The 72,089-nt window shown below is 38.6% G+C and overlaps 1 protein-coding gene across 1 annotated transcript; it reads left to right on the forward strand.

Annotated features, from left to right (window-relative positions):
* Positions 1-28,972: 28,972 nt before the first annotated feature.
* On the forward strand, positions 28,973-50,713 carry LOC129394893 (phosphoglucomutase-like protein 5). The gene is made up of 2 exons (XM_055104740.2): positions 28,973-29,390; positions 50,261-50,713. Exons 1-2 carry the CDS (start codon positions 29,151-29,153, stop codon positions 50,486-50,488), a joined length of 468 nt encoding a protein of 155 aa, XP_054960715.1. The 5' UTR covers positions 28,973-29,150; the 3' UTR covers positions 50,489-50,713.
* The last annotated feature ends 21,376 nt before the right edge of the window (positions 50,714-72,089 follow it).

Genomic DNA, 72,089 nt, shown 5'->3' on the forward strand with positions numbered 1-72,089 from the left:
CTCTCTGTATAATTACAAATTACTTTTAATTTTGTAAGGTCTAGAAAAATGAGCTGCTGTTTTCTATGTTCTATCTTATATTCTTTTTCCATAGCTCTGAATACAAGGAAAAAAAGCCTGAAAATATACCTACACTAGCTAATTATTGAGTATCTTCCCCTTTTATTAAATGCATATTGGCAAATAAGTCTCTGTAGGGAAAAAAAGGCTTTCTAGTTATTTTTTCTTAGTAAACTTGATTTCCATTCTCTTCTCATTGTCCTCAAGTTTAAAATCTAGACAACTATTTTCTATTCAGACAAACCCCTCTAGACAGATGTCATTGTGAAAGACCCTAATGGGAGGTTGTTTCTGGTGAAGGCTCATCATTTCTGTGGCATGAAATCAAGAAGTGGAGAAAACGTCCATTCACCCTCATTTATGGAAGTCACTGATCTCCGATAAAGAAAAGTGAAAACTATTTCTATAGTCAGGTAAAATCTGATAAATAACCCATGCTATTTTGATCAATCTTTGCTGCAGATAATCATGTTGTTAAATTAGGAGAATTCAGGATAGTAGTGAAAATAAGTGATTCTTCTTCCGCCATTGAAAATTCTATTGAGAATAAAAGTCAGGCATTTAACAAGAAAGCCTTTTTCTGTAATTATTTAAGATTAAGTTTCAATACATTAGATTATTAATGGTGACTGTGGAGAGAGTGGAATTTTTTTTCCATGTCATACTTTGAGCTCGGCTGGGATATTATTTTTTTTGACATGATCATTGTTCTTCTTCACTCTTAAAATTGTGTTAGAAGTATTACTGCCTTTCCTTTTCTTTTTGTTGCTTATCTGCTGAAACTATTCAGTTCTTCTCTTTTCTCACATGCCACTACTCTTGTTCATTTTGTTTCCATTTTCAGGTTAGCAATGTGTGTGATAGGTAAAAAGGGGGTGGAAAGAGCCTTCCCCACCTAACACTAAGCATGTTCCAAGCATCCAAGCAATCGACATCTCCCTGCCTTGCAGAAACACACCACTGTAGGGAGTGAAATGTACACTGCTTCTGATGTGATATAATTATCTCTTTGCGTTATACGTTTAAAGACACCTAAAAGACCACATAATAATTTAGTTAATTTATGTAGTATAAATACTCACATGCTTACTTTTAAGCACTTACTTTATAGCTGACAGTGTTTGAAGTAAATTTGCATGCACAAACTAATTTATAGCTCTGTAAAATAAGGCATAAAGAGGATTAATATTAGGGCCCTGCTTCCTAGCTTGGGAGAGACTGACCCTTATAATGAGTGAATAAATTATGTACTATTTTTAGAAGGGATGTATGCTGTAGAAAAAAAAATATGAGGCAAGGAAAGGGCAATGGGGGAAGGCAAGGGAACGTTGCAATTTCCAAGAGAGTGGTCATAGTACATCTCAGTTACAAGGTGGCATTGTAACAAAGAGTTGAGAAGGTGAGGAAACAAGCTTTGAGATATCTCAAAAGAAAAGAAAGAGTGTTCTAAGCAGAAAGAAGGAACTAAGGGATTGGGACAGGAATACATCTGGTGAATTTGAACAATAGCAAGGGGACCAATGTGGCTGGACGAGGTTGATTATAGAGAACAATTATAGGATAATAAGGCTGAGGAAGAGCAGCCCACCTAGAGCAATGGTTCCCAACATTGGCTGTGTGTGAGAGACACTCAGAGTTCTTTGCAGCAACATGGATTGAGTTGGAGGCCGGAATCCTAAGCAAATTAACAGAAACGGAAACCAAATACCACATGTTCTCACTCGTAAGTGGGAACTAAAACAATGAGTTCACATGGACATAAATATGGACACAATAGACAATGGACTACTGGAGGGTGGAGAGGTGGGTGGGTTTCAAAACTACCTATTGGGTACTGTGCTCACTACCTGGGTTATGGGATCTGTACTCCAAACCTCAGCATCGTGCAACATTGCCATGTAACAAATTTGCACATGTATTCACTATATCTAAAATAAAAGTCGAAATAAAAAGTCTTGAGGCGGGGCTAATTAAATCACAATCTCTAGGGTAGAATCCTGGCATTCACAGTTTTTAAATTATGTGCAGCCAAGGTTGAGGACCATTTCAGCCGAGGCCTTATGGGTGATTGTAAGGACACTAGCTTTTAAATGAGACTGGGAGCATTTTGAACAGAAGACTTGCAAGATCTGACTTGTCACAATCACTGTGTTTGCTACATTGAGAAGAGATAGAAGGGGGTTATTGATGCCCATCGTCAATGACCACCTGTAACAAGATTGGGTTTATTGATAGTTGCTAAGCAAGGAAAATAGCCTACTAGGAGAAACTGGGACGTGGCTTAACAAGAGGAACTTGTTCTAGGATTTGGACTTGTGTTGGGTCATTTAGAGAAGGGCTCAAGGAAGCAAGAATTTTCCTTTGATTGGATGTTTTCAAGAAATAGGATAATTGTGTAATTGTATATCTGAACAAATTTTATTTAGGAGGTGAGAGAAATTGAACTAAAGTTATAATTGGTTAAAATACAATACTCATGTCAGTCAGGAAAGGGGAATGAATATTTGAGGAGTTTCGAGTTTACACTGTGATCTTTTTTTGTCTGTGTTCAGAAATGAATAGAGTGGCCTTCTTTTTGTGTGGTTTTATTTCTCAGTCTACGGAGTGACCTTGTTTAATGTTGTTGATATGTGCAAATCTTTATGTTCAACGGAAGATCACTACAGCTCAGCTGTTATTGTAAGTTCAGGTACTAGCAACACCAAAGTCTAGACGACATCACCAGCAAACTGCCAACTGTTGGCCAGTGTCAGAAATGGAAGCAGAAAGAGCAGTTGGGGAGTATTCCAAGGACTGAATAAGGAAATGATGGTGACTTGAGCTAGGTAGGGAGAGAGCAGTAGAGATGGTCAGAAGTGGGAAGATTCTGGATCTATTCTGAAGGCAGGTAGAAGTGAAAAGCTTTGATAGAAATGAATAAATAATATAAAGATAATAAAGCAAATCAAAGAAATCAAACATTGATTCTTCAAAAAGATTGGTAAAATTGACAAACCTTTAACGAAATGGACCTAGGGAGAGAGACAAAGGGAGAGAGACAGAGAGAGGGATAGACAAAGAGAGAGAGAGAAGATTCAAATTACTATAATCAGAAATAAAAGTGGGGACATTACTTTCAATTCTACATAAATAAAAAAGATTATAAGATTAGAGTACCATATACAAGTACATGCCACAAAATTGGATAACTTAAGTATAATAAACAGATTCCTAGAAATGTAAAACCTACCAAGATTAAAGCACAAAGAAATAGAAAATCTGAATGGACCTACAACTAGCAAAGAGGTTTGATGAGTAATAAAAGATCTGCCAACAAAGTAAAGCCCTGGAACTGTCCCATTAGTGTCAGTGGTGAAGTTTGCCAAGTATGTAAAAAAGAACTAACAACAATCCTCTCAAATTTTTCCAAAAAATTGAAGACAAGGAATATTTTCTAACTTATTCAATGAGGCCAGCATTACCCTGAGACTCAAGCCAGACAAAGAGACTGCAAAAAAACTATGAACCTATATCCTTTATGATCATTTATGCAAAATCCTCAACAAAATATTAGCAAACTTATTTCAGAAGCATATTAAAAAGATTATACAACATGACCAAGTGGGATTTTTTTCCTGGAATGCAGGAATGGTTCAACCTAGGAATATCTGTCTATGTAATGCACCACATTAACAGAACAAAGGAAAAAAAAACACGTGGTCACCTCAATTGATGCAGAAAAAAACATTTGATACAATTCAATATTTAATTCAGGATAAAAATACTCAACAAACCAGGAATAAATGGAAACCACCTCAACATAATAAAAGCCATGTTTGAAAAACTCACAGCTACATTATACTCATTGGTGAAAGACTAAAAGCTTTTCTTCTAAGATCAGGAATAAGGAAAGGATGTCCATCCATATCCATGTTTGCCACTTCTATTCGTAGTACTAGCAAAAGCAATTAGTTTAAAACATAACAAAAAAGAAAATAATAGGAATAAAGAAAATGAAATAAAAGTCATACAAATTGGAAACAAAGAATTTTTATATGTAAATATCCCTGTAAGTTCTACAAAAAACCCTGTTAGAACTAAAAAATGAATTCAACAAAATGTAAAGTTAAAATACAAAAATTGGTTGCATTTCTTTACATTAGCTATGAAGCATCCAAAAAGGAAATTAAAAAACCAATTCTCTTGCAATAACATAAAAAAGAATAAAAGTCTTTAGGAATTAAGATGGTGAAAGACTTGTACAATAAAAAATAAAAAATATTTCTGAAATAAATTTTTAAAAATATAGGTAATGAAAAGATATTCCATGTTCATAGATCAGAAGACGTAATATTCTTAAGATGTCAGTATCACTCAAAGTGATCTACAGATTCCATATAATCCCTGTTAAAATACCAGTCACATTTTTTAGCTGAAATAGAAAGTAAGTTCATATTGAATCTCAAAGAACCCCAAATAGACAAAATAATTCTGAAAAAGAGGAACAAAGTTGGAGGACACACACACCCTGATTTCAAAACTTATTACAAAACTACAGTAAACAACACAGTGTGGTACTGCCAAAAAGACCAATGTATAGATCAGTGGAATAGATTACAGAGTCCAGAAATAAATCCTCACATATATGAAAAAGTGATTTTTTTTTTTTGGCAAAGGTACCAACACCATTCAATTGGTAAAATCCAGTATTTTCAATACATGCTGCTGGGAAAACTAGATATCAACTTGCAAAAGTATGAAGTTAGACCCTTACCTAACTTCATATTCAAAAACTAACTCAAAATCAATCCATAAACTAAATATAAGACCTAAAACTATAAAACTCTCAGAAGAAAATATAGGACAGAAACCTTATGATGCTGTGTCTGTCAATGATTTAATGGATGACACCAAAGACACAGGCAACAAAATAAAAAATAGACAAATCGGACTTTATGAGATCTTTAAAATTTTTTGCATCCTAAAACACTATCAACAGAGTAAAAAGGCAACCCCAAGAAGGGGAGAAACTTCTTGCAAACTATATATCTGATAAGGGATTGATATCCACAATATAGGAGAGAACTTCTAAAACTCAATAATAGACCAACAGCTCAATTCAAAAATAGACAAAATATTTTAATGGACATTTCTCCAAAGAAGACAAAATATTTTAATGGACATTTCTCCAATAAGCATGTGAAAAGATGTCCAACATCACCAACATTAGGGAAATGCAAATCAAAACAATGAGATACCACCTTGCATCCATTAGATTACTACCCACAAATAATAAAAACCCAAAACAAAACCAAACAAAAAACCAATCCAGAAGTGAACAAGTGTTGGTGAGGATGTGGAAATCAGAACTCTTGTGCACTGTTAAGGAATGTAAAATGGCATAGCTACTGTGGAAGAGGAAAGCAATTCTTCAAAAAAATTAAAAATATAATTACCATATGATTTGGCAATTCCAGTTTTGGGTATATACTCAAAATAATTAAAAGCAAGATCTCAAAGAGATATTTGCACACTCGTGTTCATAGAAACATTATTCACAATAGCTAAAACCTGAAAGTAACCCAATTATTCATTGACTGATGAGTGGATCAGAAAAATGTGGTGAATGCATACAATGGAATGTTATTTAGTCATAACAAGGAAAGAAATTCTGACATGCACTACAAAGTGAATAAAACTTGAGGACATGGCCAGGTGCGGTTACTCACACCTGTAATCCTAGCACTTTGGGAGGCTGAGGTAGGTGGATCACCTGAGGTCAGGAGTTTGAGACCAACATGGCCAACATGGTGAAATCCCATCTCTACTAAAAATACAAAAATTAGCTGGGAGTGGTGGTGTGCATCTGTAATCCCAGCTACTCAGGAGGCTGAGGCAGGAGAATTGCTTGAACCTGGGAAGAGGAGGTTGTAGTGACCTGAAATCGCTCGTGCCACTACACTCCAGCCTGGGAAATAGAGCAAAACTCTGTCCAAAGAGATAAGTAAATAAATGAAAATAAATAAAATAAAATAAAAAAACTTGAGGACATACTGCTCAGTGAAATAAGCCAGTCACAAAAAGAAGTAATGATATGATTAGACTTATCTGAGGTATAGTGAATAGCCTAAATCTTAGAGACAGAAAGTAGAATGGCAGATTCCTGGGCCTGAGGGAAGAAAGGAGTGGATAATTCTTGTGTAATAGGTACAGATGTCAGTTTTGTGAGATGAAAAGAGTTTTGGACATGGATGTTGGTGATGGTTGTGCAACAATATGAAAGCACTTAATACTCCTAAGTTGTGCACTTAAAATGGTTTCGATAATAATACATTTTATGTTATGTGTATTTTATCACAATAAAGAAAAAGTAGGGGAAAAAGCAAATAAGAAGAGGGCTTGATATACCACTGCTGGTTTAAAGATGTAAGGAGCCACATGAAAAGATATGACAGGTGGGCTTAAGGAGATGAAAGAAATCCTCAGCAGACAGGCAGCAATAAAACAAGGATCTCAGTCTTGTAGCCACAAGAAACTGAATTCTGCCAACCATCTAAATGAGAATAAGCCAGGAAGTAGATTCCCCCCCCCAGCCTCCAGATAGAGCCATCGTACCTTGTACTTTTATTACTACCTTTTGAGACCCTAAGCAGACAGCCATGCCATGCCATCCTAGACCTCCGACCTACAGAAACTAAGAGATAATAAATGAGTGTTGCAAGTCTCTAGGTTTGTGGTTGTTTGTTACATAGCAATAGAAAACTAATAGAAACTAAAATAAAACAAATGCCCTGGGTATCAATAGAAAACAAATGCACTGGCAGTTACTTTCTTTCAACACTCTAAAGATAACATTCCTTTTCCTTCTGGTTTCCATTGCATCTATTAAAGAGGTCTAATAATGATTCTTTGAAGGTGATTTATGCTTTTTTTCCAGCTGCTTTTAACATTTTTCTCTCTGGCACAGATTTTTGGCAGTTTGGCTAGGGTGTGCCTATGTGGGTTTTCTTTGTATTTGTTCTTTTGTGCTCACAGGGATCCTTGAAATATGGCTTTATATTCTTTTCAGTTTTGAAATTTATTAGACAGAATTTTCAAATATTTCTTCAGTTCCTGGAAATACTGTATGCCCCACAATGAGTTCTGAAAGGAGGCCAACATTATTTCGACAAACGATCAACAATATAATTGTTAAGAGGGAATGGGAAGTAGTGATAAAATAACTTACAACATCAGGCATACATAGCCATGAAATAAGATGGAACTATCAAGCCAGGCTCAGTGGCTCACACCTGTAATCTCAGCACTTTGAGAGGCTGAGGCAGGAGGATCGCTTAAGCCCAGGAGTTCCAGACCAGTCTGGGCAACATGGCAAAACCTCATCGCTACAAAAAATACAAAAATTAGCTGGGCATGGTGGCACATGCCTGTAGTCGCAGCTACTCAGAGGCTGAGATGAAAGGATCTCTTGAGCCCGGGAGGTTGAGGCTGCAGTGAGCCATGATCATGCCACTGCATCCAGCCTGGGCAACACAGCGAGACCCCATCTCAAAAAAACAAAGAAAAGAAAAATGGAATTATTAAATTGTGCTACAAGACATGGGAATATTAATGCAATTGCACTTGATTTGGGTTGTAAAAATGGGTAGTGTTAATATAAATAATTCCTTATATCCTGGAGAGCAGGTTATCTTGGGTAATAAGGGATACCTGTGAATTTTAAGCAAGCAACTTGAGTTTTAGCTTAAAATATTCATATTTTGGCTCTTTAGGTAATTGAGCTTTTGTCAAGAAGTATGAAACATTTGAGATCATTAGCCTAGTCTGGGGAAAAAAATATATATATATACACATATATATATGATGCAAAGACAATATAAATAAACATTTAACATGACAGAAAAAAATCACGTTATTTTAAAAATACATCACTGATTTCTGCCTACCCCCAGAGAAAAAATAGTAGGGTCTTTTACGAATCATACATTTTGTTCATCTATATTACTATAGTATACTGTTAATGTGATTATCTAAAAAAAATTATACTACTTGTCTAATAACAACCCACCTCATATCACCATAGCACTAACAATCTTCTCATAAATGTAAGCATAGTAGTGGGTACTGTTATTAACATGAGCTGACTAATACAATTTCACATTTCAAACGCAATTGTGGGTGCTGTGCTACTCCATATTATATTAGTAATTATTGTTCTCTAAAGGTTCTTAAAAGCAAATAAACAAATGCAAGGCAAAACATATGAAATGCAAGGCAAAACATACGAAATGCAAGGCAAATGCATTAAAAACTTTTGAGTGTTAATATATAGATTTTATTTTATCTTTTTAATTTCTTTTGCTTAACCAAATAGATTATGTAGTTTTGATTAACTGGCCATGAAATAGCTCTGCCTACATAGAATTTCCCATGAATAATTGGTTGTGGAGACTTTTGTGTGTGACCCAAATCCTCCCTCAAAATTGAAGTTTGCCCAGCTATTGGGAGTGTTGGCAAATCATGCCTCTCAGCTGATTCTCTCTAGAATTTATTCTCAGGAGATCTAATTAATAACTTATCAAGCTGATGTCCATCCTTGGGAACAACTCGTATCTGAAGAATGGCCAGTGAAAGGTATTAAAACTCCATACTCCTGCCTCAATTTAGGGCAACTCTGAAGGGTCACCTCAGCTTCTCAGCTCCCCCTTGAGATTAGCTGAGGTATTTGTTGTGACTGCCTCACATCTCAACTCCCTTTATCCAATTCAGCTTTTTCGCCACAGTTGTTAGTTCCTAGGATTTTACCCAGTTAAATGTTCTCTACACAAATCTCTATCTCAAATCTGCTTTACAGGGAATGTGGCCTCAGACAGGTTTTCATTAGGTTCCGGACATAACTCTCATTAGTCATTGATATGATTCGGCTGTGTCTCCGCCCGAATCTCACCTTGAGTGTAATTATCCCCACATGTCAAGGATGGAGTCAGGTGGAGATAATTGATTCATAGGGGCGGTTTCCCCCTACTGTTCTCGTGGTAGCGAATAAGTCTCACGAGATCTGATAGTTTTAAAATGGGAGTTTCCCTACACAAGCTTTCTTCTCTGCTACCATTTAAGATGTGCCTTTGCTTCTTTTTTGCCTTCTGCCGTGACTGTGAGGCCTCCCAAGCCATGTGGAATTGTGAGTTCATTAAACCTCTTTCCTTTATAAATTACCCGGTCTTGGGTATGACTTTATTAGCAGCATGAGAACAAACTAGTACAGTCTGTTCTATAAGCCCAAGTCGGATCACAGAGTCCCACTTTCTGTTTTTTTTTTCTAGCCCATATTTCTACTAAAACTTGACTCATATAGACTTAAAACAAAATAATTAAGCATGGTTAATATTTACTTAATATTTTATACGTGTCAGGTACTGTATTTTGTAACTTATCTTTTAATAATCTTTCCAAATCTCTAAAAGGAGAATTCTGCTCTTTTATAGAGAAAATAAGGATGGCTCTGAAAATGTTAGTATTAGGGGAAGTACGGTGAGGGACATAGGGGGCACTTTGTGTTATTTGTGCGTTTTACTATCAGTCTAAAATCAGGTCAAAATAAAAATTAAAAAAAATGAGTAGTAGAAGCAGGTTGTTAAGATTTTCAGTATGACTCTAGAATTTTTTTGTTTGTTGTTTGTTTTGGAGTGTAGTGGTAAGATCTCTGCTCACTGCAACCTCCACTTCCTAGGCTCAAGCAATTCTCCTGCCTCAGTCTCCCAAGTAGCTGGGATTATAGGTGCCCGCCACCACACCCAGATAATTTTTGTATTTTTTTTTTTTTTTAGTAGAGATGGGGTTTCAGCATGTTGGCCAGGCCAGTCTCCAACTCCTGACTTCAAGTCATCCGCCCGCCTCAGCCTCCCGAAGTGCTGGGATTATAGGCATGAGCCACCACTCCTGGCCCAAAGTTCATATTTTAACTACTAACCTAAATTATTTTAAAAACAAAAGTCTCCTTGGACTCAAACCAGGTCAGAGTGACATGATCATGTGCCTGTTTTGTGCAGGGTGAAGTGAGATTATTATCTAGGAAATAGCTGAAATGTCCTGAGGGTGACAAAGAGGAGCTGTGTTTTCAGCCAAATATCAGAACCAGGGCCACTGCCTGCCGCCGAACCCCAGCGGGCACCCCTACTTTGTGTTTATCTGTGGTGGCTACGCTTGCCCACCTGGGTGGGAACCCCGAGAATGACTCCAGACTTTTCCAGGGACTGCATGCCAGGGTATTTTTACAATTTATGTGTAGACTTTGTTCGGGTGGAAAAGTTATTTTATGAAGACGAAACAAGCAATTGGGGTACCTACCTTATGGCATTTTTTACATTGAGAGTGTTAAAAATACCCCTCCCCTAACCAAAACCCTGACAAATAGAGCCAGGGAAGGCCATGCAAAAAAGGATTCTTGGGCTTGTATGCCTGATAACAAAAACTTATCACAGAAGACTGCAAAAAACACAATCTTGCACAAAGCCCATTGCAACTTTGCACACAACAATGCTTCTGAAGGACATTTGCCCAACAACTGCCTGTCCAACCTGGGCCTGGCATCACCTTTGTTATTGATCTTTGTAGCCAAGGATAATCATTTCCAAATGATCATATAATCTTCCTCATTTTTTCTTTTGTCTTCCTTTACCTCCGTGAATATGCATACAGTTTACTCTGGCTTGCCTATTTCTATTGCAAGGCTCTGTTTCCAAACGAATATCTTTTTCTTGTGGAGAGCCTCTCTCTGTTTGTTATTTAGGTTGATAAGAGAAATGGGAACATTTGAGAGCTCAGGTAGAAGGCCTTAGTCTACAGTGAAACGTTTTTGCACCCTTAGATGCTTACTTCCACTACAACTTGCAGGTGGGCCTTGAAAAGTTCTTGGAATAAGTTTGAGCTTTGGTCTTCTCCGATTCATTTAGCATAGATTCTCAAAATGTGGTCCCTGGACCCACAGCATCAGCATCACCTGGAGATTGTTAGAAATGCAAATCATCGGGCCTCATTCCAGACCCTCAGCTGGAAACTCTAGGGGCATGGCCAGACCCTCTGTAGCTGAACAAGCCATCCAGGTGGTTTTGATGCAGCTAAAGTTCTGGAACAACTAATGTAGCCCCATTTGGAAAACTTGGCTGTAGAGGCCTCCCTAGCTGGTAAGCTGCTAGCATTTTTTGTTTGTTTGTTTGTGTGTTTTGATACAGGGTCTTGCTCTGTTGACCAGACCATGACCTCCTGGGTTCAAGCGAGGACTCAGCCTCGTGAGTAGCCGGGACTACAGGTATGTGCCACCACCATGCCCAACTACTTTTTGTATTTTTTTTTTTTGTAGGGATGGGGTTTTAGCCCAGGCTAGTCTCAAACTCCTGGACTCAAGCAATCTGCCCACTTTGGCCTCACGAAGTGCTGGGATTATAGGCATGAGCCACTGTGCCCGGCCCTGCCAGCTTTGTATAAGCTGAGGAGTTTTTAAAAATACCTAGACTCAGGGCAAACCCCAGACACTTAAGTCAGATTCTCTGGGAGGTGAAGCCCAGGCACTGGTATTTTTAAAGTCTCTACAGATGGTTCTAATGTGCTGCTAAGTTAGAGAACCGCTGATCTAGACCAGGCCTTTTCAAACTTAATGTGCATGTGAATTACCTGGACCTTGTTAAAATGCAGATTCAGTCTGCATAGGCCTGGGGTGGAGCCTGAGCTTCTGCATTTTTAACAAGTCTCTAGAGGATGCTGCTGCATCTGGGCTGCTAACTACACTTGGAGATAGGAGGTTCTGGAGAGCAGAGGAAAGAGCATGAACCATAACCTAGGGGCTGGTAGTCCTGACTTCTGAGCCAAGGTTTGCCTTTATGTGGCTGGCAACTTGCTTGGACTCCTACCTCAATTCTTTGGGCCCAAGGTTTGTCCTGCCTCAGAAGGATGTCAAGAAAATTGAGTGAGTAATGCAGAATTATTTCTTAAAGTGTGTGCAGATGCTCCATGAATTTAGAGAGTATGTGGATGCACATGACTAAATTTTAATAGTTGTAAACATGTTGTTATGAGTAATTAGAACAAGTAATAATGGCTTTTGATGTATAGTAGTAAGAAAGCTTCCTTTTAAAAGGCATGTATTTAAGTTTCAAAAGTGGGGCTATTTAAAAATATATGAAATAAATAATAGTAGAGGTAATTGACAGAGCAAAATTAGGAAGGCAGGATGAGAATGACTCAAGTTTGGGAAATGCTGAGAAAGCAGATGCCCAAGGGCTATGAAAACTTAAAAAAATAGGTAGCACTTGATTTTGATTGGCTGAATGAGATGATGTGTTTGATCATTTATGGGGTTGGCATTTGGCAACATGCACTGGGTGTCTGGGATCACTGTTTATTAAAAAATATTTGAGTCTCTACTTTGCACTAGATACTCTTTTAGTCTCTTGGAAAAGGGATTGGGGGGCAGGCAGGATAAAAACAAATCATTTATGCCCACAAGAAAATTGCAGGAAGATAAAAGTCATGAAATAAACTCTATGCTTCTAATTTAATATTTTTTATAGATTATGAGAAAAAAGTTTTGCTCACTATCAGCTAGGAAAGCTGTCTTAGCACAACCATTCATTCTTGCACAAATCAAAATCAAGATGAGCCAGATTTAATTTAATATTTTTTCACAGATTATGAGAAAAAAGTTCTAATTTAATTTTTTTATAGATTATGAGAAAAAAGTTTCGCTCTCTATCAGCTAGGAAAGCTGTCTTAGCACAATCATTCATTCTTGCACAAATCAAAATCAAGATGAGCCAGAAGGCTCCATTCTGACAGCTTCTAATGGAGAAGCTACATTTACTGGACATGGGGAAAGTTGCTGGGCTCTAAAGACTGTGCTCATTTCTTGAACTAGATAAATGGTCTTGGTGTAGCATAATACCAAAACTTCTTGTCGCAGCCCGTAAGGACAGAACTCAATCAGCCTGAAAAGGAAGTCAGTGACTCCGACTCAACACAGGAATGTTCTGTGATTCCTGAAGAAGGATGTAGGAGTGTGGCACAATTCAACCACAGTCTGTGGCCCTGTGCCTCTGCCTTGACATGAGTGGGATTTCCCAGCTGGTCATTTTCTTCTTATCTAAGACATTGGGAACAAATTACTTGACCTCCTCTGGGCTTCAGTACTCCCACTCATCAAATTAGAGGACTGGGCAGTCGGTAGGCTCTCTTTAGGCATCATATTTTAGTTTCTGTGATTTTAAATTTGAGAAGGGGTGTCTAAGGGAGAATACATAGGGGAGGGGGAAAGGCTTATTAAAAGTGTAGTTAGACACTGAATGTTTAAGAATTGCATGTTGTATTAATACCTTTACCTAATCAGGACTGACAATCTTACTTGATGACAGCACCTGGAGGAATGGCTGCATTCAAAAATAAAAATGAAATAAAACAAGACCTTATTTGAACTTAGCAATAATGCTGATTCCTCTTTTTGATTTGAGGAGGTTATAGCTGTTGTAAATGCTTGAATTGGGTCTGCCCAGGCAAAACGGAGTCAAGAGTCCATGTCTGATGAATTTTAACAATGTAGACAATAGAAAGGGTTGCTTAAACTGCCCCTCTTTTACCAAAACACATTTACAAATGAAAGAACAATACTTCCATTTTTTAAAAACATTTTTTGAGATGAAGTCTTCCTTTGTCACCCAGAGTGGAGTGCAGTGGTGCGATCTTGGCTCACTGCAAACTTTGCCTCCCGGGTTCAAGTGATTCTCCTGCCTCATCCTCCCAAGTAGCTGGGACTACAGGCGCCCACCACCATTCCTAGCTAATTTTTGTATTTTTAGTAGAGACAGGGTTTCACCATGTTGGCCAGGCTGGTCTCGAACTCCTGACCCCAGGTGATCTGCTGACCTCAGCGTCTGAAAGTGCTGGGATTACAGGCGTGAGCCAACACGCGTGGCCAAAAAATTTCCATTTTTAATTGCAGGGTCTGGGGAATTAAAATGCATCCGTAATTTCTTGCATCTCTCCGCTCGGGCTTGCATGAATGCAGAGGGATGGGGAGGACTTCTTGAGGCAAGCATCCCCCTCTTGTCGCCTGCCATCTGGAGACAGAGGGCTGTGATTTATCTCACTAATCAGGAAGGACCCGATGGGTGGATGGAGAGGTCTGATGGCTTTGTTGCTCCATGTGGGAAAGAAACGGACAGAGTGAATTTGTGTATGATCCCTAAGGAGAAAGTGTCTTTGTGCTCTATTTCTTTTTGACCTGGAGCCCCTGAAAGCAAGCTAGTTACAAGTTGAAATAGGCCGTTTCTAAAGTGTGATTTTGTTTGTGTATGAGCCTTGATTACAAAGGGGAAAAAAACCCGCTTAATTTACATACACCACATGTAGTGCAGGATCCCCTGGGCTGTCTTTTCAGGTATCAGGAAACTTTGATGAAAGTCGCTTGTCTCATCTAGGAGTCATTTCATATTGTTTAGCAGAGCCTGGTATTAACATTTCCTTCCAACTGTTTACTGGAATCTGTGTGTTCCCTTCAAGTGATGCATACTAGGTGCACAGGCTTCCTGCCACTGTCATCCTAATCTTTCCGTGCAGACAGGAGCAGAGGGGAGAGCGCTGAGCCAGGCCCCAGCTTGCTTTTCTTTCCTGACACAGCCCGGCTCCGTTGCACTTCTCAGCTCTTGCTCTAGGTGGTGCTGTTTGACCATTTTCTTCATGTGACCCTCCACTCGGTAATATAAATTCATTCGGAGGATGACCTGATATCAAAAAAAATTCCTTTTGATTAGTAGAATCAACTTGTTTCTTCACACGATACTCTTCCCACTGAGACACATGGAGACAATTCTGACTCCAGGTTTGCAACCTTGAGATTTCTCTCAGATGCAATAAAAAAAAACAAAAAAGCATTTTGAGTGGCACAGTGATGCCTAGTGCATGATCATGTTTGTCTGCTCAAACATTAAAGGGAAACTGGTGGGTTTGAGGATGCCCAGCAGCACGACAGCTGCCAATGTAAATGAGCCGTATAGAGAGAGAGGGGGCGGGAGGGGACTACAAACTTCAGAATACGAGCTGATCGTTTATAAGTTAAAAAAAAAAAAAAAGTCAAAAGGGAGCCCAGGGTGGTGCAGGAAAAAGGAGAAAGGAAGATTTTCCTTGCAGCTAATCAGGAGAGTTCATAAGGGCTGATTACATGAGTGGAAGCCTTAAGTTCTTTTTTTTAAAAAATGTGAAAGTTTGCATGTATGTATGTATGTATGTATGGCTTCATGTATTACCATTATTATTGCAATCAGCAAATGGATTTACTTCCTTTATCTCATGGGCTCCTTCCCACTCACTTCTGGCAGCACATTTTCCTTTCTCCTTCATCCCAGAACACCAAAGAACAGATGCGCTTCCTAACCCTGGCTCCAGGGGACTTTATACAATGTAAACAGTGCACCTCTAACATGGTTCACCGCTTAGAGAACGTGTGTCCCATTTTAAAACTGTGACTCCTTTATATTTTGCAGTGCTTATTTTAATAAGAGACATTGGACTTGTGACTTATTTTTCATGGAGGAGTGAGCTTAATGGTTGAAAGTAATCGATAAACTTGTTTTTCCTCTGATGCCATCAGCCAAGATCCTATGGCAATAGTAAGAGGATGACACTGGGTTGGCAGCCCCTCCATAACATATTTGGACCATGTTTTTCCCCCAGAATGCACATGCAATAGCTTTGGTTTGGTAAGAGAGAGATGGTGTACTTGGTTTCCTTCTGTCACACTTTTGGTGAAATGAATTAGACTTTTAAATCAGGAAATTCAGCGAGATGAGTTAGATTTTTACACAAGAGCAGTGGAGGACTTCCAGCTGGTTGGGGGAATGATACGGAAATATCTTGCTAAATCAGGGTCTGGAGGAATGCTGCTCCCCTGGCAGGCTCCTCTTCACAGGGAGCAATCTGTGGGTTGCTTATAGAACAGAGCGAGCAGGAGGCATAGCATGGTCTTGCTCATGGGAAGACCCGGTGTTCAGATGTTTGTCATTAGGAACTGAGTGTGGGCTTTTTCAAGTTAAACTGAAGCAGCAGTTCTATTAGGAAGAGCCTCCCAGATCAGCATCTTCTGTTTCTGGATACTCTCCCTTTGAAAAGCCAGATTTCAGCAAAAAGCTTTGTTAATGGTGAAATTGCACAACTGAAACCCTATGGGAGCAATGGGAAAGATGGAGAAAGAGGTGGTTATATCATGTACTTCAACAGTTTATTTAGAGGCTGTTGACGTTAGAATAACAAGCCAAGACAAACAAAAATACTCATTTTGGATGAAAACATTGTCTTTTCATGTTATTATAGATAGCTGAGTCCTAAGACTTATACAGAAACACATTTTCCTAATGAGTGGCTGATTTTTCTGGTTGTGCAAGTAATATCCAAATTATTGTACAAATTTTTGGCTCAGGAGCAAACATTGTATTGCATATTGAGCTAATCACTTGCCGTTTCTAAGGTAAGCCCTTACCTCTGCTTTCCCTTCATCTTGTCATTTCTGTTTGTTGGGTACAGGTTTCCTGTTGGTTCTTTCTGTTGGCTCTGATGTAACATGAATGAAGTTCTTAACATCCTTTCAGACATAAACACAACTTAGCTCATTGTTTCTGAGTTCATATAGAGATTTTCTTGCCCCTGAGACTTTCGTGTCAGACAGCTGGATGTTGCTGTGTTCAAGGCTCTATATGTTGATTTTGTGTCCTACAACTTTACTGATTTCACCTATCAGTTCAGTTCTAACAGTTTTCAAATTTTATGTATTTGTTTTTGTTTTTTAAATATTGTATGTTTCATTTTAGAGTCAGGAGGGTAGATGTACAGGTTTCTTAAACAGGTATATTGCATGGTGCTGAGGTTTGGGCTTCTAATGATCCCACCACCCAAGCAGTGAGCATAGTAATCGATAGGTAGTTTTTCAACCCTTGCTCCCACCATCCTTCCCTCCCACCTTTGGAGTCCCCCAGTGTCTATTGTTCCCTTCTTTGTGTTGAGTTCTAACCTTTTTTTAGTGAAGTTTGTAGGGTTTTCTATATATAACAAGATCATGCCGTCAGTAGAGACAGTTTCACTTCTTCCTTTCCTATTAGGATGCCTTTTATTTCTTTCTTTTGCCTAATTACCCTGAGAAGTGGTGTCTGTGGGCATCCTTGTCTTGTTCCTGATGGTAGAGGAAAAGTTTCAACTTTTCACCATTGATTATGGTGTTAGCTATGGGTTTGTCATATATGGCCTTTATTTTGTTGGGATACAGTCCCTCAATACGTGATCTGTTGGGTGTTTTTTTTTCACCATGAAAGGGTTTCGAATTTTGTCAAAAGCTTTTTCTATATCTATTGTGATGGCCATATAGTTTCTATCCTTTATTTTTCTAATATGGTATATTATATGTATTGATTTGCTTATGTTGAACCATGACATGATCATGGTGAATGATTCTTTCAATGTGCTATTGAATTTGGTTTGCTAGGATTTTGTTGAGGATTTTTGCATCTATGTAGATCAAGGATATTGGCCTGTCATTTTCCTTTTTTGTAGTGTTCTTGTCTGGCTTTGGAATCAGGGTAATGCTGGCCCTGTAAGATGAGTTTGGAAGTATTCCCTCCACTTCAGCTTTTTGGAAGAGTTTGAGAAGGACTGGTATTAGTTCTTCTTAAAATATTTGGTAGAATTAATCTGGGAAGCCATCTGGTTTTGGGTTTTTCATTGATAGGAGACATTTTCTTACAGATTCAACCTCCTTGCTTGCTATTAGTCTGTTCAGATTTTTAAATTTCTTCATGAGTCAATCTTGGTAGGTTTTATGTGTCTGGGAATTTATCCATTTCTTCTAGATGATCCAATTAGTTAGTGTGTAATTATACCTAGCAGTTTCTTAGGATCCTTTGTATTTCTGTGATATTGGCTATGATGTTTCATCTTTCATTTCTGATTTTATGCTCTATTGAAAACATGAGGCATAGCAGGTAGGGGGCACTGGTCAGGACTTGGGGTATAAACTGGCAGATGTTAAGGTGGGTGATTCTGGTTAACTCAGAAACTCCGAAGTCCCGTGTGGAAGAATTAACTGCCTGTACTCAACTAGTAATGTATATCCTTGGTCAAAAAAGATCCAGCTGAGAATGTTGGATGAAGGGACCAAATCAATATTCATCATTATATTGAAAACAAGTCAGATTGGCTGTGGACTTTTGACAGCAGGTCAGTGGCTAAGTCTATTTGAACAAAGTTAGGGCAGGTTCAAGGGAGAATCCTGAGATCGGTATTCTTTGTTCCATACAAACTTGACTTTCAGTTTCTTCTCCCCATGCCTCCAGGATGTCCCTGCACAGCCCGTAGGGCTCCCTCCTTCAGTACCTTGCCTTACGAAGGGGAGAAAATGAGTTTTCCAATGTTAGCATATATTTAGCCTTCCAAAATTTTCTATTTCTATTTTAGGGGAGCTCTAGGAAAACAGCAGATTACTCTAAATCCCCAGGTAAAAATCTGAAATGGTGGAATTTCATATGACCAGGAGACATATTTTGGGGCAAGTGGGCTTTTCACAATCACTTGGACATGAAGGCATCTGCTTCTTCTATGCCTAAAATAGTCCTTCAATTTAGTAGTTTAATTCCTCTTCCTCTTTTTCAAATTTCAAGACAATACATGTAGTGACTGAACAATTTGGATCCAAGTTTCACTATTTAACTGCCAGTGTGACCTTGGGCCAGTCACTTAATCTTTTCAAGGCTCAATTTCATCATGTAAAGTAGAAGTACAAACAATCCCTGACTTAGAATATTTTGACTTATGATTTTTCAACTTTAAGATAGTTTGAAAGCAATACACATTCAGCAGAAGCTGTACTTTGAGTACTCATACAACCATTCTGTTTTCCACTTTCAGTACAGTATTCATTATATTACATGAGATATTCAAAGCCCACTTTATTATAAAATGGGCTTTCTGTTAGATGATTTTGCCTAACTGTAGGTTAATGTGAGTGTTTAACGTAGGCCGAGCTAAGCTATGATGTTTAGTAGGTTAAGTGTATTAAATGCATTTTCAGCTTACAATATTTTCATAAGTTTATTGGAATATAACCCCATTGTAAATTGAGGGGTATTTGTAATAATGATATCTCTTCAAGGAGACTTTGTGAGCCTCTCATAGGAAAATGCATACACAGATGCATATAAATATATAATCTTTCTTTTCCATACATATGATATTCTTTAAGGATATTCAAAAATCTGGAAACAGTTGCCTCCAGGGAGATAAATGGTAGTGGGTTGGGAAACTTTTAACTGTATACGCTTTTGTACCTTTTGCATTTTGAATCAGATGAATGTATAATCTACATAAAATATTAAGATTAAAACATCACCGAATAACTTATCAGGAGTTTGGTGAACATAAGGGAAGGCCACCTATGGTGGCTGTATTTTATTCAGTGTTGGTCACTGTTGGGCACTTCATAGAGCTTATTTCATTTCATCCTCACAAGCGCTGTAGGAGGAAGGGGCCCCAGAGGGATTCATGGTTAGAATACCAGACTAGGAGCATTTGGCAGCTATATTCTGTTTAGGTGATAACTTTAAAGATATTTTTGTTATAAAATGTTTCAAACATACAAAAAATATAGAGAAGCAGTTTTCTATAGTTATTAAATATTGTTAATGGGTAGTCACAGAAATTATCATCCAAAGTGGGATATTCTTGAGAGAAAAAGGAGGTTCTATTTATAATTATGGTGGGATAACAAACTTAAGATGAACAGCTCTGGACAAACTGGGTTGTATGGTCCCTGGGAAACAAGGATTACTGTAAATGTGAGTCCCGCCTTGTGCTTCTCTCTGTCCCACCAAGAAAATATGATCTTGATACAGATGTTCATTGTGTCAAGGCAACCATGGCAAGCATGATCTAGATACTCTGTTCAAGTTTTATGCTGATCCTACCTATATATGTCTCAGGAACTTTCCAGAGTTTCCTTTGAGTGCTTCTAAATTTTGCATAAATGGTATGTTGTCCCTTGTCTCTTTTTAAAACCAGTAAGCCATTTTCCCTTCTTTTCCTGGAAAATTAAAGGAACAAAGACCAGGAAATAACAATGTATTAGCTAAGGTTCTGTTGATTGAAAGCAACAGAACCTAATTCTGGCTAGCTTAAACCATGCTAGGATTTAATGAAGAATACTGCAGAATCTTAGATATCTTATGACTGGGAAAGAGGAGGTTCAGGCAGTTCCTGGGATGTCAGCAACAGGTAGCTGTCAATTAACTGCCCCCACACCACCCACTGCTGCCGTCATCAATATAGCACACCACGATGGCTCCCAGCCTCTGTACGTCTGGGTTCCGGTGTTCAAATTCTAGAGACAGCAAGAGAAATCCCATTGAGTCAGGGATCCTTCCCTGGGTCACATTCCCTGCATATGGTCAGAAATGCAGGATTATGTACTAAAGACACAGCTAAAGAGGACCCACTTCACTGTTTTGGGACCATTTGCAGGGGAGGCAAAATTGTGAGCTACTCACTTAAAGAGGTGATAACCATAAGTTTGCAGGAAAAAAAAAATTGGAGAAGACAAGGATAACACTATCCTACGGTTTCTTCTGAAAATGGATGAAGGGAACAGCATTTCCATTTGGAAATTCTCTCCTGGCATTTCAATATTTATGGATTCTGAATTCTGAGAAAAATCAGTTGAGAAATTAGGAAAATGGGAAGGAACATTCTAATTTTCCTGTGAAAATTACAGCTTAATAGTCAGTATAGAGAACTTACTGGCTTGAAGAAATGCACTGACTTCAAGTCAAGCAAGATGAGGAAGCACTGACATGTGGAGATGAAAGTTAAGGTGAACAGGACAGGAGCAGTAAAGGAGCCTCAGTCAGACTTTCTTGTATCTGTTGCTGTGTTACAAGTGTGTGTTCATGGCCTTGTCCACTGTTAACAGTGAACCATTTCTGCAAATAAATATTAATGTGTTCATAGGCATAGTATATGTTTTACAAATCCTATGAGAGGTTTTCTAAGAAATGCCAAGTTTTAGAAACAAAATATGCCCTTAAATCGGCAATTTTGACAGTTGCTTCTTTCTAGTGCTATTCATCTTGCCAGGAGATCAGAATGTTATGTTATTTAAATGGCATTGGAGGGGATGATTGATGCCTTGTTTAACAATGTCATGTAAACAATGATTAAAGCATTAAGTATTTGTGGTGTTACCTTTCAATCTTTAAAGGACTTTTCTTTAGCATTTATTTTGTGATAATATTCATTTCTTTTTAATGTTTTCTCTATTAATGCTATTGGATTTTATAAACTTGTTACAATATGTTGGCTCATAATAATAATAAATCATCATTTGTTATCATATCTTTTTAAAACAGAAGACTACTAAAACTTTTCATATAATCCTGTTACAGAAAAAAACGACTATTTGCTTGTTATTATAGTCACTTATTATTTTTCAAAAACTTGTAAGTGAAGTGTTATGAAAATCATATGAATTTGGGAATTCCCAAGCATTCTCAGAAATTCTATTTCCTTGTTCCCAAATCCCAATGATTAATATCTGCCAGGAGTCGGAAAACAGTGAAAGGAAGTAACATCCTATGTTGGATACCTGGTAGGGTTAGTGAAGAAACGTTATTGCTGAGCTCTGTGTTACGCTCACGAATGATGCCATTGAGGAAGTCACGCTTGTTGAAAGGAACGCAGATACACAAAGAGTTTTGCTGCTGTCTGTTGGATAAGAACCCCCTGGTCGATTTCAGCTCCTACTGCAAGTTACAAAAATCAATCCAATGATAAATGAAAAGTGCCCAGTGTGCTGGGAAATAACTTATTTTTTGGCTTCAGAGGAAATTTTAGAAACAGTGCCAAGTGAAACGTAAAAACAAACTAAGAAGACGTTCATGAATTTCCCTCTGAAGCTGACAGCCGTATTTTAGCAGATGGAACTCCTACTATTAGCTCAACTCTTGGGTTGAAACAGCGTGTCCAGGAAACCCTATGTTAAAATGCAATGTGTTGGGGATATTGTTCCTCTATTTGCTTGAGTTAATTTTCAAATTAGTGTACTCTTGCTTAGCTGTGCTCTGAGGGAATGAACAAAAGATTGGTAAACTCTAATGGAGAACACTGGTCAGGCAGGGCACATAGAATCCCTGGGGATGGTGGTTCCTGACAAATGGGGGAGGAGGACCTGAGCCAGGCTTGGGCTGGGCTGGAGGAACATGAAGATGGGATCTACTCACAACCCCCAAAACTGAGGGGTCCTGGTAACACATTATTTCACCCTCAGCCATGCAAATTCACTATTTTTATGGATAAAATAGCTTTAAAAAACTAATTTACATTGAAATGTTAAAATATTTATATAGAGATTAGAAATATTTATATAGAGATTATTGGGAATCCCCTCCTGAAGCCCAAACATAAAAACTACCAAAAAAAAAAAAAATTCTGTGTAGGCTAAGATTGCAAATGACTGATGGAATGTAATTTAAATTAAACATGGAAAATATATTTCCTCTTTAATAAAGATCTAAATTCTATTCTTTTTAGGAGCCTTCAGAAATGAAATTCAACTATTAAAAAAAGTATAGAGAAGCCTTTAGAAAAGAAACTTTTCTTTTGCTGTATTATATATTAAAGAACTTTGATGAGAATAGTTCTAAAGTGTTTAATAATCGATTCCACTAATGTTTCTAGGTATTGTGGGGAACACCTAGAAATTAAATCTTCATCTTTGGCAGATCAGAGGCCTATTATTTTTAGGTAAAACAATTAAAATCTGCTTTTAATAAATCACAAATTTTGCAATTTAGCCATTAATAGTAAGTGCTTTTCAAAGTTTGGCCCAATACATGAAAAAGCCAGAAAAACATACCTGCATTAGTTTTGCCCATCACCTTCTTATGCTGGCCTCAGGAGATTTATTAACAGCATTCAATATTTTAGGTAGGCTGGATGTGGTGGCTCATGCATGTAATCCCAGCACTTTGGGAGGCTGAGGTGGGAGGATGGCTTGAGACCAGGAGTTCAAGACCAGCCTGGTCAACCTAGTGAGCCCCTCGGTCTCTCTGAAAAGAAAAAAAAATTAGGTATCCTGTGCCTACCTCCAAAAACAAACTCCAGAGGAACTGAATTTTTTTTTAATTTCATGTGTTGGGATTATGGCTTCTTTTGCAGTTACTTACGAAGAATTTAAGGGTCAGTAAAAATATTTTTTCATCCTTAATAACATGAATTCTCTAATTTGTGTGTGATATAATGCTAGATATTGTGCCAAAAGTGTTACATAGACATAATCCATGCTCATTTTCAAAGATAATACTAATATAGAGAATAAGAATCATTATTATTGTAGTAATTATTATTTTAGTAATAGTAGTAATAATCAAAACAATTACATCAAACACTTATTAAACCCTTATTATGTGATAGGTACTGTGTAAGCAATTTCCACATATTAGCTCCTTAAATGTGATCACTAACCCCATGAGGTAGGTAGCATTATGTCCATTTTATAGATGCAGAAACTGAGCTTTGAAGAGGGAAAGCAACTTGCCCAAGGCCATGCAGGCCGTCATTGATAAGGGTGGGGAGCGAGAAGTTGAAGTCTGAGATGTAAGTTCCCAGACACGAGTACACAAACACGTACAAGATACTCGTATGACATGTGGGGTTGCTTGAAATATGTAATTGACTTTCCCCAGCACAAGAAAGTGTTTGGACAGATTTCAAAGGGATCTAACACTTCCTTAGAGGACTGCCCTACGACATTTTTCCATGTGCTTTTCTGCCCCTTGTCCTATACTTTTGGCATTTCTTCTGCTCTTAGAGGCAATGAGTCAACAGCATATTTTTAGCACCTCCTGTGTGCATAGAAGTGGCCCCTGACTCAATGGGAGTGTATAACTACCATGGGCCAAATCAGTCTGCTTTCCTGTTAGCCAGGGGATTATAGAAGAACACGCTCCCCTGATTCCAACAGAACTTGCTGCCACTCTGATGTCTTCATTGTAAGGCCTCTAAATGAATGTTCAAGAAATTCATGTTAAAGGCACGTGTCATATGTGTAACTTGTAAACATTTGTGTACTTGTCTCTGTGTCCTTACACCTCAGGCTTCAACTCTTGTTTTTACCTTTATCAATGACTACCTGTGTGCTGTGTGGCTTTGGACCAATTGCTCACCCCCTCTAAAGCTCAGTTTCTGCATCTGTAAAATGGATATAATGCCATATATACATAGATATAGATATACATACACCAATATATATACACACATATATATGTGTGTATATACATATATATATATAATATACAAACTGAAATATATAGTTATATAAATATTTCAGTTTAAGTTTCAAAAATCACTGGAGGGTATTTTCATAATAACCTTCAGCAATTTTACCTGCTGCCTTTGCACATTCTGGTGAATTTCTAAATGGAAGTCGGATAGAGATTAATCTTTTAATGCATCATAAATAAAAAAGAAAATCACAGAATGATGTAGCTGGAGACGACCCTGGGGATCTAGTGTTTCATGAAAGATTAATGTCCTTGATCTGTTTGTAAGTGTTTTCGAAAAATCTTCCATGGTCAAATAAAACTTGGCAATGTTGGATTAAAGTTAAATAGGTTTTTTTTTCCTGCAGAACTTCATAGTCTTTAATATGCTAATATGTTTTGTGAATCTACAAGGAATGAAGTGTTTCAATACTTATTTTACCCAGATTCTCATTTTGGGACAGGCTGGTCAAGCTGAGTCAGCTAGTATATTCTCTAGATGGAGATGATGGCTGATGCCTTTTTGAGAGCAAGAGAGTCCCCAGGGGAAGCAAGGGTATATCAGTTGCTCCATTTCATGCCATGGATCCTCAGTCTTTAGAGGCTCAGAGAAGGCTGAAAGGCTACTCTAGGCTATCAGGGCTACCATTCATTGTGACCCATGCTACAGAGAAGCTTTGAGCTCAGTGCAGAGGAGTGACCAGCCCTTGAGAATCAGGAAAATTTATTTATTCCTGACCTAGTCCACTGAGGACATACAAGGAATGGGGCAGGGGAGTGTCACCAGCTATGGTTACAAGCTAGTCTGATTCTCTTTCATTAAGAAAACTGGTCCCTGTGAGTTTAGATTGGGAAGCACCAGGTTAAAAAATGTTTAGGCCAGGAGTGGTGGCCACTGTACTCCAGCCTGGGTGACAGAGTGAGAATCTGTCTTAAAAAAAAAAAAAAGTTAAGTGATGTCTTCTGTTGAGGACCTCTCAGAACTTTTAATATGAAAGTGGGCATTGTGAAGAATGGGAGTAGAGTGTACAGGAGTTTTAAAAGCTACTTGGTCATGAAACTCTTGCTTTGTGCAGGATTCGAGGGGCACTAACATTCTGAGGAAAATATTTTGGGAAACATTGATCTAATCCAAACTTCTCATTTTACCAGCAAACAACTGTGGGGCCCTCTAAGTTTCCTTTCTCCATCATTGTGACAAATTCATTGGAATTAATTCAATTAAACCTGGGGTCAGCTTTGAAGAGATTTATTTAGCAGGTAAATCTGTTTTGTACATTTTGAGGGAGTTCTGAGTTTCCATAGTCAAAAACCACAGATCAATTTAACCAACCTTTATGGAATATCACCTATGGCCCAAAGACCCTTTAGCTACAGTGACGGTCTACAAAAATATAAACTGTAATTCTTGCAATACAGGAGATTAGTAATAATGGTAAATATAATGATGATGACACCATGAATAGCTAACATTTATTGAATGCCTTTCTATTAGTCAGGCACTTTACTAAGTATTTTAATCCTCCCAACAACTTATGAGGTAGGGATTATAATAATTCCCATCTTATAGTGAGGACACTGAGGTTAGGAAATTATCCTAGCCTAAATGTTAAGTATAAGCATGAATAGAAAGGTGTTATCAGCCTATAAGACATTCCTTTATGAGTGATACAAAGTCCTATATAAATTCAGAGAAAAGAAAAGTGGTTTTAGAAATCCTTGATCAGTGAGTGTGAAGCATGAGGTGGCCCGGTTACTGTTTGGTTGCCCATCTGTCCTCCCTCTGGGGATCAGCACCCCCTTACTTTGGAAGAATTTTTCTCCTTTTCACTGTAAGGTTCTTTCTGGCTATGCGATGGGGCACATTGCCTCAAACTAGCCCTGTTCCAGTCTTTGAGAACCTTGAAATTGGAACCAAGGGAAGAGGATTGCCTCTTGAATGGTAATTCTCTAAAATCTAGTCTGAGGTGCTGGTGCCTAATCCCTGGGTCTGTGGAAGGAGCTGGGCTGTGAGAGGGGAGAATGATGTTGATGTCAAGAGAGAGGCAGGTGCTAGGAGCAGAGAGATGGAGGCCTGGAGGGTTTCTGGGCTTCTCTGAGGCTTAGGGTTTGGATCATTGTCTTCGTTACTGGAACAAAGGATTTACCATACCTGCTCTTCTGGGAATGAAACTGTCCTGCTTTGCAAAATAAAGTGTCATTAGAAAGAGATCTTAAAAACCCCACACCATAGACAGGTGCACAGATCCGTAGAAGTGTTAAAGTTCTGTCTGTTGGATGCTAAGCCAAGACTCTTAAGTATGTTCTAAAGAGAAACTGGTGTGTGTAGGCTGTGCACTCCCAGGGAGATAAAAAGTTAGGAACTTTATGGGTTGGGCTTGGTGGCTCCCACCTGTAATCCCAGCACTGTGGGAGGCTAAAGTGGGCAGATTGATTGAGCTGAGGACTTCGAGACCAGCCTAGGCAACATGGTGAAACCCCATGTCTACAAAAACTACAAAAATTAGCTGGGCGTGGTGGCATGTACCTGTAGGCGGGAGGATCGCTTGAGCCCAAGAGGGAGAGGGTGCAGTGAGCCATGATTGTGCCACTGCACTCCACCTGGGTGACAGGAACTTTATGGGGAATGGGATCTTGGAGACTGAGTAGAGACTAGAGAAAAAAAAAAAAAAAAAACTACCTCCCCAACTGGCCACACTATTCTTTTAAAAAATGTTAATTGACAAATTAAAATTGTATGTATTTACGGAGGTATAATGTGATGTTATGATATATGTATACATTGTGGAATAATTAAATCCAGAGAATTAATAGATTCATCACCTCAAAACCTATCTTTTTTGTGGTGAGAACATTTGAAATTTATTGTCTTAGCAATTTTGAAATACACAATACTTCATTGTTAACTACAGTCACCATGCTGTGCTGTAGATCTCAACAAAATGTATTCTTCCTGTCTCAACTAAAACATTGTACTCTTTGACAACATTTCCCCATTCCTCTCACCCCCTCCAAAAACACCCATTCTTTATGTTGAAGAGAATGGCTAAAAAGTCCCAGCAGGTTTCAACTGACGGCTTCAGTGGTTGTCCCATCACACTTCAATGTTATTAATAGAAAGCGGAGGGGCAATACATAATTCGGACAGGCGGAAAGTACCATTGTAACCACTTTCCTGACTTCACAGAAAAATTCCTCTTGTTTACATCTGTAAAATGGGAACTGCGTGAATACCATTCTTCTTTTCTTCAGCCTCCAAAGAAAAAACAGATGCAAAGCCTTTTATCAATTACAAAACAGTATACAATGTGTGTTATTACTCACAGTTGTCTTACTGTGACCAAACACTTTATAAGCCTGCAGCAAGTCAGCCTTACTCTCAGGAAGTGGACAATATTTGGGGAAGGAGAAGCAGCAGGATCTTTCAGGACAGTAGCCTTGGTGGGTCCAAAAATTCCTTGAGCGAAATGGGAGACAAAACTTTCTTCCTGCTTTGGGGTTTATCCTGTTAGTCTTTTCTCTCTTCACTCCTATTTTCTATGGAGAATTTCCTGGTTTTGGAGTTTGGGTGCGTTTTATGGAGAGGAGGCAGAACATCTTTAGCTCCAGCAGAATGAAAGGATACATGCAAAGGAACCTAGCACAGTATGTGGTACCCAGTTCCCCTTTAACTTGGCTTTATTCATTCACTCCTGGTAGGGCATTAATAAGGGATTTAGCCCCCTCCTATTGAAAACGATTAATTCAGGGAAGAGTTCAGACAGTGTGGACAGATACAGTGTAGGCCAAGCCTGTTTCTAAGGCAGGAGCTGGGTAGGGAGGGTGAGAAGGGCGAGAAGAATAGGGAAATATGTGTCGTCTGTGTTGCTGCTGTTGCAACCACCACAACAAACAAACAAGTGAAAAAAAAAAAAAAGAATTGTCCATACTGGAAAGTGTGCTGTTTTGGAGGAGGCTGGGGAAAGTGTGGATGGCTCGAGTAGGTCCTGTTGGATTGAAGTCTGACAGTGGTGATTCCCTTCAACAAATGGTCGGGGTGGGAGGGTACACACACACACACACACACACACACCCCACACGCAGCGCCCAGCCTCCGATTTCAGCGCTGGCAGGAGATAACCATTCTTAGCTCGCCTTTCCAGGGTTATTTTTGGCTGAGGCTGTTCGCTGATGGCAAAAGGTTTCAGCCCCCTCCCAAATCCCTCCCCGTGCTTGTTCTAAAGAGAAACTGGTGCGTGTAGGCTGCGCACTCCCAGGGATACAGGGAGACGGGCCTGGCGCCGGAGAGGAACCTGGACTCTGCCCAAAGTCTCGCCGCCCGCCGGCTGTTTTCTGGTGGAGGGTGTGCCCTGGAGGGCGGCGATCGCGCGTGAAGGCTGGGGCCAGGCGCGGGTGCAGGCGTCACCGGGGTCGGGCTAGCAGGCCCTGGAATCAGTCTTTTGGGACACCCCAAAAGTGAGTCCAACTTGGGGAGAAACTGAGGGCACCTCGGGCGGTCTGGCAGCGGAGAAGGTGGGCGGGAGAAAACTTTACAGGAAGGCAGAAGCAATCTCCGCCGAGGGAGTCAGCGAGCGGCCGCGTGGAGAGGAGGGGCGGGCGGTCCCCAGGCGGGCGGGCGCAGGGCGCCGACCTGCCGGAGAGGGGGCCCGGGCGCAAGGCGGAGTCCCGGCACGCGGCCAGGCTGGCGGAGGCCCCCGGCAGGCTGCAGATTCCCTCCGGCCCCGGGACCCGCAGCAGGACCGGCCAGAAGGCACCACGCAGGGGAGCCCCATCCCGATGCTGACAGTGCCCACCGCGCTCTACGAGGACCGGCGGCTGGCTGGCGGCGGGGGTCTACGGCGACCTACCGGCCTCTTCAAGGGCCAGCGCAACTACCTGCCCAAATTCATCCAGAGCGTGCTGTCATCCATCGACCTGCGCGACCGTCGGGGCTGCACCATGGTGGTGGGCAGCGACGGCAGGTACTTTAGCAGGATGGCCATCGAGATCGTGGTGCAGATGGCCGCGGCCAACGGGGTGAGTGTCCGGATGCCCCTCGCTTCCTGCCGCGCTGCCGCCATGGCCTCTCCTAGCCCTTGTACCCCTGCTGCCTCCGGGCCCAGCTGGGGGGCCCCTGCCCGGCCCCGGCTTTGCTTCCTCAATCCCGCGTCCTCACCCTCCAGCGCCCCACTCCCGCCGTGCTCGCAGCCTCCCCGGCGCACCCCGGACACTGGGTTCTATTAGTACCCACCGCCCCCAAAAGCCTTGAGGGGTGTCCGTCATTCCTGGAGCCACTCCGGGTGCCCTGGACTCTTCTCCGACTCTGCACACATCCCGCACCTGCTCATTTTTCTTTCGGACATTCTCTTACCCGGCCCTGTAGATTCCAAGGCAGCTCCCAGTTTTCCATATTGTTCCCAACGCGTTCACTGCCCACAGTCCCCACACAAACTTCTTTCCCAGGCTCACAACATAGTCCCTCTGCCCCGTGCCCTTTTTGCAATAATCTGCCAGTCCCCTAAGTCTTAGCTCTGCCTATTTAACAGTAGTGGTGTCTCAGAACACACACACACACACACACACACACACACACACGATCCCTGGCATATTTGGCAAGAGTAGGCCCTGAAAGTTTTTAATATTTTGGTTCTTTTACCCAGTGGAATTACTGAATGATTTATTTAATTAGGGTAGGGATGGAGTGGATCCATTTGTTTGATGCTAAACAGCCTGAGCTCGCAGTTCCCAGGGGGCATATCTCTAAATGGTCTGAAATGAGATTTGCAGTGGTTTTCTTAATGCAATTCCCAACTTCTCTCCAAATGCCTTTTGACATTTGACAACATTTCATGCCTCTTCCCCTTTCGCTTTTCATCCTTGTTTTCTCTCCCTTCTCCCACGACCTCGGTAGTCTTCTGCAATCCAGATTCTCAGACTTCGGGTTTTTCTCCCTCTGCCCCTTTCCTCTCTGTCCTATAACTAGAAGCACCTTTTGGCATAGACCCGTATCCCAGTTTCCTCTTTCCCAGGTCCAGCAGCATCTCAAGGACATCTACAAGAGGGATACCTAACTTCAGGGGTCTCTGAATGATATGTGGGAAACATCGTCTAAAAAAGTAATTTTATCCTTATTCATGCAACCAGACCCACACTCATAGAACTTTTCTTTAAGGGGAGTGTCTTGCAGATGTATAAATGAGTGTTAACATCTTTAAAAGTGAGACTGAACAATTCCCTGGCATTTGAATTCCCTCCTTCCTTCCCAACCCTCTCCTTTTCATTTTCTCATTTATTATTAAAAACATTTTTAAAGGATCTCCATGCTTCATATTTATCTACTATAATTCCTCCTTCTCGGTGTTGCAGGGATGGGGAAAGAGGATTTTTTAAAAAACACAATAAAAAGCAATTGGGAGAAACAGGGCCAGTGGTGTTGGGGTGGGTAGTGGAATTGTGATTTTTGACTCCAGTAGACAATGATGCTGGATATATGGGGTTTGATTTCTCTCTGGCTCCTCACTTGAGATTGATGAAGTTTGGCTAGAATCAGGGAGTTGAAGAGAGGTTGACAAATGGTCTTTCACTCTTCTCTGACAGGCTGTTCCTGTGGAGTGATGGAGAATAATGAGCCTTGGGAGAGCTATGGGAGCTCTCATACTCCTTCCCGAGCCAATTTTTTAGGGAGTGAGAGAAACATGGCCTGTCCAATACTTGTTGTGGGTCAAGATATTTTTGAAGCTACGGTTGTTGATTTGCATGGGAAAATTATTATGTCTTATTATTTCTTGTCCCACTTTACCATAAGGGCTCCTCAGCTTCTTACTTCAATGGGTCTTCCATGACAAACACACTTTATTAACTCTAAGAGTGGAATTTATTTTAACAGATAATTAGCATAGGTCAATATATGCTTAAAATAGAGTCAAATTAAACCTACTAGCTGTTATAAAGGACAGATGACAAAATCCACATAGAAGCATCGACTCTTAAATAATCTGAAAGTACTACTTCTAAGAGGGGCGGGCATGGGTGAAGGGAATGGTGGACATGTTTCAGAATTTCAAATGTCAACTTTAACCAATCGTTTCCTCATTTTGTTCACCTTCTTGGGGGCTTATGCTAAAGTGAAGTGAATAGCCATAAGGCTGGCTTCAGGAGAAAGGTGGTCTAAAAGAACTGGATAATTATAAGCAAAATTGGTCTCGAATGATTGAAAATTGATGAGAATGTGCTTGTCTCCTGATTTGGCATCCTGAGTTAGACTCAGGAATACTGAACATGGATCCCAAAGGCTTTGGTCTTTTTTGATATCCTATTGGATAATCATAAGCAGGCTAGAAAAATAGGAAACTAGAATTTATTCTCTTTGAACTGACAAATCTGACCAGTGGGCTGCATTCTCTATATCTGAAAAATCTTGGTTTTGATTGAAAAAGTTAATTTTACAAAGCAATTTTCTTTTTTGAAATTAAATTTCATTTTTTTGAGACACGGTCTCACTTTGTTGCCCAGGCTGGAGTGCAATGGTACAGTCTTGGCTCACTGTAGCCTTGACCTCCCCAGATTCAGGTGATCTTCCCACCTCAGCCTCCTGAGTAGCTGGGGCTATAGGTGCACGCCACTACGCACAGCTGATTTTTGTGTTTTTACTACTCATAGGGTTTCTCTGTGTTGCCCAGTCTAGTCTCAAACTACTGATCTCAAGAGATCTGCCTGCCTTGGCCTCCTAAAGTGTCATGAACCACCATGCCCAGCCTATAAAGCAATGTTCTAGGAAAAACTACAGTTACTCTTTGATTATGTAATTGCTGGAGAAGAAAAGCATGGCATTTCTAAAATGATGAACTATATTACTTATATTTTAATATCTCATAAAGTTTCAAATAGACATTTCAAACATAAACATGTATAAAAATTTTTATAAATTAAAAATATAAAATCAAAAACATTTTACAATTATTTTATTATAAAATTATTATAGAATCAAAAACACTATAAATTTAAACAACTTTTTTAAAAATTTATTTTGGGATTTCCCATGGAGTGATGGAGAATAATGAGCCTTGGGAGAGCTATGGCAGCTCTCATACTCCTTCCTGGGCCAACTTATTTAGGAAATGGGAGAAATATACACTGTTCAATGTTTATTGTGAGTCAGGATATTTTTGAAGCTATAGTTGTTGATTTGCTTCAAACTTTAAAAAATTTATTATAAAATTATGGGATGTAAAAAAATTTATTATAAAACTTTGAAATTTTCAAACTTTCAGAAAAGCAGAGAGATGAGATTAATGGCACTCACAGGCAAGCATAGAACATAGATTGTAAATATTTTGCTATATTTGTGTCATGACTATTTTTTGCTTGTGTTTGAAAGTATATTAAAGAAAATGATATTTTACCCCTAAATTCTTTAGTACAGATTTCTAAAAAAATAAGAACATTTTCCTGTATAGTTACAAAATCATCTTTTCAAACAAAATAAAAAATGGCTTTTTTATATCATTTATTACCCAGTCCACATTCAGATTTCCTCAATTATTATGAAATGTCCTTTTATTTTTTGAGACAAAGTCTTGCTCTTTCACACAGCCTGAAGTGCAGTGAAACAATCATAGCTCATTGCAGCCTCAAACTCCTGGGCTCAAGTGATCTTCCTGCCTCAGCTTCCTGAGTAGCTAGGACTATAGGTGCACACCACCATGCCCAGCTAATTTATTGTTTTTGTAGAGATGGAGGTCTTACTACGTTGCCCAGGCTGGTCTCAAACTCCTGGCCTCAAGTGATCCTTCCAGCTTGGTCTCCCTGAAATATCTTTTGTGGCTGGTTTGTTCAAATTAGTTTCTTCTAATCAAGGGACACACATTGCATTTGATTATTTAGCTCAAGACTTTTTTAACCTGGAAAATACCCATACTCTTTGTTTATGTATTTATTTAGTGAAATTGACTTGTTGAAAAACTAGTCAGTTGTCCTGTAGAATATTTCCCCTTCTGGAATTTTCTGGTTGCTTTTTATGGTGTCATTTAACTTTTCACTCTGTTTTTTCCTGGTTAACTGGAAGTTAGTTCTAAAGGCTTTTAGGCCTGCTATAACAAAATACCAAAAACTGGATGACTTATAAAGAACAGAAATTTATTTCTCACAGTTCTAGAGGCAAGCAAGTTTAAGATCAAGGAGCATGTGGTTTTGATATCTGGTTAGGACCAACTTTCTGGTTCATAGATTGGCCTTCTTGCTGGGCCCTCACATAGTGGGAGAGACTAGCTAGCTCTCTGGGGCCTCTTTTATAAGGGCACTAATTCCAATCATGAAGACTCTGTCCTTATGATCTAATGACCCCCTAAAGGCCCCACCTTTTAATACCAGCACCTTTGGGGTTAGGATGTCAACATATTAATTTTGGGAAGACATACACGTTCAGCCCATTGCAAGGTTTAGTTAGATTCAGGTTCAACTTCTTTTTTTAAAGACTATTTCATAGGCAATAATGTGTATTCACATCCCATCATTAGTGATGGTGAGATGATCGCAAGGTTAGGGTGATCACTGCCTATCTCCTCTGCTATATTCCCCCTTGGGTCAAGCCAGTAGTCTGTGACGTGAACTTTGTACCATGTGTATATTCAGTTATATTCTGTATCAATAGTTACTTGATTGTTTTAGCATTTATTAATGATCCTTGCTTGAGTTGATTATTTCATTAGGGGTTTCAAAATGGTGAATTTCTAATTCTCTAATTCTATCTACATGTTTTAGCTGGCATTTTTCTATAAGCAGACCATTTTCTTCACAACTGGGTTATTCGGCTACCCTGAAACATAGTTCCTTCCGGGAAGGCAGAACATGTTTATTTCTGTCTTTTAAAAATTACTGGTGTTTGGAGTGAAGATTAGGTGAGTTAACTACCTCCACAGGTGACAAATGAATTTTGTTTTGTCTCACTTTTGCTTTTTTGAATATCACTGTGGCTGCTTGGATTTTTATATTTAATTTGAATGGATTAGGGAATAAATGAGAAGACAGGTTTTATCTGTTTCTGTAGTTTTTATGTGGCTGTGTGAACTTACTTTCAAAAATTCCCAGAAATATTTTAATTCCCCTTTAAAGATATAAACTATGTCTTACTATAAAGCAAAAGAAAAACCAATCATGTGAAGAGTAAATAGTATCGTTTAAACGAATTGTGGTTAAGCTTAGTTTGTAACTAATTAGTTTTTTATTTTCTTTCTACTTTTATCTGCTTCAGAGCCTCTTCAGTGGTTTAGATCTTCTATGTGTCACATTATTCTAATCTCTTAAAAAGTTTAAGAGCTAAAATACAACACACTGACTACAAGAATGCCTTTGTCCTTTTCTGGGTAGGTACACCTAAGGCAAATTCTTTTTCTCTTCTTTGTTCTCTTCTTCTTTCTTATTCTTAAATCATCTTCAATATTGGACAGATGACAGCACTATGCCTGCCTCAAGATGTTTCTGACTTTTTCTTTTTCTTTTCTTTTTTTTTTTTGAGATGGAGTCTTGCTCTGTCACCCAGGCTAGAGTGCAGTGGCACAATCTTGGCTCACTACAACTTCTGCCTCCTGGGTTCCAGTGATTCTCCCAACTCAGCCTCCTGAGTAGCTGGGGTTACAGACATGCACCACCACGCCTAGCTAATTTTTTGTAGTTTTACTAGAGACGGGGTTTCACCATGTCGGCCAGGCTGGTCTTGAACTCCTGACCTCAAGGGATCTGCCTGCCTTGGCCTCCCAAAGTGCTGGGATTACACGTGTGAGCCACTGCGCCCGGCCGGTTCTGACTTTTTCTAAAGTCTTCTTTCTCTGGAGATGACATTATATAATAGCACTGTTCAATAGAAGTTTCTTTGATGATGGAACTGTTCTATAATCTGCATTGTCCCAGCCACTAGCCATATGTGACTACTGTAACACTTGAAATGTGGCTAGAGCAACTGAAGAACTGAATTTTGCATTTTACTGAATTTTAATTAATTAAAATAGAAATGCAAATAACCATAAGTGGTTAGTAGCTACCATACTGGACAGCAAAGATCTATAATTCAGCATTTAAAATCGATTTTGTTTTGTTTTCAAAAATGGAGTCAGACTGTTACAACCCAAAAGAACTGTAGGTTAAATTAAGGTAAATCACCAAATACTACATACACATTTGGGAAATCCAAACCAGATTTTTTCATGTGATAACCACACCCTCTTTTGACTTTAGCCTTGGAGGTAATGGAGTATGGCAGAAAAAACCCTGTATCAGCAGCTGGAAGACTCACCTTCTTTTCCTAGCTCTGCCATATATTGACCAAAAGAGTCAAAGTCCATTCAGATGGTTGAGGGGCCTTGGAATTTTGTTTTTGGTTTTCACATACAAGTTGGAGGGCAGATGCGTTAGCCTCTTGAAATACCCAGAAACCACTTGTTTCCTCATCTAAAAATCAGATATGACAGGATCATTTAATGATCCTGCAAATCAGATGAAGCACTGCATATGAAAGCACTTTGTAATATCGATAGCACTGGGAAATGTAAAGACCTTTTACTGAAATATAAAGGTGTATGGTCAACTGAATATATCTCAGATAGTTATGATTTGACTGTATATATTGAATATAACCTGTAGTGGGCCCCTTGTTAAACAGCTTACAGTTTTGTTGCAAGTTTTAGCCAAGAGAAAATTTATTTGTAGACTAGTCATGCCCTTTATTGGCCACATGATGAGCAGCAAAGATATTAACACACAGTGCACCTTGCAGAATTCAAGAATGTCTCAGTGTCTTGTGAACTAGGAAGCTGAAATGCAGTGGTATGCAGAAGGCTGGCTCAGTAGGAGCCTTGGGAGTGCCCTCCAGATAGATGTTTGTGCAGGTTGTATTTGATTCCAGTTGGCCATGAAAAGCTGGTTGCTCTAAAGAATGAGAATATACTTGGTTTTGCATTTACTAGAACTATCTGGGGAACAAATCTTGGGGTGGAAGAAAGAAGGGAGGGAGGGAAAGCTGTGCTTCAATACCTAGGGCTTCTTTCCTGGAATGGATCTGAGAATCTGGGATTGGGTGGCTAATAGCTCATCTCTAGAAGGGAGAAAGAACTGGGTGGTGATGGCTTTGTATTTTCTATTGGAGTTCACTAGAGAATAGGTGAATGGAATGGGCTGCTATGATCCAGACATTAGGGAGGACAGGTTTGTGATACATTAGAAAACTTGAATGAGCCCTTCTATGATTCTCTCTTCCCTCTTTCTGCTTCCCATTCTGAATCACCATCCGCAGGTTGTGGAATTAGCAAATCTATTATGTGAGCAATAGCAAACTTACAGGAGCCCTTGGCTCCATCTATCTCCCTGTTTGTGTCAGTTCCTTCTGGATGCTTTTAGTCTGTGGTCTTCATTCACTCTTTTTATGGGGAAGTAAAAGGAGTGGGACAGATTATGAGAACAGCTGGGTCCTCCCAGTTGCTGGGGTGGTTATTTTAAGCTTTGTTTAATGTGTCCAGAGACCCAGATGGCATTTTTAACTAAGCTGCTTTATTAAATCTTGTGATAAAGCATAGTGATGTTTATTGAAAAGGCAGACACACATCAGCAACATTATGCGTGAAACTTGCTCTAAGAATTTTCTATAAAATATCTGTTCTCTTTGAGCCTTTTGTGAACTCTGGAAGTTTGCTAGTTTCTATACAGACTTGAGGACAAGAAGTTGGAGCCCACTTTTGGAGATGTCCAAGCATAGGTATTGGAATCATTAATCCTAACCCTCTCAGTTTTAAGGCCCCGGATACCCTTCTGTTAGACAACAGTAACATGAGCAAGCACTGTAATAACATTTAAACAAGATTATTTGGAAATAATGGACAAGAAAAATTAGTATAAATTGTTTGGGGATTTTAAAATTAAAGATAAAAAGCTAGGGCTTCAATGACCTGTGCCAGCCTATAGCCTTAAGAGTCAATTTGCAAACACTCAAGATTTGGCCAATATGCCTCTACTACTTCTACTTAACACAGTCAAAGGGAAATTTTTAGATTCTTTCATCTGATTTGACTCTCTTAGTTACGAATAAGAGGATATCTAGAATATATATGTGACTTGTTAAAATGAAAATCCACCTTCTCTGAGTCTTCAAATATCTTTCATATCTTCCATTTTTAGTAACATCAACTTTTGAAGTCATGTCCGTAGTTGTATGAAAAGAAAAATTTCAGGAACATTCAACCTCAAAAGTTCTTTTTCTTAGTCTGAAGTCGTAGAAGCATTTGACTTTTACTTTCTCTTTTTAAGTTGGTACTAGTAGGTATTTTGTATAAATATAATATTTAATTATTGCCTTTGTATTCTTTTTCTCTAGTAAACATCCTGGTTTTTAGCTATCAATATGTAGTTTTACATTTAGAGATTTCTAATGGAAAGAGAAAGGAATCTGAAATCAGAGGACGAGAGTTTATTCTACTTGACCAAACACATACAAAATACTGGAAGGAGAGTTTTACAACAAATATTTAATATCTATGACATGTAAAACGTTTTTTGAAATCAAGAAAATTCAAACAATTCAATACAAATATCATCAATAATAAGACATGAACAGGTGGCCAACCTTATTGATAACCAGAGAAATATAAATTAAAACAATCCATCAACTTGTAAAAAAGATGAAATTACCCAGAGTTGGTGTAGGTGATGGAAAATTGTCATGTTTGTATACTGTTCATAGAAGTTAAATTGACATAACTTTTTGGTCAGGCAATTTGGAAGTATATATCTAAATTAATAGAGTAGTTTTCTAATAACCTGGGAATCTCTTAATCTAAGAATCTTTACTGTAGATTTTTCTAGAACAAATGTACAAACATCTGTGTACAAGGGTACTCACTGCAGCATTTTGCTAAGGAAAAACTCAGAAAAAATCTATATGTTCAACAGAGAACAGGTACATAATTTATGACACAACTGCACAATATACACCACTAAAATAAAGGATATAAATTTATATGTAGTATGAAAAAGATGTGAATGATAGCTTGTTGGTGAAAAACAGCAATGACTGGAATATTGTGTGTAACGTAATCCTGCTTTTCTGTATATAATGTAGGCATAGAAAATAGGATTGAAAGGACATACTCTAGTCAACAGTGTATATAGCTTGGGTGGAGGGGGTGTATAATGGGGAAGGAGAGTCCCTTTTCCTATGTATTCCATATACATCTCTGGATTTAAAAGATCATACATGCATATGCATTACCTTCAAAATTAAAATGATAAAGACAAAAGGAGAAGCTTTGGATTTGAATCATGATACTACTGTTTGCAACTTCTATGACCGTGGGGAAGTCGCCTAGCCTCCTGGGGTTTATTTCCTCATTTATAAAAATGGGGAAAGTAATAATACTTGTCTACATATCTTCTAGGGTTGTTGGGAGGATTGAATGTGATAATGGGTTACAGCGTTATGAATTATTTATTCATATAACACAATTATTATAAAAATATTTTGCTCTGATTAAAATAAAAGAAGGACGAGATCGTGTGTGTTTTTCAGTCCCAGTAGCTTTACTAACCAGAAAGCGCCTGCTGATGTGGTGATCACAGTTGCTTTGGTGCAGTTTCCTCTTGACTTTTGGCATTTCTCCATGCTGCTAGCTAAGGCTGAGGTGGCGACTGTGGAAGGTGTGATCTCCTCCCCCTCCCAGCACACATTTGTGTGCATACTCACACTCATGCACACACAAACACACACATGCACACTCTATCACAGTACATGAGGTGGCAGCAGCTGCTCCGGCATAGACTTTCACACAACATAAAGGGCTTTTTTGGTGTGGTCTGTGCATTATTTCCTGTGAAGCATGAGCTGAGTCAGTGCCATGCTTTTCCATCTGAAACCTTTCTGAGGCTCAGGCTGTGTTAAGAGCAAACCCTCTCCCCTCCATGCCCACCCCATGGCCCTCTACTGAAGCCAGATCATAATCTGCTCATTTCATGAGGATTTTCAAACCGAATGGACTGGGCCATGTGAGAGATCACTGAAAGGAACAGACCAAGCAGAGGCTAAGAGACTCCACGCTAATCTGCTGAGTCGTCTGAAAATGCACAGCTGTGGGAGCTCACGGTGCTTTAAAGTACTTTGGCAGGATGTTTGTTCAGGGGGCCTGTTCCTGCAGCCCTGCTGAATGTTTGGTTAGGAGGCATAATCATTTTTTGGACAGGATCTCCCAAATGTAAAGTGATAGATGCTAATGTGGAATATAATACAGAAGATCCAGCTTGGATGTCATAAATAACAATAGATTGTTTAATCTTGCTGAGTTGTAAATCTATGATTGCCAGAGGTCTTTAGTTCACTGGAACATAGTATGGGGGCAGGGGCACTTAGCAAATAGGCAGTTATTATTTTCCAACCAGACAGAAACTGGTCTGATGGAATTTATCTAAAAAGGCATACACATGTATTTTAATTAATTGTGACAATTACTCAGAGAAAACACATGGCCCTAAAGAGGCTGAGTGTTTTTTTTGTTCTACCTATAAATGTATATGTATATTCACCTATATTCTACCTATGTATAAGTAAGAGAATGAGTTTTTGTTTTGGGGATAAATATTTATACGTATCTATACAGATAGATATACACATACTTAATTTCTGTCTACCTATTAAGGTGCGGTGCCAGATGGAAAGTATTTTTAAGCATTTAGATAGCTTATTCTATAGCATATGTGTGCATATAGCCCCCCCCCCCATAAAGCTTTGTCTCTTTTCTGGATATATTTAACAAGAGGCTAGAACAGAGTCCAAAATGTCAGAAATGTTTGAACATTCCGTAGAAATGAAGGAGGTGTTTCCAAATGACCTATGTTTCTATGGCAATAAATAGAACTTGTGCTGCGTTGGATGGATCAGGAGTAAGGAATATAAACAGTGTAAGTATGACTATTCCAGGCAGAAATCTACCTTGTAAGAACAGCTTTGTGCAGTGAGCTCAACAACATTGATCAGTTAGCAGTCCGGTTCAGTACAACATTGATCAGGTAGCAAGCCGGTTCGGCAGTGCCAGTCGGAGACACAGATGGGGACAATCAAAGAAGATGCAGGTCAGGACAAGGATGCAGACATTTACCTGTCACTACCATGGACTTCAGCAGCTTCTTAGTGAGCAGGTTTATGATCAAAGAAGAAAGACATCGTTGATATGTAAGCATGTTACAATTAATTTGCTGTTTAGTTATTAGCAAACTACATCCAGTTTTTAGTTTTTAGGTTTTTTTTTCTTTTTTCTTTTTTGAAACAGGTTCTTGTTCTGTCATCCAGGCTGGAGTGCAGTCGTTATCCAAGCTCACTGCAGCCTTAAACTCCTGGGCTCCGTGGATCCTCCCACCTCAGCCTCCCAAGAAGCTGGGACTACAGGTGCACGCCACCATGGCCAGCTAGTTTTTCTTATTTTTTTGTAGAGATGAGGTCTTGCTGTATTGCCCAGGCTGCTCTTGAGCTCCTGGCTTCAAGCCATCCTCCTGTCTTGGTTTCCCAAAGTGCTGGGACTATAGGTGTGACTCACCATGCCTGGCGTACATCCAGTTTAATTTATACTACAGTGTGGGTTTAGTCCTCAAACATGTTTTTGTTTTACATATAAAAATTTGAGGTAAAAGAACATTTTTACATTGGTCAATAATGGTACATTTAAACAATGGACGACTATATCCATTAAAATCGTGTTGTGGAAGAATATTCAGTGACATGGAAAGATTGACTCAAGGGCAAGTGAAACGTGTCAAGAGTCTGTTAGGTACTAGACACTGTAAACTGGGTCTTGGCTGTGTTACTTGCTTACATCCTCCATCATGTGATCTTTTAGATAACAAAATCGAGATACATAGGGATTTGGGATCTTGTGCAAAGTCACCCAGGCAGTAGGTGGCGAAGTCAATTCTTACATTCTTTCCCATTGAAAACCAAAATCTCAGCTTACCTCAGGGCACTCAACTCTGCTTTCTTGACCCACACCCAGGTAGACCCAATGGACACTTGTAGTTCTTATCCAGCTGGGGTGGTCACCTCATAAAATGGCAACAAGTGGGGCCTTTTCTTGTTCTAGTGAGTCAGACTGTATACCTTAAAGATTTCAGAGCACTTCCTGTGTACTGAAATTGCCTCATTACCAGGAAGGACGTACTTCCAATTTTCACCACCTCCATTTTGCATCCAAGGAAGATTAGATTTCTTGATCTTCTCAATGAAATCTTGAGAAATGGGTGGGCCGATTGAAGAACAGGACTTGGGCCACACTTCTAGATGCCTGTGACTTTTCTGCACTTATTCAGATATTAGTAATTGATTATGAAATCCATGGTGGTTTGATGCTAATGAACTCTCATCTATCTCTCCAGCATGTGTGTAAAGGCTTCCAGAGGTACAGGAAGTTGAGGATGAGCTCTCTTACTTCCATCTGGTCTCCATGTAACAAATCATATAACTGCACAATTATCCAAATGCAAATGAAGGAGTCCCTTGATGTTTGGATAACCACATTCATGCCTCGAGTTTGTTATTTCTTGAAATTGCCCTTATCCATCTCCTGTTTACCCATGGACAACACTACTTCACGGCTGGCACTCTGCAACCCATGGCAGCTTGGCTTTGGGTTTCCTTCCAGTGTTTTGTTTTTGTTTTTAACCGAGAAGACAGGAAACAGGCATCTTTGTGTATATGGCTTGCCATAACCCTTCGTAGATGGACATGGTGGAGGCTGTGTGGTCCTGGAGAACACTTCCTCTGTGAAGCATCAGGGAAGTTTCTGTTCATTGTGTCTTCACTCTCTCCAGTTCACTTGGGGAGTGATAGGGATTATAACACAGTGAGCAGAGGATATTGGGGAATGTCATGCTTAATTTTCTTTTCTTTTTTTTTTTTTCTTAAATGACATTTAAAGCTAAAAGAGAATCGCAAAGGGTAAGTCTGATTTAAGACATTTCACACATGAAAGAAATCCTGCTTTCATGCGTGTTATGTCACAGGAAGAACTCATTTAGAGTCAACATTCTGCACCTACTCCGAAATTTTAGCCTGAGGGTTTAAATAATACCTCGCTGCTCTCTAGGACTTTAATTTGAGCTAATTAGAAATGGAACTCATACTAAAACTAATTTAGGAAAGAAGCTGTTGATGTTCTGAAGAAAAACAGCTGTCAGAAATAAGATCATTAAAAAACCATAGTTGTATATGGCACAAAATGTAAAGGAATAGAAATGCTGGGAGAAAGCTTTTATAGAATAACATTTTATCTTTCTTTGGACACTGGTCTAAGGCATGTGAAAGGGCATATTGATTCCCTTGGCACCTGGTATGCTCATTTATGGATGAGAAAGCCCAATGACATAATTTAGGTGAGATTTAAGGCTTGATGGGAGGCATTGGTGCCATTAGAAGGACAGACACAAAGAGTTCTTAAGAAACGGCATCATGGGAAATGATAATTGCACACTCCTTTCTACTATGTCTTGGTTTCCCCAAGCATTTAGAAGTCACAGCTTGGTAGGAACAAATTTATCATGAGTCTGTCTGTGTGTTTGGGAATGCATATGCCTCACAGATGTGTCTGCAGGGGTCTGTGTGATAATGTTCATATATGTGATAGATGTGGACCCTGGGATCTGTATCTGTGTGGACCCTGGGATCTGTACGTGTGTGTGAGTGACAGTGGACTAGGGTCCACTTTGCCCCCTTTTCCACGTGGGAGTTGAAGGAAATGCCCCTTAATGGCAGTAGCATCCGCTTGGGTGTGTGCACCTTCTGGAGGACTGGGTGAGGTTGCCCTTCTTCCAGCCAAAGCCAGACCCTATGGTGTGGGACGTTCACCGGGGAGCAACAGAATGCCATGGCTTGGTCCTCCCTGGGCTGTGGTCTGGATTTCACTCAGGAATGAAAGTCAGATATTGCCTGCTTCAATGCTGTAAACATAACTAAGGATAATTATGTAAGTAGACCATCTTTTCCTGGCAAGGTAGCGGTCTGCTGCATTGACAGAGGGTAGTATTTCTAGGACTTTTTCAGAGAGTAAAATGGTACTTTAAGGGATAATCTGCTATCTAAAGATGAATTTTAAATGTTGGAGGGGGTTGTGGGATTCGGGGAAGACAATAGAATAATTTGTGTCATGGTTAATTTAACAAAGGGTTTTTGTTTATAGAATCTGATCTTCGGTGGATTTTAACAACACTCTTCTTCCTTGGCTTTTCAGATAAAGACGCAGAGCCTCAGAGAAGTTAAATGATTGATCCTATGTCAGGGGGTAGAGTCAAGACTCACACCTATGCCTTTTAACTTCAAGTTGAGTGCTTTTTCTTTATACAAAAGGGCTTCCAAAAGTTATATTTCTTTTTATCAATGACTAGATCTTGAAAGCCATACCTTTTCTGATGGCATTTATCCTGGGCTAATTGGTAGAGAGAGGGTGAACAGAAGAGAAGACATAGACACGCAGAGAAGAAAGTGACGTGAAAACAGAGGCAGAGATTGGAGTGATGTGAACACAAGCTCGGAAATATGTGGAGGCAACAGAAACTGGAAGAAGCAAGGGAGGATCCTCCCCTAGAGCCTTTCGATGAGGCAGACCCCCAGTGACAACTTGATTTTGAACTTCTGGCCTCCAGAACTGTTAGGGAATAAATTTTAATTGCTTTTAGCCACCAAGTTTATGGCAATTTGTTATAGCAGCCTTGTGAAGCTAATACAAACTTCGTATTAGATTACAAACTTTGTATTCATTTCCTAGGACTCCCATAACAAATTACCACATATTTGGTGGTTTAAAATCACAGAAATTTATTCTCTTACAGTTCTGGAGGCCAGAAGTCAAAATCAAGGTATCGGCATGGCCACACTCTGTAGATGCTCTAGGGAGAATCTGCTCCCTGCCTCTTCCAGCTTCTGGCAGCAGAATACATTCCTTGGCTTCCCGGGTGTGGCTGCATCACTCCAATCTTTGCATCTGTCTTCATATCTCCTCTTCTTTGTGTCTATTCTAGTAAGTACAAAGTGCTGCATCTTCCATGATGGAAATGGCCCAAATTAACCAATCTACCACCAGGTAGCTGGCTGATCATTTGGGGAATGGTACCATAAGGAGACTCAGTGTTGGTCCCTGCTGCTGGTAGAGTAGGCACTCTGCAGTGGCCATAGCCATGTCAGCCTTGGTGAGTGAATGTCCATGTTGTTGAGCCCATGCATAGCCTTCATCCCTGCCATCACGGCCACGGTATTACAGCATTCTTGCATTGCTATAAAGAAATACCTGAGGCTGGGTAATTTACAAAGAAAAGAAGTTTCCTTAGCTCATGGTTCTGAAGGCTGTACAAGCCTGGCGCCCGCATCTCCTTGGCTTCTGGTGAGGCCTCAGGAGCTTTTACACATGGCGGATGACAAGGTGGGAGCAGGCATATCACACAGCAAGAGTGGGAGCAAGAGAACAAAAGAGAAGGTGCCACATACTTTTAAACAAGCAGATCTCATGTAAACTCAGAGCGAGAACACATTTATCATCAAGGGCATGGTGCTAAACCATTCATGAGGGACTCGCCCCCATGATCCAAACACCTCTCACTGGGCCCCACCGCTAACACTGAGGATTACATTTCAATATGAGATTTGGAGGAGACAAACATCTAAACCATAACAGCCACTTGGCTCATGAGCCCATTGGACAATGACAGGAATGGCTGGGGGAAAGCCACTCATTGACATCCACAGAACTGGTCATCCTGTTATTAAAATCCTCCTCTGCCTAGGTCACCATTTGGTGAGTGTCCATAAGGGACACAAATATCTTCACGATTTTCCATGTCTTACCTCAGAAGCCCCATCACCTTCTCTTTCACATCTCCTCCAGTACTTATCCCCCAGATGATAGGACCATGTCCAGCAATACCTCTTCTCTCTGGTATTGATGGGTTAATGAGCAGATCTCACATAGGTAAAATTTCCAGATATCTAGAATTTAATCTTCTGTTAATTCTCCAATTATAACTAAAGTATTTCAGGTTGAAACTTTATTCAAGTGTAATTACTCACTTTAACCTTCTTAAACAGAATGTATATTACCTTTTCAAAAATAACTGAAATGTAATAAGATGAAAATGTATCTATAATCGTTCCTACTTAATAACTTTACATGTTTATTTCTGCAGTTTTCTAAGTCCTTGCCCCAAAGTGGACATAATTGTATACTGTAATAGCATGAAATAATTTTGCATTTGACATTTTTGATTTGGCATTAAACTATTGTTTATGTTTCTTTCGCTACTGCTTAAGAAAATGTGGGTGGTTGTAATAAATAAACCTGAAATAGGCAATTTTTATTGCCTTAAAAACAATAGAATGTTATTTCTCACTCACACAATAGTCCAATGAGGATGTCCCTGGTGGGCAAAGACTCTTGTCTACCAAATGGGATGGGGACTCAGTTTCCTTCCCTCTTGTGACTCTGGCATTGCCTAGAGCCACATGATTACCTGTACTGAATCTGTAGAAAGAGAAATAAGCAGTGTAGAGATGATATGTCTGTTTTCTGATATCCTCAGCCTAGAAGAAACACACATTACTTCTGTTCTTATTCTCATACTAGTTTATCACCCATTGTCCAAATGCACCATGTGGCCACACCTAGATGCAAGGGTGGGTTGGAAAATGTAGCCCCTGGCTGGGCAGCTGTTCCTCAGCATTGACTCTGTGCTATGGAAGGGCTTCCTAAGTTTTTGTGGACTGCTATACCAGTCTCTCACCACTATACAATCTTCATAATTTTCCCTTTAAATGGCTGAGAGAAAATTTTGAACAAAAGCTACAAACATTTTTCAGATTCTTGATTCTCCAGACTTATTACTTGAGGGCAGTGACTAAATTATATTCAGTTCTATATCAGAAGGTTCTTCCATATTGCCGGTTTCATGGTAGATACTCAATAAAATGAGTTGAATGACTACATAAATTTTAGCAAGAGCATATGGAAAATAATTTATCATGACTTTGGGTAATACTATAGGTGTAATTATTGTCCTTTCTCTTTCCTGACTTGATTAATAGCACCACTATCCATTAAGTTATTAAAGGTAGAAAGCTGAGATTATTCTTGACTCCTTTTCTCACTGGTCCAGTATTAGTTATTTATTGCAGTGTAAGAAATTACCATGAAAATTAGTGGCTTAGTTGGGGCTTGATGGGGGCTGGAGGATCCACTGCAAGATGGCTCAGTCACTTGGCTGGCAAGGTGGTGCTGGCTGTTAGCCTCCCATCTGATCCTCCTCTTTCCGCTCCTGCCACTTTTCAAGGTATTTTTTCCAGAGCAGCCATTCATCATTCATTTATTTTTTCCCATTAATTAATTCAACAGATATTTATCGTATACTTACCATATGCCAGATTTGTCCTAGGTTCTTGGAATATAGCAGTGAAAAAAAAAACAGTCCTTGGATCTTATATACAGTGGGGAAATAAACATATAATGTAGAAAATTAGATGGTAATATGTGTGAGCACATATATTTATTATTTCTCATCATTTCTGAGACAGGAGTTGGGTATTCTGGCTTGGGGACTCACATGAGGTCACAGTTACATGTTGGTATTGGTTTGGTCATATGAAGGCTTGGTGGGGGCTGGAGGATCCACTGTGAGATGGCTCAATCCCTTGGCTGGAAAGTTGGTGCTGGCTGTTGTTGGCAGGACTTGCTTCCTCTTCACAGGGCTTCTTGAGTGTCTTCATGACATGGCGGCTGGCCTCTCCCAAAATAAGCTGTCCAAGAGAGCAGGGCAGAAGTGTCCATGCCATTTATGGCCTCACCATGGAAGTCACACACAATCACTTCTGCAATATATACTATTTACCCAGATCTGCATCGTTCAGTGTGGGAGGGGACCACAAAAAGGCACAAATGCCAAAAGGCAAGGACCATTGGGGCCATCTTGGAGGCTATTTACCACAGCCCCTCTCTTCCATATTCCAGTCCACCTGCATATTCTGTTCATCCTCCTTCCAAAAATGTATCTCAAACCAAATGACTAATTTTCATTTCTGTTGGCTCTAGCCTAGTCCAAGACTCTATCAACACTCAACTTGAAGAGTCTCCCGTCTGATATTCCTCTTTCTGCTCTTGCCCCCCTTCAAGGTATTTCTCCCAGAGAAGCCATTCATCATGCATTCATTATTCTCCATTCATTAATTCAACAAATATTTATTGTACGCTTACCACATGCCAGATTTATTTTAGGTTCTTGGGATATAGCAGTGAAAAAAAGTCCTTGGGCTTTACATACAGTGGGAAAATAAATAATATGGAAAATGTTAAAGGCAAAATATGTGATCCAGAAAATTATAGCAGGGTGAAGGAAATAGGAAACAATAGAAAAGTTAGGGACTTCTGGCTATAGTATTATATAGGGCTGTCAAGGGTGCTATCTCTGATTAGCTTACATTGAAACAGAAACCCAAAAGACAATAGAGGGCAGGTATGTTAATATCTGGGCAAGTATTCTAAGCAGAGGAAAAAGAAAATGCAAGGGCCCTGAGGCAGGATCATGTTTGGTATGTTTGAGGAATAGCTGTTCTGTTCCGTTGTGGCTGGAACAGAAGAAGGAGGGCGGGAGGGCGATGGAGAATGGTACATGATGGAGGTCAGATTATGTAGGGCCTTGTAGACTACAATGAAGACTTTGGCTTTGTTTTGGGTTGGTGGGGGACAAGGAAAGCTATTGGAATGTTTTAGTGACTTGATGTGACTTACTTTTTAATAGGACCATTTGGGCTGCTCAGCCCATGATGTTTAAAAATGCAATCAGGTCACTTCCACTGTTTAAAACCTTTCAATAGATTCTGGTTGTACTTAGAATAAAATCTAAGCTCCCTTAGCTATTATTATTATATTATTATTAAAATTGACATCCTTAATTCTCTATTACAGCAGTCTAATTCCTTCCTAATATGTACCTCACTAGTAACTATTATTATTATTGCTTTTTTGTTTATAATCTGTCTCCTCTACTTGAAAATATGTAGCCTGGGGATCTTGTGGATTTCCATATTAATCATCCCAAGGCCACTTTGCTTTTGAGCTCTGTGTGTGTGTGTGTGTGTGTGTGTGTGTGTGTGTGTGTGTGTGTGTGTGTGTGTTTTGATCTCTTCTGTAATTTTTTTCCCCCTGATCTCACTGATTGTTATATTTGATCAGTGACTGACTTCTAGCAATGATGGTGCCAGGGCAACTTTGTTGTTGAACTGTATGTTAAGGTTTGTTTTGGCTTGTCGGTTATATCAGTACTTATCAAATGAATTATCTGGGAAGAGAGGAGAGGATCTTATTAAAATACAGGTTCTTATTCGGTAGGCCTTGGGTGGGCCTTGAGGTTCTGCATTTCTTTCTTTCTCTTTCTTTCTTTTTCTTTTTTCTTTCTCTTTCTTTCTTTCTTTTTTTTCTTTTTCTCTTTCTTTCTCTCTCTTTCTTTCTTTCCCTTTCTTTCTTTCTTTTTCCTTCCTTCCTTCCTTCCTTCCTTCCTTCCTTTCTTTCTTTCCTTCCTTCCTTCCTTCCTTCCTTCCTTCCTCCCTCCCTCCCTTTCCTTCCTTCCTTCCTTCCTTCCTTCCTTCCTTCCTTCCTTCCTTCAGACAGAGTCTCACTCTGTAGCCCAGGCTGGAGTGCCGTGATGCCATCTTAGCTCACTGCAACCTCTGCCTCCCAGGTTCAAGCAATTCTCCCACCTCAGCCTCTGGAGTAGCTGGGACTACAGGCGTGCACCACCATGCTCAGCTAATTTTTGTATTTTTAGTAGAAATAGGGTTTCACCACGTTGGCCAGGCTGGTCTCGAACTCTGGAGCTCAAGTGATCTCCCCACCTCAGCCTCCCAAAGTGCTGGGATTTCAGGTGGAGCCACCATGCCCAGCTGAGGTTCTGCATTTCTATCAAGCTTGCAGGTGATGCCCATGCTGCCAGCCCTTTGAGTAACAAGGGGCCTTTATTACCGAGCTTGGCTGAACATTGGAATCATCTGTGGAGCTTTAAAACTACTAATGCTGGGCTCTCAACCCCAGAGATTGCAATATCATCAGTCTAGAATACAGTTTGAGTACTAGGGTTTTAAAAAGCTTCGTAAGTGATTCTATTTTGTAGAAATATTGAGAACTACTAGATTGGATGATATTGAATCCAATTTTAAAACAAGGTGTAGCAATAAATGTTCTTCAGCCCTGTGTTGCTGACTTTTTAGAAAGTCAGTTTTGTAGCTCTAGAAAGAATCTGGCTGCATCCATGGATGACCTCCAGATCTCCCCTTAGCATGACTGGGTAATTTCTCCAATGTCTCCAGCACATGCTGTCACTTAACAGCAGAAAGAGAATTCCTACTTTCAGGAGAAAAGTCATTCCTGAAGATTACAGTTAAAATATGCCTACAGATGATGAGGTTGTAGTAAATCAGTCCCCTTGCTCTCTGAGCTTGTTCTAAGTTACAGGAAGCAGAAGAAGCAGAGAAGCACTCCATTTCTTTTTTCTTGTAATCTCTAGCATGTTCACATGCATAGTTTCTGAGTCAGTAGTAAACTAAGAACTTCTTGTGTGATTCAAGCTAACCCCTCGATTATCAGAAGCAGATGTTTCAAACGACTGAAGATCAATGAGGCATATCCTATTTACAGGTTAATAATTGGCTACTAGATGCAGGTGCACCAAATGGTCTTAGAGACATTAGATAGGAGAGACAATGTCAGTGCTCCCCCTACCCTGCCTCCCCTAATCTAAAGCCTACTCTGTTTCTTTTATCAAGTGATTGGCTGTATGTTAACAGAGTCTGGGGCACTTTCCTGTTGAAATGCCTTTAATCCCAAGCAACTGGATTGATTTTTTTTTTTTGGATGGTTTAGATTGGACGACTGATTATTGGACAGAATGGCATGTTGTCGACACCTGCGGTCTCCTGCATTATCAGGAAGATCAAGGCAGAGGCAGCTGGTGGAATCATTCTAACAGCCAGCCACTGCCCTGGAGGACCAGGGGGAGAGTTTGGAGTGAAGTTTAATGTTGCCAATGGAGGTATGTGGTTCAGTATATGCCTTAATAATCACGATTTCTTTCCTCTTATATTATTATAGTCTCACAGTGACCCTTTGATGATAGACAAGCAAGGTGCAGAGGACCTAGCTCAGAAAAATTTAGTGAGGTGCCCAAAGTGATCCAACAAAGAAGTGGCATGATGGGCTCATGAACCCATTTCGGTGGTCTCTTGGTCCCCTGTACTCTTCAGCATAAACTATTGAATAGTTGATGCTTATCTGATATGGAAGGACTCTGAATTTTAACATTAAAACATACCCTGAAGGTCGTTGTCTAAATGACAATGACCCTCATTTTACATATGAACAAATCAAAGGCCTGAGAGGCTGAGTTACTGCTGAAGGCCACAGGGTTAATCAGGGTCAGATTAATGATTTTTAGCCCAAATCCTGGGCTCTCTTTTTCCTACAGTGTTGACTTTCTCTCAGAATCATAGAATTGTTTCACTTTTTCTTATATTCACAGCACTTTATAGTTTGGGGTCCTTAGTGGAGGGGGTGGGATATATGTATGGAGTAAATTTCTTTTAAAAATTGAACACACAAAAAAATAGGGAGAATACGAAATAGATAACATGTACCCATTATCTTGTTTTTCTATTTTGCTTATCTTTTTTTTTCTGAAGAATTTTAAAGCAAATTATCGCACAAGAACATTTCACACCCAAATATTTTTGTATGCATCTCTTAAAAAGAAAGACTCATTGCTGCATGACTGTGCTAACATACCTAACAATAATAACATTAATTCTCCAGTATCACCTGAAAACTAATCTATAGTCAAATTTTTCAATAATCCCCAAAATATTATTATTTATAGCTGTTTTATTCAAATCAGGATACATCTAAGGATGCCATGCATTTGCTTGGCAAGTCTCTTAAATCTCTTTTAATCTAGAACGCTGAGTTTGCATGAATGTGGGTAGGAGCCAAATTTTAACCAGCAACAGTTACCATTATAAATTATTCCTCATCCCAGGCAAAGCAGTGCATTCTGAAGGGAAAACTTATTATGTATCCCTCCTTGTAGACGTTTTACACGTTATCCAAACAAGAAAGTGTATTCATGTTGAATATTTAAAAAACAATATTGTAACCACAAAGCAGAAAACTAAACCACCAAACCACAAAGGTAGACAACAATAGAGGAAGAAGAGAACAAATTATCTACAAAGTAACCAGAAAACAATTAGCAAAATGGCAGGAGTAAGTCTTTTACTATCAATAATAACCTTGCTGGTACATGGGTTCAACTGTCCAATCAAAAGATATAGAATGGCTGAGTGGATCAACAACAAGATCCAACTAGATGCTGCCTACAAGAGACCCATTTTTAAACTTTAAGAATAGGCATATACTGAAAGTGAAGGGATAGAAGGAGATATTCCATGAAAACAGTTACCAAAAGAGAGCAGGGATGCCTATACTTATATCAGATAAAACAGACTTCCAGTAAAAAGCTGTTCCAAGAGACAAAGAAGGTCATGATTTAATGATAAAGAGGTCATCTTATCAAGAGGACATAACAATTGTAAACATATATGCATCCAAAATTGAAGCACTTAAATATGTAAAGCAAATATTAGTGGACATGAAGGAAGAAATATACAGCAATATAACACTAATAGGGGACTTCAGTACTCCACTTGCAACAATGGAGAGATCAACCAGACAAAAAATTAACAAGACAACACTAAATTTGAACTATACTTCAGACCAAATGGACCTACCAGACCTACGTTCATCCAACAACAGCAGAATATACATTCTACTCTAGCATACATAGAACATTCTCCAGGATAGACCATATGTTAGGCCACAAAATAAACCTTAACAAATTCAAAAAGATTGAAATCATGTCTAGTATTGTTTCCAACCACAATGGTGTGAAGCTAAAAATCAATAACAGGAGGAATCTTGGAAAATTTACAAATATGTGGAAATTAAACAACATGCTTATAATGAACTAATGGGTCGAAGAAGAAATCAAGAGGGAAATTAAAAAATATTTTGAGATTAATGACAATGGAAACACAATGTACCAAAACCTACAGTATGCAGCAAAGTCAGTTCTAAGAGAGAAGTTTATAGCAATAAATGCCTAGATTAAAAAAGGAAAAAGATCTAAATAAGTAGACTAACACTATGCCCCAAGGAGCTAAAGAAAGAACAAACTAAACCCAAAGTGAGCAAAAGGAAGGAAATAATGAAGATCAGAACAGAAGCAAATAAAATGTAGTATAGTAAAACTATAGAAAATATAAATAAAATCAAAAGTTGGTTCTTTGAAAAAATAAAATCTACAAACTCCTAGCTAGATTCACTAAAAAAAGCAGACTCAAATAAATAAAATCAGAAATGAAAGTGGAGACATTGCAATAGATACCTCAGAAATAAAAATGGTCATAAGGGATTATTATGAACAATTTTATGCCAACAAATTGGAGGACCTAGAAGAAATGTATAACGTTGCTGCTACTCAGATACATTTTATTTCAAAAACATACACTAAGGTGTTGCTGTTGGATCTTTCCAAAAACATATTCACGCAGAACTTTCAATCACACTGAGCCATATTTGAACAATCTTTCAAGGTCAGCTCTGGCCTAAGCTAACATTATACCATTTAACTCAGAAATTTCTTTAGTATTTGATTAATGGGTTTATGTTTGATATGTAATGTAATTTTCTAATGCTAAATCAAGTGGTAATTTTGTTAGTCAAGTTGATTTAGTGGCTTGGGAAGAAAGCTTTTAATGTTCCCCTAATTTTTCTTACCTTTGACATGATCCTTCACATGTCTTATTTTGCTTAGTGATTTTTTTTTTTTTTTTTTGAGACAGGGTCTTACTCTACCACCCAGGCTTGAGTGCAGTGGTGCGATCACAGCTCATTGCAGCCTTGACCTCCCAGACTCAAGCTATTCTTCCACCTCAGCCTCCCAAGTAGCTGGTACTACAGGCACATGCCACCAAACTTGGCTAATTTTTGTATTTTTTGTAGAGACAGAGTTTTGCCAAATTCTCAGGCTGGTCTGGAAATTCTGGGCTCAAGTAATCCTGCCTTGGCCTCCCAACATGCTGATATTACAGACATAAGCCACAGTACCTGGCCAGTTTTCTTTTTTAAAAAATCTATTGGTTATTAATTTGAAGCCTTCCTTTTCATAGCTGTGCTCCTTAATTGGGAGCAAACATGAATGGACCACAACTTAGCCAATTTTCTATATACGATCTTTGCCATCCTAATTTAAAGGAATATTAATTCTTTCTTTTCCTCTTTCATTCCACAAACCTGTATTGACTACATCTAAGTTCTAAATGGTGCACTGGATGTTGAAAAAGTTGATGATGAGCAAGAACAAAATTCCTCCTTTCAGGAGACTTACAGTTCAATATGGGAAATATAATTTGTTAAAATATAAAAGTGCAATTGTGTTACATGCTGTACGAAGTACATGTTGACATGTGAGTATATAATAAATGGGCTGGAGGCCAGAGGATTGCCAACGAGAATGGGCCTCCTGCTGAGATGAAAAGTTGAGCAGGGATTAGTTGACAAAAGTGGAGGGATGATCCTTTCTAGGCAGGAGGAAGAACATGTACAGAATCTCTGAGGTGTGATGCAACAAAGTCTATATAAAAAACTGAAGAAAGGTCTAATGTGGCTTAAATACAGAAGCTAGTAGGAGAGGAGTTGAAAAGAGGCTGGAGAAGTAGAAAGTGTCTGCATTCTGCAGGAACTTATATTGTATAAAAAGAATTTCTCTTTATTCTAAGTGCAATGTGAGTCATAGAACCCCACCCCTGAGGACTTTTGCAGTTTAAATAGCAATCTTGAGTAGTTTTCAAGTTTTTATTTTTTATAATTCTTCAGAATTCCTTTATTAAATAAACTCTTACATGAAACTCGAGATGGATGCATAGGTGGGTGGGCAGATGGATGGATGTATGGGTGGATGTTTGGATGAATGGGTGGGTGAATGGATGGGTTGGTGGGAGGGAGGGAGGTAAAACAATGGGAATAGTGTAGTTAAGCAGACACACCCTAGAGCCAGACTACAAAGGCTCGAATCCTTGCCTTGTCATTTACTAGCTGTGTGACCTTGAGTAGTCACTTAGACATTCAGCACTTCAGTTTCTCATCTGATGATGGGCATAGAAGTTGAAACCCATGTCATAGGAATATCGTGACTACTGCATGAGTGAATGTATGTGAAGCATTTATGATGGCACCTGGGGCAGTGGGTACTCTGTAAATGTTTCCTATTATTATTATTATTATTTGAGACAGAGCCTCACTCTGTTGCCAGGCTGGAGTGCAGTGGTGCGATCTTGGCTCATGCAACCTCCACCTCCCAGGTTCAGGTGATTCTCCTGCCTCAGCCTCCCAAGTAGCTGGGAGTACAGGCACACGCCACCATGCCCAGCTAATTTTTGTATTTTTAGTAGAGACAGGGTTTCACCATGTTGGCCAGGATTGTCTCGATCTCCTGACCTTGTGATCCACCCCCCTTGGCTTCCCAAATTGCTGGGATTACAGGCGTGAGCCACTGCACCCAGCCTCCTGTTATTATTATTACTGCTGACTGAAGCTGGGGAGAATCTCCCCTGTCCCGACCAGTGCAATTCCTGAGACATCAGAGCTCCTGGGAAACATTGCTTTTAGGCCACTTAACTAGTTCCTTTTCTTATTTAATGGAGCAGATAATGAGGCCCAGAGAGAAGATATCACTTGCCCAGGCTCACACAAAGCCAGATTTTGAACCCAGGTCTCCTGGCTCTTGGGCTTTGTGATTCTCAGAGATCTTTCTGCATGTGATGAAAATCAAGGCAGTACATGAGGAATTTGAGAAGGTCCAGCAACCTGTGGCTCTGACCTTGACTGAGCTGCTCTCTCTGCTCCTGGACCCCTCCAGGATGGGTCCAGAGGCCTTCTGCTAATGAAGTAGCAACTCGAACTCTCTTCTGGAGCGGCGATGGAGGTGGATGAAGGCAGTGAGCTATGAGCTTAGTTCACACTTGGACCATGTCTTAAGATCATGGGATACAAGGTGTGACCTGCAGTACATGCAAAGTGCGGTGATTAATTCACAGATAAGCCTTGTCAGCTTCCCCTCATACCCTCCCTCTCACTCTTGCTCTGACATATTAGAGCAACTGTCTCTCTCCTCTCCAGAAAGATAGGCAATCACAGGCAGTGGTGCCCCTCTGATATTTATGTGGGATCTCCAAGGTGATGGAGGAGAGAGGCCTTTAGTTTGTATCAAAACCAGAAGAACTGTTTATCTTCTATCAGGTGACAACCCTTCATTCCTTTACTTAACACATTGATTAGCATCTGCTATGTGGCCATGTGCTAGGCAGGGCCACTTTCTGAGTCCTGCGAAGTCAGTTGCATAGTGTCCTGCACTTGAAAGTGCCCCGCATTCGGTTTAACACTCTGCTGTCACATTAATAACGATATCTTTACACTTCCGTTTTGTCAGCGAAGTCCTGTAGGACAAGGGGGCATGCACAGGAGCAGAGGAGCCACATGTGATGTGTGTGGCCGCCGTTCCCTGCCGCCCCATTCACATAATCTTCTCCATGCCCCTGCGGAGCCATGCTGTGGGATGTGCAGGAAACTCAGCATGCTGTGAGTAGAGGCAGGGTTGTTAGTCAGTGACTGAGTGAGCGGGGCACTAACCAACTGGAGAGGCCTCACTTTCCACTGAAACCAGAATGTGCTTGTACACAGAAAGAAGGCAATGACATTTGAAGAGACACAAATGACTGAGGAGCTCTGTTGTATCCTCTTATTGGAGTTACTTCCCTGTGCTAACCGACCCCCGTGTTGAGATGACATGAAAGGAAAGGGCAGGACACTATGGCCACAGTGCCCTGAGGGTGCCCAATCTCGTCTCAGAAGCTAAGCAGGGCCTGGCCTCGTTAGTACTTGTATGGAACAAGGAAAGGGGAAGAGAGAGCAGCCTATAGCTCCTGTCCTTTCAGTCCTTCCTTAGTGTCCATGATCCCAAGGTAGAGAGTGTTGCTGGAGTGTGTGGGTGTCAGGAAGTGAGATAGAAAGAGCTGAGCTAGTTTTGTGCAGCGTATCTACTGTTTTAGCAAGAACGAAATACATACACATGGATGAGCTATGGAATGTGAACTGTGTAATTGTGTTGATTCTACATATGAGGTCAATGCTAATATTTTCATTTATACCTTGCATCCTACAATATAAAAACAAATGGTAAAAAGTCACGATAATTTAAATTTATTTTTTATTTTATTTTATCATTTTTTTTTAGATGGAGTCTCGCTCTGTCACCCAGGCTGGAGTGCAATGGCATAATCTTGTCTCACTGCAACCTCTGCCTACCACATTCAAGCCATTCTCCTGCCTCAGTCTCCCGAGTAGCTGGGATTACAGGCATCCGCCACCATGCCCAGCTAATTTTTTGTATTTTTAGTAGAGATGGGGTTTCACTATGTTGTCCAGGCTTGTCTCGAACTCCTGACCTCATGATCCGCCCACCTCAGCCTCTCAAAGTGCTGGGACTACATGCATGAGCCATTGCACCCAGCCTTAAATTTGTTTTTTAACTTAGCATGACATTAAATAGCAAATAAAAATACCATGACAAGTCAAGTGAGAGAGAACACAGAAGAAAGGAAAACACTGTATGTTTGAGCACCTTCAATGACACTTTTTCCTGCTCTTTGAACAGAAGCACTGCATTTTCATTTTGCCCTGGGCCTCATGTTACGTAGCTGCTCCTGGTGTTAGGTACCCGGACGCACCACAAACGAAACAGATTCGTTCCCCACAGAGCTTATTAGTCTAGTGAGAGAAACATACTTTGAATAGTCCCAGAAATACATCATTATAAGATAAGTCTATGAAAGAAGTGTAGAGCATTCCTAATCTTGTCTCTGAACAGGGCAGACTTCTTGGAGGAAGTGAAATTTGAACTGCGATGTGAAGAATGAGCAGGAGTTAGTGAGGTGAAGATGAGAGAAGGAGTGTTGCAAACACAGGTCAGTCTGTGCAAAGGCCCTGAGACACAAGGAGCCTAGAACCATGGCTCGAAGACAACTGTCTGGCTGGGGCATGGCTCGTCTTACAGATCACATTAAGGAACAAATAATTACGTTAAGAGTTATGGGCTGCCATTAAGGATTTGGATAAGAGAGTCTTACAATCACATCTGTGTTTTCGAAAGGCCTGACACTGATTGGTACATGGAGTACAGCCTGAAGGGAACAAGACTTGTTAGAAAGGAAGCTATTGGCTGGGTGTGGTGGCTCGCGCCTGTAATCCCAGCACTTTGGGAGGCTGAGGTGGGCAGATTACTTGAGGCCAGGAGTTCGAGATCAGCCTGGCCAACACGGTGAAACCCCGTCTCTACTAAAAATACAAAAATTAGCGGGTTGTGGTGGTGAGCACCTATAATCCCAGCTGCTTGGGAGGCTGAGGCAGGAGAATTGCTTGAACCTGGGAGGCTGAGGTTGCAGTGAGCCTATACTGTGCCACTGCACTCCAGCCTAGGTGACAGAGACTTCCTTTCCAAAATAAAAAAAAAAAAAGAAAGAAGAAAGAAAGAAAGGAGGCTATTGCAGTAATGCAAGTGAGAGACCATGGTGGCTTAGGCAATGGTGGAGATGGAGGAATTTGGGGGAATTGATTGGGTTCAAGAAATAGGCAGGAGGAAACACGATGGATTGGGTGGGAGTAGGGAAACAGATGAGAAGAGGTATCAGGAAAGCTGCCTAGGTTTCTGGTCTGTGCCACTGTGTGGATGATGAGAGAATGTGTCAGTGGTGGAGGCCAAGGTCTGAAAGTGGAGGGGGGAAGAGTGAGAGAGAAAATTGTAAGTTTACCTTAATGTTCAGCTGAGGTCCTTTCGAAACATACAAGCAGCAGTATGAAGAATTCCATTGATATATTTGTCCGGAGCCCAGAGTGAGGTTTAAATAAGAAGAAATAAACTCGCTAGTAAAAATTGCAGACACACAAAAGGCTTGAACAGGCACTTCACAAAATAGATTTTCCAAATGACCAATAAACACATAAGTACTCAACATCCTTAGCCATTAGAAAAATGCAAGTTAAAACCACAATGAGATACCATTTCACACTAGAATGACTAAAATTTTAAAAGACTGACAATGCTAAATGTTCCCAGGATGCAGAACAACCAAAACCCTCATATATTATGGGGGACATGGAAAATTGTACAACTCCTTTGGAAAACAGGTAGTTTCTACAGAATTTCAATATATACATACGATACAACTCAGCCATTGCATTCCTATTTACCCAACAGAAATAAAATCATTTGTCTACTGAAAAATTTGCAAAATATTGTTCATTGCGGCTGTAGCCATTATAACCCTCAAAAGGAAACAACCCAATGTGCATGGATTGTGAATAGATGACAAATGGTGGTCCATCTATACAATGGAATATTGCTCTTCAACAGAAACAAACTACAAGTCCATGTAACAACATGATGAGTGAAAGAAGCCAGATGTAAAAAAGTACATATGTATGATGCAATTTATACGACAGTCTAGGCAAAACTAATCCTTAGTGATGAAATCAGATCTGAGGTTGCCTGGGGCAGAGATGGGGGTAGCTGACTGCAAGGAGGTGTGGGGAGGGTTGTGAATTTTGGGGAGTGATGGAGCTGCTCTGTATCTCAATTGTGATGTGGTTATACAACTGCATGCATTTGTCAAAACTCACAGAACTACACTCTAAAACGTATAAATTTTACTGCATGTAAATCTTACCTTAATTAAAAATTAAAAAAATTGAAGATGTGGATTTAGGTAAGATTCACTAAGTGATAAAGATAGAGTTGAGTTACAAGAGAATTGCTATCTCCATCTTGCATGGGAGAAAAATGAAGCTCAGAGAAGTGAAGTGGCTTCCCAAGATCACACAGCTACTAAGAAGCACAGCTGGGGCTCAAAACCAGAGCCATGTGATCAGATGGCCCATATTCTTTTTGTTCCTTCCCATCAACCAAGACCAGGCCCATGGCTGAGCATGATGGCCAAGCAGGGAGGAGGGCCAGCTCCTCTTCAAGGAAGAAAACAGCGTGCTGTTCTTTATATATGTAAATGATGTTCTGTTCCTCACCCATCACCACTAACCCTAACCCTAACCCTAACCCTAACTCTAACCTTATAATATATATATATTATATATTTATAATTCACTTGTTTGTTTTTAGACACATAGGTTGATTCCATATCTGATTATTAGAAATAGTGCTACAGTAAACATAAGAGTGCAGATATTTTTCAAACACAATGATTTCATTTCCTATGGATATATACCCAGTAGTGGGATTGCTGGGTTATGTGATCGAATTATTGTTTTTTTTTGTTTTTTTTTTATTTTTTAGCGAACTTCCATAAAGTTTTGCTTAATGGTTGTACTAGTTTACAATCCCATCAACAGTGTGTAAGTGTTCCCTTTTCTCCACTTCCTTGCCAACTCTTGTTATCTTTTACCTTTTTGGTAATAGCCATTCTAATGGGTGAACTGGTATCTCATTGTGGTTTTGATTTGCATTTCCCTGATGGTTAGTGATGTTGAACATGATTTTATTATATATTCGTCTTGACCATTTCTATATTTTCTCTTGTGGCATGTCTTTTAGTTTATTTTGTCCTTTTTTTTTTTTTTTTTTTTTTTTTGAGAAGGAGTCTTGCTCTGTTGCCCAAGCTGGAGTGCAGTGGTGCAATCGGGGCTCACGGCAACCTCCATCTCCCTGGTTCAAGCAATTCCCCTGCCTCAGCCTGCTGAGTAGCTGGGGTTACAGGCACATGCCATCATGTTTGGCTAAATTTTTGTATTTTTAGTAGAGAAATGATTTCACCATATTGGTCAGGCTGGTCTCAAACTCCTGACCTCAGGCAATCCACCTGCCTCAGCCTCCCAGTTTTGCCCATTTTTAAATAAGTTATTTATGTTTTTGCTGTTGAGTTGTTTAAGTTTCTTATATAATCTGGGCATTAACTCCTTAGCAGATGTATAGTTTGCAAATATTGTATCCCATTCTGTAAGTTGTTTTTTCACTCTGTTAAGTTTCCTTTGCTGTGCAAAAGCATTTTAGTTTGATGAAACCCCATTTATCTATTTTTGCTTTTGTTGCCTGTGCTTTTGACGTCTCATTTAAAAAATCCTTGTACAACCCAAAGTTATAGAGAATTTCCCACATGTTATCTTCTAGTAGTTTTTCATAGTTTTCAATCTTACCTTTAGGTCTTTAATCGCATTTGAGTTGATTTTTGTATAAGGTAAAACATAGGGGTCTAATTTCATTATCCCACATTAGATATCCAATTTTCTCAGTACCATTTAATGAAGAGACTGTCTTTACCCCTGTGTGTGCTCTTGACTCCTTTTTTGAAAATCAGTTGACTTTAGGTATGAGAATTTATTTCTGAGCTGTATATTCTCTTCCATTGGTCTATGTGTTTGCTTTATGGCAGTGCCATGCTGTTTTGCTTACTATGGCTTTGTAGTATATTTTGAAGTCAGGTAGTGTGGTGCCTCCAGCTTTGTTATTTTTGCACAGGATTGCTTTGGTTATTTGGGGTCTTTTCTGGTTTCATACAAATTTTAGGGTATTTTTTTCTATTTCTGTGAAGAATTTCATTGGTATTTTGATAGGGATTGCATTGAATCTGTAGGACATTTTGTTAGTATGGTCATTTCAATAGTATCAGTTCTTCCATTCCATGAGTATATAATGTCCATTTTTTGTGTATCATAAATTTTTCCATCACTGTGTTATAGTTTTCATTGTAGAGATCTTTCACGACCTTGATTAAATTTATCTGCAGATTTCTTGGTAGCTATTGTAAATGGAATTCCTTTCTTGATGACTTTTTCAGATAGTTCACTATTAGTGTATAGAAACACCACTGAATTTTCTGTGTTGATTTTGTATACTACAACTTTACTGAATTTATTTATTATTTCTAGTAGTTTTTGGTCAAGTCTTCAGGGTTCTCACTTTATATAAGTATATATAGAAAGAGCCCAAAAGAGAGAGAGATCATATATATCTATATGATCATATATATAGATGTATACATATGTATGTGAGATCACATTTTCTACAAACAGAAACAATCTGACTTCCTTCTTTCCAGTTTGGATCCCTCTTATTTATTTCTTTTGTCGAATTGCTCTGGCTCTGACCTCCAGTACTATGCTAAATAGAAGTGGTAGAAGTTGACATCCTTGTCTTCCTCCATATCATAGAGGAAAAGCATTTAACTATTCACCATAGATAAGATGTTAGCTGTGGGTTTGTCACATATGGCCTTTACTGCGTTGAGGTACACTCCTATACCTACTTTCTTGTCAGTTTTTATCATAAAGGAATGTTGACTTTTGTCAAGTGTTCTTTTTGCATCTGTTGAAATGATCACATGGTTTTTGGTTTTCTTTCTATTGTGGTGGTGTATCATATTTACTGATTTGTGCATGTTAAGCGATCCTTTCATCCCTGGGATGAATCCCACTTGATTATATTGAATACTCTTTTTAGTGTGCTGTCAAAGTCAGTTCACTTGTATCTTGTTGAGAATTTTTGTATCTATGTTCTTCAGGAATATTGGCCTGTTATTTTCATTTTGTGCGTGTCTTTGTCTGGTTTTAGAATCACGATATTGCGAGCCTGATAAGATGAGTATGGAAGTATTCCTTCCTCGTTACTTTTGTGGAAAAGTTTGTGGAGAATTGGTAGTTATTCTTTAACTGTTTGGTAGAATTCAGCAGTGAAGACATCAGGTCCTGGGTGTTGGTTGTTGTTGTTGTTGTTTTGATGGAAGATGTTTTATTATTGATTCAATTTCCAAACTCATTATTGATGTGTTCAGTTGTTATATTTCCTCACAATTTAATCTTGGTAGTTGTATGTGTGCAGAAATTTAATCATTTTATTCTACATTATCAAATTTGTTGGCATATAGTTATGAGTAATGTCTTACAATCCCTTATATTTCTGTGGTGTATCAGTTGTAATGTCTCCTTTTTCATCTTTTATTTATTTGAATTTTCTCTCTTTTTGTCTTAGTTTACCTAAAGGTTTGTCAGTTTTACCTTTACACTTTGTCTTATTTATCTTTTGAAATATTTTTTAGTGTCTGTTTCATTTATATCTGCTGTGAGCTTTATTATTTCCTTCCTTCTACCAATTTTGGGTTTAGTTTGTTTTTGATGTTCTCGTTACTTGAAGTGTATAATTTTGCTTTGTGATTTGAAAATCTTTCTTCTTTTTTGGTGTAAGCTTTTATTGCTATAAATTTCCCTCTTAGAACTGCTTTTGCTACGTTCCATAGGTTTGGGTATGTTGGATTTTCATTCTTACTTGTCTCAGTGACTTTTGAAATTTTCCTATTAATGTCTTAATGAGACCTATTGATTTCTTGGGTGCATGCTATTTAATTTCCATGTTTTTATAAAATTTCCAAGGGCTTTCCTGTTGTTGATTTCTGGCTTTATATCACTGTAATCAGAAAAGGTACTTCATATGATATCTGTCTTCTTAAGTTTGTTAAGACTTATTATGTGTCATAATGTATGATTGGTCCTAGAGAATGTTTGGTGTACAGTTGAGAATAATTTGTATTCTGCAGCTGTTGGATGATGTATTTGTCTGTTTTCATACTGCTGATAAAGACATACCCGAGACTGGGTAATTTACAGAGAAAAAGAGGTTTAGTGGACTCATAGTTCCACGTGGCTGGGGAGGTCTCCCAATCATGATGGAAGGCGAAAGGCACATCTTACATGGTAGCAAACAAAATAGAATTGAGAACCAAGTGAAAGGGTTCCCCCTTATAAAACCATCAGATCGTGTTAGACGTATTCACTACCACAAGAACAGTATGGGGGAAACCGCCCCCATGATTCAATTATCTCCCACTGATTCCCTCCCACAACATGTATGAATTATGGGAGCTATAATCAAGATGAGACTTGGGTGGGGATATACAGCCAAACCATATCAGGTGAGATCTTCTTTACCTGCTAGGTCCATTTGGTCTATGGTATAGTTTGAGTCTGTCATTTTTTGGTTGATTTTCTCTTCATATAATCTGTCCATTTTTAAAGTGGAGTGTTGAAATTTCCTACTAATATTGTATTGCAGTCTATCTCTACCTTTAAATCTAATATTTGCTTTATATATCTGGTTGTTCTGGTGTTGGGTACATATACAGTTACACCTAAGTAATATATATGTTATGTCCTCTTATTGAATTGGGCCTTTTATCATTTCATTATACAGTGACATTCTTTTTTATATAGTTTTTTTATTTAAAGCTTTTTAAAATATGACATGACTGTGGCTACTCCTGCTTGCTTTTCATTTGTTTGCATAAAATATATTTTTCCATCTCTTCACTTTCAGTCTATTTGTCTTTAATAGTGAGGTAAGTATCATGTAGGCAGCATATAGGTGGGTTTTGCTATCTGAATCCATTCTTCCACTTTATATCTTTTAATTAGAGTTTAATCCACTTCTATTCAAGTTTATTATTGATAAATTAGGACTTCCTTCTACCATTTCATTAGTTGTTTTTTAGATTACTTGTTCATTTCTTCCTTTCTTATTGTTTATCTCTCTAGTTTGGTGGTTTTCTGTGGTGCTAAGCTTTGTTTCTTTTCCCTTTTTGTGTGTGTGTGTGTGTATCTGCTGTAATTTATTTCTTTCTGGTTAGTGAAACTAACATACAGAGTCCTGTATTTGTAACAGACTATTTTACACTGATAACAACTTAACTTCTGTCACATAAAAATACTCTTGACTTCTCCCCCACACACACACAATTTATATTTTTGTTACCTTACATTGCATCTTTATGAATGGTAGACTCCATGGAACATAGGATCTATGTCACAACTAAATAAATTATTTAATGGCAGCATTAAAGCAGCCCAAAGAATGTGAAAAACTGGTGTGGGTGTATTTAACTTTTTAAAAACTATGTTTCATAATGTTTTCATTAAAAAGTCTTTATCAGTTTGCTAATGCCTAATTTTTACAACCAGCCACCATAGATTTTACAGGATAAATATATTATTTCAGTAGTAATTGAAGCAGAATTTTTGTTGCTCTTCTTACCCTTAGAGATTGTGTATTATCCTCAGACATAATTCTTTGATTTTTTTTTCTTTTCATGTTGTTACACATAGTTACCAACAATCAATGTGAGAATAACCTTTGAATATTTTCAAGCATTAAGATTTGTTTATACAGCTGCACAATTAGACAACCAACACTCTTGGGTCTTTACCTCTCAGTATACACCTGATTATTAACTTAAAGGTATGATGGGAAAAGTATCAATTTTTCTTGGTCACCTAGATTTAGAAATATGTAATAACCATAAGCTTGGGTCTGCTTCTTCAGAAGCCTAGGAAGTGGAGTGATGGTTCTCTGAAGAGGCTGGAAACAAAGTATGTGTTTCCAGAAGGCTTAATAGAATATGTTGAGACATAGGCCATTAACACAAAAGTGAAAGAAATGCAAAAAAAGTATGAAAGTAAGGATTTGAGAAGGGAAATTTTATTTTTAAGTCTAAGATTCCTATGAATTATATGAAAGTAAATGTCCTATCCTTAAAATTAGCCAAAGGAAGCACTTTACTTATCAATATGATATGACTTTTCATACTCTTATCTAAAGATATCCTAAACTAAGATCCAGTTTTCTAAGAAAAGACCTTTTACTCATGCTTTAAAGCATGTTAGATGATTCCTACCACATCACATCATGTTATTTACATGTATGATTTAAACTGCATTTATTCTTCAACTCACTGGTTCCTTAGGCTTCTTATCTTTCCTTGCACGCTTAGATAATTTTATGTAAAATTGATTTTTAGAAGTTTAGTTGCTGGGCGTAGTGGCTGTCACCTGTAAACCCAGTACTTTGGGAATTCAAGGCAGGTGGATTGCTTGAGTCTTGGAGTTTGAGGCCTGCCTGGGAAAGATGACAAACCCCATTTGTACAAAAATAAAAATATTAGCTGGATATGGTGGCACATGCCTGTGGTCCCAGCTACTCCAAGGCTGAGGTGGGAGGATGGCTTGAGTCCGAGAGGCAGAGGTGTGAGCCAAGATCATGCCCTGCTCTTCAGCCTGGGCAACAAAGCCAGACCCTGTTTCAAAAAAAAAAAAAATCTAGTGAGATTTGATTTCTATTTCTATGTGATTCAAAACTAGGAGAGCTTCAAGGCTAATGACTATTAAAAAATGGCCATTGCTACTTGCATTTTCTATGAAGCCAGCATACACAGCAATGTGCAACGTGCAACCTAAAAACCAAGCTATTTAATATGTAGCTTAGATTTCAGGTTTGATTGTCTTTGAGGTTTGATTATTGCAGAGATCAATTGCCAGACCAAATATAGACTAATTCTGTATTTGGTCTTTTTATCATATGAAACATCCCAGCCTTGGGTATAAATTAAGAGCAAATACGGATGTCCTTGTCAGGTGGTTGCTTCTCTGCACCTCCCGTAGGTGGCCAGTGAACTAAGACCATCAAGAGAGGAGAAGTCACAATAGTACCTTAGATGGTGTTAAATTACATTACAGTAACTCATGAACTCTATCAGTGAGCTTGCATCATTGCTGGAGCATACCTCTTAGAATCCAAGGGATGAAAAGCAGGTACAAATAAATTGTGTATTGAGTGGCTTTCAGACTGCACTAGAATTAATTTTGTTTCAATGTTGAAATGTTGTCATGGAAGAAGTCCTAGATTCCACATGAGATTATACACTGAGAGTTCACAATGAGATGCAGCATTATTTTTAACTATAATCTAGGTAATGTGAGGAACTGGAGAAAGCAGAATAGATTCTTAGGAAGTAGAAATAAAGAGAGAGCTCATCTAAATTACAAATGATTTTTTTGTGTAGGCTTTAGCTGGTTTTATAGGAGACTACAAGGTACAAACTGAATCCTCAATAGACTAGGGAAAACATAGCAAAAATTTTCTTTTGAGCAATAAAATAAATAAATGTATGCTTATTGTATTCTCCCCACATTGCATGGTTGAATAGAAATTTGATTTAAGAGGAATTGATAATTCATTCTTATCTCAGTTATCAGGTCAAGTAATTTATATTCCTAGGACTTTTATTTGCATGTGTGTGAAAAAGTATAAAACATCTCAGTTATCAGGCAGAGGACTTGATATCCCTGGGAATCCACTTGTCCTTTTTAACACAGAACTTAGATTAGATTAGTAGCTCTTAAATTTTAATTATCAGAAAAACCTAAAGTCTTATACAAAAATGTAGATTCCCTACAAACACCAATATCAAAAGCTCCAGAGGAGAATCCTAGGAATCTGTATTTTTAGCAAAAGCTGTTAGTGATTCTGATGGTAAGAAAGACAAATTGGGGAAACATTAGATTAAGTGATGTGTAAAGTAAGTGCCATAATATTGAATGTCACAATATATTTTAAAAATTTCTTGAGATGAGTTGTAAATGTGACAATTCATTCTAGCTTATCTCCTAAATAGCATCAAGGACCCTATATTCTCTCTTTAAATTTCATTACAAAGATGCTAACTTAAATGCAGTCAGTGGAAGGTAGCTGAATTATAAAAAATGGTGATGTGTCAAACAGTTAATAAGAGCTTTTGTTAATGGTGAAGATTATATCTGTGCTTTTAGTTCTGTGGTGTCAATACAGTATCCCTTTCTAGTTGGTAGACAACTGACTATATTAGTTTGCTGATACTATCTCAATAGAATATTCCAGACCTCTCTCCCTCTACTTTATCTGCTTAGCAAACACTTCTATCCTTCATTTTGTTCAAGTAGATTTCCTTTCCTGATAACCATATTTTGATAAACAGCTAGCATAAATATTCAGACACATGTAGAGTTATATTTTCATTTTGTATTAAGTAACTGGCATTTTGTTTTATGGTTACTTTATGGGGATACTGTCCAGGTCACTGAAGACCAGACACAAGCTGAATATACCCAGAGGGGGAGACACCATAAGAGGCTGGCATGAGACACTAGTGCTTATTTTCTTCTGCTATAAGATGCCTGGGCATGAAGGGGAAAAAGCCTGGATGTAATTTGATCTGGAATTTCTGACCTAATGCTTTAAAGGGATTTCTGACTTGAGGCACTGCTTGAGACAAACTCATCCTCTTAAATAGGAGCCTGGGGCAGTGGCTGGACATCAGAGTACAAGAACAAAAAATAGAACTCAGGCTTATCTTGTGACAGATGAAGCTGAGGTGATTGCTTGAATATTTACCCCAGGCATAACTGAGATAAAAGACCATCCTGCTGAGCTGCCAGATAATGCAATGAGAATGGTTTTGATAAGTAATTCCCAGTTTTCAGGGAAAGTGGTATACTAATTTGTCAGAATTGAATACTTAATTTTTATTTCTATATGTACAAAAATATGATGCTTGATCAGTTTGGGAAAAGCATTAATGGACAATTTCATCAGTTTGATATAAAGGGATGCTCTCTATCACTGAGCTTAATATGAATATGTGGCTCTATACAACAGTGTGTTTCTTTTTCTTTAGTTGTGTGACTTACTGCCATCAAAAATCCCATTATACAAATGTGTATAATGAGAAAGGCTGCCACCTGGTTTAGTGAAATTATGATGAAAGATGTTTAGCAAAACTTTGACCAAATATATAATCAAAAATAGTTGATTTGCACAGCTAGTCTACATAGTGCCTAGAATCTCATGAACTGAAGATCTAGAAAGTTCTTGCAAATGGAATTTTTTTAAATAGAAAAGCCAAAGGGCTTGTTGGTTGTACTACTGCCACATCTTCACAAACTGAAAAAGAAATACAAAAACAAAAAGCCTTAAGAAATTAATGACCCTCAACATGTTCAAAAATTAAATTACTCCATTAAAAATATTCTCTTAACATTCATCACATTAAGAAATCACATAAGTAATGAAATAGCTGTTAAATATTCAAGGATAACTTGGGTTGCAAGGGCTTCCGAAGGTATAAACCACCAAAGAGATTTTACTCTAGATTTCTAGAATTAAAATTATCTATTTTTTTCAAGCAGTTAAGGAGTGATGTTTAGTTTCTATGTTAAAGAGTTTGCAACACTTATGACTATTCCTGTGTTCTTATGATTCTTTGGTCTTGTAAGGTCTGTTTTATATATATTAGCCTTATTGTAAGGAGAAATTTATGTTAAATTATAGATTTTGATGAACTAAATTCCCCCACCCCCAAACTACATTATAATGTGCACATCATGTCACAGTTAATGTTCAACATACCCTCAAATACCATTTTGGGAATCAGAGGCTTAAGTGACACCAAAGCATTTCCACATGTAAATAATAAAAAAGATAACATTAACATTATATTTTTATTTTCAAGGAAGTCAGATTTGAAGAGCAATTACAAAGTGGACAGGAACTTGACAATAAAAACTTAAAAGTTACATTTCAAATGAAATACTATAACTTTAAAGAAGAAAATGTTATTAACAGCATTAATTTTGTTAAAATAAAAACTTTACCCACGTTAAATTTAACATAATTTAATTGAGCAAGGAAAGATTCATGAATTGGGCAGCACTCAGAACCAGGAGAAGTTCAGAGAGCTCCACCCAGTAACATGGGCAGGCAGTATTTGTAGACAGAAAAAGTAAGTGACATACAGAAACAGCTTGATTGGTTAGAGCTCAGCATTTGCCTTATTTGAGCATGGTGTGCTAAGGCCTTTGCTTTATATGAACATGGTTTAATCATTTGTGCTGAACTTTGGCTGCTGTGATTGGCAGACAATCGGTTACAAGAGTATATGCTTAGATTGCTGGTTGTTTACATACTAAGGTTGCTGTTTGCTATGTAGTGATTCAAAGTACTACGTAATAACTATGGAGGAAGCTTTAGGCCAAATTTAATTTAATCTAACAGTTTCAAAAGCAGGTATTATTTTCACTAAAATGAGATTTTAAAATCTAAATTGAAAAAAGTGTTTATTTTGGAAAAACATTTATTATTACAGAACTTGTTCCTCTTGTAAGGGTCCAAAGTCAGTTACATAATGAATATTAAGGTGCCATGAAAAAAAAATAAAATGTGACACATGTAGAAAATGTTATATTATTAGTATAGTGCTAACCACTTGGTAGATGTTACAATTTTATAGTAAGAATTAATAGTTTTTTAAATATAAATAACTGTTTAAATTGGCTTTTCATTATTTGTATAGCTTCCTCTGTCATTTGACACCTATTAGTGACTATGTGATCAGTAAAAAAAGCAAGAAGCCTTGTAAAAGAGAAAGTGAAAGTAAAAATTTGAAGCATTTGGACTTTTTAAACCAGTCAAGAATTAGACTCTTTGACTGTTTGGACATCATTTAACCAATGGTCTTTCTATGGGCCTATGGATGAGTTATTTAAATTTTGTGGGTCTCATTTATTCAGATCTAAACTAAGAATTTTAGATTCTAAATGTTCTCTATGGACCCATTTAGTATTAAAATGATAGATTTTAAAAACTATGTTGTAAGACTGGCCACAACTAATAGCTATTATACAGATGTATAACATATATGATATACGTGTATATCATATATGTGTATATGTTTTAATTTATATTATATATTTTATAATATAAATTATATGTTATATATTTATATTAAATATATTTATATGATATATAATATAAATTAAAACATATACACACATATGTGTGTATATGTCTCTGTGCACATACACATATATATATGCATACACACATACGTGTGTGTATGTGTGTATATATATTTCTTTTAATTCATCTAACAAATGAAATTGATATTACTCCAGATAGAAAGTGATGCTTGATAAATAACCGAAGATTGAAGGAAAGGACTTGGAAATGCAGGCATAAGTTGGGGAATGGAAAAAGGAGGACAGTCATGGCAAAACTATATAAATGTAGGTAGAAATCGAATTGGAATCCAGGAACTAGGCCATGTAAGGAAGAGAAAGACACGGTTTCAAAGTAAAAGGATGCAGGATTTGTCAGCAGTTTAGATAGTAGTGTGAAATATTAGCGTAATCAGTATCTTTGGCACATGTTTTTTTTTTTGATAATTGTATGTCATGTAAAACAGATGGGATATGGCATGGCACCAAGTGTAACACCAACAGTTTTAGTTGAAAGGGGAAGTTTCTTTTTTTCTTAAAATACATTAAGAGCTTATAATGTGCTAGTTACTGTGCTGGATGCTGTGTTTGCAGCGCTTGTGTCCTTCAGTGTCCCTCCTGGAGGTTGTCCTTAAAGTCTCATAGAGAAGACGAACATTAAATGCACAAATACTTATGTGATTATACACAATGAGAAGTTTGTAAAAATAAAAAGAAAATAGCCTTAGCTTGAGTGGTCAAGGAAGGCTTCTCTGAGAAAGTAACATCTAACCTGGAACTTCAGATACAATTTCTAATTCACAATAACTAATGGGTGGGTATGTGGGACATTGAGCTAGAACAAAAGACAAATATGGGTTAGTTAAGGTTTAAGTAGAGTTTAAATCTGTCTTTTTTTTATTTCTACTTTAGGTCTACATCAGTGTTAAGTTGCTACATAGAAACATAAAAATGGGGGAAATTTGGGATTTGGTGTCTCCTTTTACAAAGAGAATGAAAGGCATGTGATGATTTTTTGTAGAAAGACTTGTATATTAAAATAATAAATTAGAGTTCAACTCTTTTCCTTAAATATTACCTTTAATGGTATGGAAGATAAAATTAGTCTGATGGGAAAAAAATGACATTTAAGAATTTTAAAACTATGCTTCCTAAATAAGAATTTAATTTTGGCATGTGTGAGCCTATTGATCGGACAGTAGTGCATTGTATTCTGTTAAAATCTTATACCTTATTATGTCATTTTTAGATAATAAAAACACAATTTAATGAAAATTTTAATCAATAGCTCTGAACCTTCTTCACTTTTTTCTAAAATATCAACCAGACTTTTTTCAATTAAATCATTCATTGAAACCTTTAGTAAAATAGGTTCCATATAATTTTTACGATTTGGAAAAACTGAGAATAATTTGTCCTCATTCACATAATATATGAGATGCGAAGTGGGTTACAGGGTATATGGGTTCTCAGAGGGTATTTTAAAATAGCATGTGAGTGTGCAGAGTTTCAAGTAGCAAACTAATTTCAAGATGATCAACACTGATTCTTTTTAAAATTTACTTAGACAGGTTTCAGGAAGGCATTGTTATATATTAGAGGCAAAAACACAAATGTGCCCCAATTTGGGCCCTTGTTTTGCGCATCTAAAAACACAGAGAGGAAAATGGAACTGAAATGAACTTTGTGGTTTGTGAATCCTTTAAAAACCGCAAAAAGCAAATTAATCTCATATGACTTGAGTACTTAGAGATGATGTGTGTGATGATATGTGTAAGACATTTGTTTAGATTCCAAAGTAATGATCAGCTCCCCACATCCTCCCTCTCTCTACCTCTCTCTCTCTCTCAATGTGTGTATTCTCTTTCACTCAACAAGATTAGCAGGAAGAATTCTCTGTAAGTAAAAAATCATGTCTGAGGTTTTGAATGGCCCAATTTCTTAAATC

Source organism: Pan paniscus, chromosome 21, assembly GCF_029289425.2.
Source record: "Pan paniscus chromosome 21, NHGRI_mPanPan1-v2.0_pri, whole genome shotgun sequence".
Taxonomy (NCBI): domain Eukaryota; kingdom Metazoa; phylum Chordata; class Mammalia; order Primates; family Hominidae; genus Pan; species Pan paniscus.

Bases quoted from the DNA above. Each gene is read 5' to 3' on its own strand.
- LOC129394893 (XM_055104740.2), top strand. From the start codon at position 29,151: ATGCTGACAGTGCCCACCGCGCTCTACGAGGACCGGCGGCTGGCTGGC. The intron at 29,391-50,260 runs GTGAGTGTCCGG...TGGATGGTTTAG, and splicing joins AGATGGCCGCGGCCAACGGG to ATTGGACGACTGATTATTGG.